Source organism: Ascaphus truei, chromosome 14 (assembly GCF_040206685.1).
Source record: "Ascaphus truei isolate aAscTru1 chromosome 14, aAscTru1.hap1, whole genome shotgun sequence".
Classification (NCBI taxonomy): Eukaryota; Metazoa; Chordata; class Amphibia; order Anura; family Ascaphidae; genus Ascaphus; species Ascaphus truei.
The window spans coordinates 6,315,780-6,378,841 of record NC_134496.1 but is presented as its reverse complement, the minus strand read 5'-3'; the positions used below and the strand labels follow the sequence as shown (position 1 = coordinate 6,378,841).

Genomic DNA, 63,062 nt, shown 5'->3' with positions numbered 1-63,062 from the left:
TCCTCTCTCTTCCGCTCTCTCCCTCTCTTCCTCTCTCTCTCTCTCTTCCTCTCTCTCCCTCTCTCCCTCTCTTCCTCTCTCTCCCTCTCTTCCCTCTTCCTCTCCTCCTCTCCCTCTCTTCCTCTCTCTCCCTCTCTCTTCCTCTCTATCCCTCTCTTCCTCTCTCTCCCTCTCTCTCCTTCTCTCCCCCTCGCTTCCTCTCTCTCCCTCTCTCTCTCTCTCTTTTTCTCTCTCTCTCTCTTCCTCTCTCTCCCTCTCTCTCCCTGTCTCTCTCTTCCTCTCTCTCCCTCTCTTCCTCTCTCTCCCTCTCTCCCTCTCTCTCTTCCTGCCTCTCTCTCTCTCTTCCTCTCTCTCCCTCTCTCTCTCCCTCTCTCTCTCTTCCCCTCTCTTCCCCTCTCTTCCTCTCTCTTCCTCTCTCTCCCTCTCTTCCTCTCTCTCTTCCTCTCCCTCTCTTCCTCTCTCTCCCTCTCTCTCTCTTTTCCTCTCTTCCTCTCTCTCTCTTCCTCTCTCTCTCATCCTCTCTCTCTTCCTCTCTCTTCCTCTCCCTCTCCCTCCCTCTCTTCCTCTCCCTCTCTTCCTCTCTCTCCCCCTCTCTGTATCTGGATATCTTATTTACCCTATATAGCTTAACTGTCCTATACTACACCAAAATAACTTATACTGCTTTCTTCCAGATCTGACTCAAGCTTCACACGTAAGACATCGGAACCCCCCCTAACCCAGAAGACAGGTAGGGAACACCTCCCCTCCAACTTATAACATTGCGGGAATGCGGTACCTGGACAGTGAGGGACTGCGGATCAGGTAAGATCCAGGCGGGATTGCTGCTTTAGATATTGTGGAGCGGGGACGTCCAGACACTGGTTAAGGGGTTCAGGAAACTAGTCATTCACCTGTGGCTTTTATTTCTAGATCCGACATTTACACACACACACACACGTAACAAGGACTAATTGTAGTATAATGTAATAAATACATTTGTCAAAAACGAATGTTGTTCTGACTAGGAATTTATTAAATGTATTTTATTTATATATTTTATTTTAAAGCGGGGTTGGGGGCGGGACTAGGGGCGGGGTTGGGGGCGGGACTAGGTGGCGAGTAGATTTTTTGGTTGGGCAAGTAGATTTTTGGGTGATTTGTCGAACACTGCCTATTGATACGTGAGCATCTATCAATTTATTTAATATCTAGATCTGACCGTATTGTCTACTTAGTTAGATAAACATTTCTACACTATTACCTATTGATACGTGAGCATCTATCAACACTCAGTGCTGTTACCAATTCCGATATTTGGAGATCAAAGTCTGTATCATTTGGACGTGCACTACTCAATATTTACATTATTTTACCTACCTTAACGGTCCATTATTTTGGAAATTAACTAATCAGGAGAGCCATAGACGTCATTTGGCACGCCCCAATCCCGCCTCCAAGAGGATATAAATACCTTATACAACAGGAGTGAAAGGACGCTCCTCCCCCCTTGAAGAAGCGCCAAAGAGGCGCGAAACGATCGTCGGGCAGTAGACGACGCGCTATCAGATGACGTCAGCCGGTTTCGCTTTTGGAGCGGATGGAGTATGAGGCCAATTTGGACACAGTGTAGCTGAACGGTTGTATGAACTCCGGGCCTAATACTGCTACTATGCAGACAGACTATTGAGAGTCAAACGTGTATCACGGGCAACCTTTCTATTTGAGTTGCCTTTTTCGTTTATCACGCTGATACACATATACCATCTTGTAAATGCACTGATATTATAATATTGGATTTATGAGGTTTTTTGGGCCCATACCCTGTTATGCATGCGTTACATTAATTACATACTTACCACTGCAAGTAACGTCTGTGTCACAAGCTTTGATTTAATAGCCCCAACTGGATGCAACATGTTCACATGTATATGTTGCTAAGGGCATTTAAAAACATACCGTCGCTACAACCTTGGCAAGTTGAAATTCAGGCATAGTGAGGTTTGGCTGTTTGGAATAAGAGAGAATATTTTGCAGACACGGTATATGGTTACCATATGGAATGATTCAACACTAACGTCTGCAAAGTCCTTGCGGTGATACATAGAATATTTAAAATCCACTTTCTTCACCCATACCTACATGCGTGTTTTCTATCATTGAGATAGCATACTCCATCGCTATTCGTTTTTTAATTGTTTTTAATTCTTTATTTAGAAGTGTTAATAAATAATTTTTTGTTTTTGCGTTTTTAACCCTCTGGTTCCCTATATGGTTTGGGAATTATTCCCTTTCATTAATTGCCACGATTTAGCAGAGTGCAACATATTGGGAATTCTTTTGGGTGGTCACTCTATAATCACGATGGTTTTTGCAGGCTTGTGGAGAAAAAAAATTAGAATAAAAAAAATGTTTGTTTTTTTTGGTCACTTACTCAAGCAAGCAGTGCTGGGTGAAGTTACAGGCGCATGCGTAGTAATCACCTGCTGTCAAGCAGGAATGTGATTGTAACCAGACACACATTCAAAGGAATGGTGTGGGAAAGATGTACTGCATTGTAGAGAAGATAAGAAGTTGAAATACCCTGCAGTGCAGGTAATTATCCTGAGCGAGGGGAGAGCGCTGTATATGCCAAAATGTGACACTGTTACAGTACTGTACAGGCCTATGCGTTTCAACAATTTTCAAATGAGACATACTGTACAGTACAGCACTGCAAATGCATGTATACTTTAAATATGCAAATTTACAATTACTGCGTGCGCACACACAGACTGTGTACTGACGTAGGTTGAACCGCGAAGGTATTAGACTTCCAAGACAACAGCTCGCAAACGCCACCCTGAGTTTTTACACGGCATTGCAGTATTGCAGACAGCGAGAATAAAATGCTAATATCACAAGCGCTAAAATAACGTAATTCACACCCTCCAACAAATTGGGGCTCAATACGGTGAAAACAGGGGTCACTACATAACCTTTTCCTTACTGCACGCTTCCACGTATGAGGAGTTGGCGAAAATTTGTAAAAGTCATAGTTTTCGATAAAATACTGATACATTTGAGCAACTGCTGCCATCTTATCCTCTGTTGCATTAATCGCGGCCCATATCAAATACGCGTAACTTCTGTCAGGTTTTTGGAAAGCGGGCTGCACTTGAACACTCATGGTGGGTCTCTGCAGAATAGTGTAACACAAACTGAAACTGGTCTTTGTCTTTCTTTAATATGAAAAGCCTAAATTGATACATTTTTGCAACCTCTTCCTTCAGTCTCAAGGCCAAGTTACAATAGCACACTGTGGTACGGTATCTTTTTTAAATGAAACACCTGCAAGCCGACACATTACTGATTCGGCGCATTACAATTCATGAATTTCTGCCATCTGGCGGACACACGAAGCATTGCAGCCTATTAAAATCCGAACCATTATCAATAAACACATCAACCGCGCGTCAGCCGGGCATGACCCTGGCTGGGAGCCCGGCATGCTCCGGGTGAACAGCGTGGCATTCCAGGAACATGCCAGGTACAAGCCGGTGATTACTTCGAATAAAAGCTGCCGCTGCTGTAGATATCAGTGGCCTTGCCACACTCCACCTTGGTATAATGTCCTTTACACACCACCGTGTGCGCCCACACCGTGTCCAATATACTGGACCAGTCCCTTGGTCACTCAACCCAGTGTCCCCAAAGAACCCTCCCCAAGGCGGGATCAGCGCCTGATGGTACCGGTGTTTGTGCACTTATTAAATACCTTCCAGCTACTCCAGTAGCCGGTAACAGACTTCAAAAAGGATCCGCCGATCCAGCGTAGTCTCTCACGAGTTGGGAATGTCCAGCAGCTTGAGCCCAAACCACTGATCGCACACAGCAGCGCAGGAAGAACACTGTGTCCCTGCCTGCTAATACAGTAAGGGAATAGAATTGTCTCTCTCGCTAGGGCTTTCCCTGCAGCACAACAAGCTAATGGTGACTCAGGGTCTGCACTGGGGCCTGAGGGGAAATCTGGCCTACGTAGGTGGGTCACTGACCCCCTGCAGACACACAACCTCTCCCCTTGCTCCTCCGGTGCCCTCTTCTAGCGTGGTCTCTCCCCCACGCTTCCCTTTCCTGCCTGCCAGCAATCCCTGCACTCCTATTCGTTCCCTGGTGTCATGTGTCTCTGCTGAGGCTCATGGGAATTGTAGTCCCATCTCAGAGCCTCCTCTCTATTGGCTAGCCGTTCGTGCGCTTACACTGCGCATACGCGACCTACCATTCCGGTCCAACGAGCTGCTTCTTGTGCATGGCGTCTGGACATCTGGGGGGATGGGTGCAACGGAGGATGAGATGGGGGTTCCATGGACAGAAGCAGCATCGATGGAGAGTGGAGGAGGTGACCTGTGGATACCCGGTAGAGGAGAAGTGGCAGCGTCGTCGAAGAGGGATGGAGAAGGTGACCTTTGGATTTCCGGGCGAGAAGCAGTCATCTAAGCGCAAAGGAGACAGTGACCCGTCGTCAGATGGAACCGGAGAAGATGGGGGTGGAGAAGACGGGATGAAGATTTCCGGGACAGCTACAGCAGAGTCGTCGAAGCATATGGGAGGAAGTGGTCTGCGGGTCCGATGGGTTGGCTGCCATTCGTTCTGCGTCGAGAGTACATCACCGTATATCTTCTTCACATAATGAGGCTTACGTCTAAGAAAACCCTTAACCTTTGGAGTCAGCAGAAGGTTTTCTTTATTGGCCTTAGCCTGTCGCTTTGCCCTTGGCGTGGAAACGGCAACCGCCTTTCGCTTTTTCAGCATGACAGGCACGGCAGAGGTGAGAGGGTTCTTGCGTCCATAGAACCGGGGATGCTCCATGGAAGCAGGTGGCACAATGCAGTACAGTATCTGGACAAGGGCAAGTTCAGATAAAGATCATGGAGTGGTGGCCTATGCAAAGTGTGTGACCTTTTATGCATGGCGACCAGGTACAGGTGTTGAAAATGGGCGTGTGAGTCATTACCGTATAAATACACCATCCATTTTGTGTATTGACTGCACATAGAATACACATCGACTAAACATCGAATATACATTCTTGTGTTTGTATTTCTTTCTACTCGCAGCAATGCCTGTTAAAAAGATTTCAAAGGATCTCAGCATGCGAATTAAGGAGATGTACACGAGCGGACACCGAATTGCTGCTATCCAATGCTGGTTAGCTACTTCTGGCCTCGTTGTGCCATTAAACACCGTGAGCTATCATGCACACGGACAAAACAGAGACCGGAAAAAGGCAACAAGGGTAACAAACGCGTAAGTATATTTATAAAACTTAACAAAAAAAATATAGAAAACTGTACTGTACATCTACAGTACAGTTCTGTATCTACTGTAATACTGTTGTTATTTCTGTTGATTTATATTACAACATACAGAAGTTTGTCTATTTATATTTATAGTACAGCAGTATACATTTTTTGTATATTTCAATTAATCTTACAACGGTATATACTGTATAGGATGTACTGTATATTTATATTACAACAGTATATTTATTTTGCATATTAATATTTATAGTACAACAGTATATATATTTTGTCTATTTATATTTATAGTACAGCAGTATACATTTTTTGTATATTTCAATTAATCTTACAACGGTTTAAAGAAGATGAGACGCAGCATTGGATGGAAATATGGACGTGTGAGGTTAGTACTGGACAGTACAGGAAGTTAAAGTGTTGTTTAGCAAACTGTACTGCACTGTGCCGCTAAAAAAAAAATTCCTTGTCATTACAGAGTGTACCCCATGATACGGGACGCAAACAAAATCAAAAGAGTGCTCCAGGCCCAGGCATGGATCGACAGTGGGGAGACTTTCCAGGATTGCATCTTCACTGATGAGTCTACTGTGTCGCTGGAGAGATTTGCAAGATTTGCGTTCCACAAAAAAGGCCGCTTATCTTTGAAGCCGCGGCCAAAACACCCTGTGAAGCTGCATGTGTGGGGTGCCATCTCTAGGCGTGGACCAGGATGCATTGTCATCTTTGAAGGTAAAATGTATCAAATATAATGTCGCCTAATGCACTGTACTTGACTAGTGTTGCCTTACCGTATGCACTGTACTGTACTATTGTGCAGTTTTTTGAGCACTTTTCTTTTCTTGCTATAGGAATCATGAATAACGCTTTCTTCCAAGACAACATTGTGCCCGAGATAGTTCAATACATCACACGCGACTTCCCCAATGGTCACCGCTTCTACCAGGACAACGATCCCAAGCACACTGCGTCAACGGTGCATATCCTTGAGCGCGGCATCAACTGGGTGAAGACGCCAGCGGAGTAAGTGCAGTAGACCGTGTCCCATTTTTGTTCCCCACTGTTTTTAGCTCTTAAACCAATTGTCCTTTCTTTCCAATGACAGGTCGCCAGACTTCAATCCGATCGAAATGGTCTGGGATCAGCTGAAGGACCATATCCGGAAAGTGGCAAAACCCTCCAAAAAGGACAAGTTGTTGAAAGGCATACTGAGTTTTTGGAACGATGTACTCACCGTGGAACGCTGCAATAAATATATAGACCATATTGCCACTGTGTTGCCCATTGTCATTGCGCGTAATGGGCAAGCATCAGGAAAGTAGTACTGTGCTGTAGTATTGGAAGTACAGTATGTTACAGGTAAGTATGGCACAGATTTTTTCTTTCCAGATAGTAAGAGTATACAGTAGTTAGTTTTTTCTTTACAGAGAGAGCAGCACCAGCCATCAGGTTACAGTACATAGAATTTAACAGTAGTCAGAGTATACAGTAGTTCCAGTACAGTATACAGTAGACTAGTTTGACAGTACTACAGTAACTGCCTACTAACTGCCCCATTTTTTTTCTTTCCAGAGAAAGCTGCACCAGCCACCTACAGTAGTTCTGCCATAATACAGTACAGTACCTGCACTAATTTTTGGTTTTCTTGTCGTTCCAGGAAAAACGGTGGCCTAGGGGGATGGGGGCGTTGTGTTCGTCAAATCTGCTTGTACAGTCAAATGTACAGTATATAAACAGCAGCAATGATGTACACAAAACCTCTCCTCTCTCAATGAACTACTGTACTGCAGACAGAATGAGGAAAAGAAAGACTAAAGAAAAAACAATTTTACTATACAGTATATACAGTATATTATACAGTACATTACAGTACTGTACTGTATATACTGTAGTATTAAATAATATTCTTATAAATGTGCATTACTCATGTTTCCCCATGTTTTACAAAGGTTTTCCAAATGGTTATCCAATTTCAAGCTGCCAAAATAACTTAATAAAGACTGCATTACTGTATGTATTATTCCTGATTATTTTTATATTTGTATTTTTTGGTTCCTGATAAAATAAAATAAATATTTATTCACTTTCCTGCGAATCATAATCATTGACAGCCACCCCTACAGTGCACCAATGAATTATTTTATTTATTTATTTATAAAATATTTTACCAGGATTTATACCAGGATGTATATATTTTCATTTTAAAGATATTAAAGAATGTACTGTATTGTATTAAAAACATGTGACTGTAAACCATAGTGACTGACAAATATTTTCACACCCTGATGAAATACTGTATCAGTGTACTCTCAATTCTCACAGTGCTGTGCACATCAGATTTACATTTCAAATTCGAGAGGGGATTTTCCAAAGCATTACCGTTCAAACAACAGGCCTCTAAGGGTTGGGGGAGGGGGATGGTGTGATTAGACGCAGGCGTACTGAGTGTTTGTAGCTCGGCTATGGGCGGATTAAGAACACAATGGCAATATGCAGAAGGTTAACGACCCAGTGGAGAGAGGAGGATGGTAGGCTAGGGTGACTCAGCCGATTGACGCTTGGCTAGGGAGGGATTAAAAACTCTGGAGGTGTGTGGCTGAAATAGTTAACAGCAGTGTCATTTCAAAAGGCAGTTCATCATAATAATTTGATGAATAAACCCCCAAAGACAACCCCCAAATACAGTACATAAAAAGCAAATCACTTTAAAACTCCCTTTGCCCCATGCACCAAAAATGTTTTGTGGCAGAAGAATTTAATAAAGGCTGCAGTATGTATTATTGTGTGTTGATGGTTAGAATTGCTGTGCACTTTAAATGTTTCAACATTGTACAGTATTTGTAAATAAATGTTTTTGTACTGACTCCACCAATAAAAGAACATGTTGAATTGCCTCACATTGTTTCCATTTGCTCCTTTGCCAGTGTAACAAATGTACTGTAGAGGCTTGCTGCACTGTTTTTTTACTGCCTGGTCGCGCAATTGGCGTAGGAACTACGGCAATTGGCGTGGGAACTAGGTCAATTGGCGTGGGAACTTCTGTTCTAGGGCACCTAGAAATAAAATTCATTTTGCCCCTAGATGTTAAGAACCCCCTCACTTAACCCCAACAGGGTCCGAGCAGTAATGGAGGCGAGAAAGGGTCATGCCGGCGAGGAGGGTCCTACCATTGAGCACAATGGCGGAGAAAGCTTTGAACCGGCTAAGTCAGAATGAGCAGAAACCTGGAACCCACAACTCCGTTTCTGTTCGACCTAGAGGGCTCAAATTCGGTCACCATGTAGTCCTAGTTGCGGCAGGATTGCATGGCAAATTGCGACCCTCTCGTGGCAACAGAACGGAGTCAGGGCGATGTTAAAGTTCAGGTTTCTGCCATTGACTTGCATGGCAGAAAAAAAGCCACTTTGGTAATGTGCTTTTAAACTGTCTTTTTGTATCTCCGGTTTCGGGGGTCGTGCAAGGCTGATATTTTGCCACTATGGCAAGGGTCCTCCCGCATGAGGACCAGGTAAATTTCAACCCGCTCAGACCCACAGAACGGGTTATTTTACATTATATTCGCGCAATTGGCGTGGGAACTACTTAGGGCCTCGGTCAAGTTCACGGGCAATTGGCGTGGGAACTTCTGTTCTAGGGCACCTAGAAATAAAATTCTTTTTGCCCATAGATGTTAGGCACTGTATACCACTGTACAGTATACTGTGGAAGACACAATGAAATGATACTGAACATGTAGAATAAATGCATAGTTTTATTTATTCGGGTTTATTACACAGTATACTGTACGGCCGGAAAACATCAGCATACAGTACAATATAATCCATCGAAATCCCCCCATTAGCCGTTTTCTTTTCTGAGGAAAAACAAAAAGAAAAGTTTTAATGTACAGTAATGGTCAGCCCCCTAAAGAAGTACCCAGCCAGCCCCACCAAAATAATACGGCAACAAGACAGTACTCACCATAGAATTAAAATTCATTTTCCCCCAGATGTTAGGAACCCCCTCACTTCACCCCAACAGGGTCCGAGCATGTACAGTACAGTACTTTAAAATAAAATTAAATATGAAATTTTACTATTACTGCGCGCGCACGCACAGACTGTGTACTGTAGGTTGAACCGCGAAGGTATTAGACTTCAAAGACAACAGCTCGCAAACGCCCCCATGCGTTTTTACACGGCATTGCAGTATTGCAGCCAGCGGGAATAAAATGCTTAAATCACGGGCGCGAAATAACGCAATACACTCCGGGAGAAAACGATACTAAACCGCACTTCACCGGGATATTCTGAAATTCGCGGAACTAGCCGAGTTCGAATAAAGTTGGTCCCCACTGTAATTATTGCATTGCTATATATATGTATGCACTGTGGTTATACGGGTGATATGTGTATGTTCATGCTCTGCATTCAGTTACTAGTAAAAGGTTACAACGTTGTGGATTATTATCATTATTCTTGTCCAGGGGAATCTTACGTATTGGGGATCCTGGGCAAGTGGAGGCGCTGCCAAGTATATATTGTTAACCCAGGCTCCCTGTTAACGGAGGCCCAGATCTCGCTGAGCCAGCAGGTATATACAGCATTAGTAGTCTCTCTATATCAGCAGGAAAGAGGGCTAAATTTGGAGGCACTGCTGAGATCTCAGACCTGGGGTGCCCAAGTAGATTCACAAATTATTGCTAAAAATGTCCATACCTTCAAGGCAAGAGGTCTGCGAGTGAGCCTTGCGGTGTCAAGTGTCACCGCGACACATGGTGGTGGTGAGCAGAGTGCCCAGCCTTACTCCGGTACTCTCAGTATCTGACCAAATACAGAAGTCACCAGGCCTGGCCACCGCCAAGTGTGTAGATCACAGACCTGACAAAGACTCCCCTGGGTATAAGATGCTCCTGCTGGAAACTACCTTTGAAATATGTCACGAGACTGTCCCCCACTCCCTGGTCTTAAATGCCCTGTCAGGGGAAAGTTTCCCGCTGGTTTATCTGGAGCAACCACGCCGTCGGCTTCCGACCCCCCCACTCCGAGCATCCGGAACGGAGAGATCCTTGTCCCCAGCGTGGCCGGCCAATACCGCCATTCTGACGCCTGGTTCCCACGTCACGTTTGCACCAGACACTGCCCGTCAGCACACTCTGTGGGAGGACTCCTCATCCTTGCCATCCCCTACACACCACCCCGCACCCAGGGCTAGTGGTGGCTCTCCACCCAATGTGTCCGCCCTCCAGCTGGTGGATGCATTCCTTTACTCCACACAGTCACAACAATATCGCAAACTTAAATCATTTTCAGGGATTCAACCTTCTCCCTTAGGTGAATTCGAGTTTGAAGAATGGAAGGATCATACAGAGCAAGTGCTCCCAGAGTGGAACTGCACAGAGGTCATAAAGCGACAGCGGATCGTGGAATGCCTGCGGCCGCCCGCTTCGCATATGTTACAGAGCTACCAGGATGACCACCCTGAAACCGATTCCCAAGCCATGCTGCATGCGCTCATCAAGGCCTATGGCACACCAGTGGACAGCTTTACCCTGATGGCCAAATTCCACGCCTTGGTCCAGAATGAAGGAGAGATGGTGTCAGCATTCCTTTGACGAGTTCACCTGGATCTCTGGACCTTAGTGAAGAAGAAAGTAGTGCTCAAGCCCGACGCCAACTGCTTGAGAACCACGCAGCTGCTGAGGGGCCTCTTGTCACTCCACCCTGTAGCTGTCAGTCAGTGGTAGTCTCGTGCTGGGTCAAGCATTGTCTTTTGATGAACTTATGGATCGAGTACAAGCTCATGAGGCTGTGCTTCTGGGGCGGGACCCGAGCCCGGCTAAAAAAGTGGGGACCACCTCCAAGGAAATTAAGAAAGGAGAGGCTAGGCCGAAGCCAGCCAAAAAGTGGGTCAAGAAAAGGAGGACTCTGAGGGGTGTGAGAGCGATGCTGAAGGCTCTACATCAGGGAGAACGTCTCCTGCTCACAGAAACCAGTCTTCTAGAAGTAATGTCCAGTGTTTCCGCTGCGGCAAGATGGGCCACCTCGCCCGATTCTGTCCAGTCAGAAAGAAGGTGACCACAAGGACTGCGAAATCCATGCTGTGCACCACCTTGACAACTGAAACCACTCCTGTGTCAGAAGAGACCGCGGCCCCAGCGTCCACTGGAGCGCCAGCACTGCCCCAAATGGGTGGCCGCATCGGACCCGTGGCCATTGTGAAGGTCATCATTGAAGGCATCTACGCGTCAGCATTACTGGACACTGGTTCGCAGGTAACCATTGTATATCGACCATTCACCGGTTGCCCCTGCTGTCCGCAGACGCTATGAGGTTGCGAGGGTTGAGCCATGAAGACTACCCTATTGATTGAGTGGTACGGGTTAACTGGATATTCCACAGCTGAATAACGGCAAGCATCACCCCATGGTGGTGGAAGCGTTGGTGTGCCCAGAACCACAAGAATACCCCAGTGCTCCTATAATCATGGGAACCAATACTGACATAGTACAGGCAGTGATACGTATGTACAGGACTTACAGGAGGCGGGCGAACTACCGTTAGCGGCGCTAGCAGCATATCCTGTGTTGCGGGAAGAATGTTGTAGGATAGCTGCCCAAGAAGAGCATGGAGTCCTTTACAATATTTATTACGAATTGACTACGATTCCACCAGGGGGAGGAAAGATGATGACTGCTACCTGTTGCTATCCGGAAAGAAGCAAAGCAGATAGGCTGTTTTTGCTGGAAAGTACTGCGGAAGACGACCAACAGCGTGGATACAAACTGTTAGCCCAGGTGAGTGAATGGCCGGCTAAACTACCGAATAGAGTACAGGTGTACGTACAGAACATCTCTCCCTATCCCATGCCTATCGACTATGGGCAGCAGCTGGGAAGAATATATCCAATCACTCCTGTAGAGAAGATGGAAGTACAGTCGCAGGCCGCTGCCATATCCCTAGTCGTCCCTGCACTGGTGTTTGACTTCGGGGATTCTCCCTTGACGAAAGAGTGGAAAGAGAGGATGCATGCCAAGTTGGAAGCAAGGCGAGGGGTATTCTCCACCAGTGATATGATGTGGGATGTAGCCGCAGTGCTCAGCATACCATACGGCTTAGTGATACGACCCCCTTTCGAGAAAGGTCCCGTTGTATTGATCCAAGGGATGTGGAAGATGTGAGGAAGCTATTACAAGAAATGGAGGTGGCCAGCATTGTTATTGGATCTCGTAGTCCATACGCATCACCTATCGTGGTGGTGCGAAAGAAGAACGGGTCAGTACGGCTATGTGTGGACTACAGAACTTTGAATAATCGTACTGTACCAGATCAGTATACCCTTCCTTGGATTGAAGATCTCTAAAATGCCCTGTCGGGGAACAAGTGGTTTAGTGTGTTGGATCTGGGGTCCGGGTACTATCAAGTGCCGATGAACTCCGAAGATCAGGAGAAGACAGCTTTCGTTTGCCCGTTAGGATTTTACCAATTCACGCGTATGCCCCAAGGGATATGCGGTGCCCCAGCCACTTTTCAGCATCTAATGGAAAAGACGATTGGGGATATGAACTCCAGAGAATGCTTAGTGTATCTGGACGATATTATAGTGTTCGGGAAGACGCTGGAGGAGCATGAAGAAAGGCTGATAAAGGTGCTGGATCGACTTTACCTTCTTCTGGATCAATAAGTAAGTATAGATATAGGATAAAGTATCTGTTGTCTAAATTTAGCATAGGTTGAACTTGATGGACCTACGTCTTTTTTCAACCTCATCTACTATGTAACTATGACTCAGCGCCGAAGGACTCAAGCTGTCAATGGATAAGTGTCAGTTTTGCCGCACCTCGGTGACCTATGTGGGTCATATTGTCTCTGCAGAAGGAATATCTACGCGACCCAATAACGTCATGGAATCACGCTCCTTCTTGGGTTTTGCGGGTACTACTGAAGGTTTGTGGAAGGCTACTCACGCAAATCAAAGATTCTTAACAACCTTCTCAAAATCTACCCAGAGGATACGGGTCGGAAAGCCGCTTCCGCTCAAGCACCCTTTGGGGACAAGTGGACTCCTGCGTGCGAACAGGCGTTTCTGGGGTTGAAGACAAATTTAACACAGGCGCCGGTGTTGGCCTATGCAGATTCTGATCGGCCATATATTCTACATGTGGATGCCAGTTTTAACGGTTTAGGAGCTGTGCTGCACCAGAAGTATGATACCGGACTTAGACCCGTGGCCTATGTCAGTCGGAGTTTAACGCCCAGTGAACAGAGCTGTCCTGTACACAAACTGGAGTTTCTAGCTCTCAAATGGGCTATTGTGGACAAGCTGCATGACTACTTGTATGGGGTCACATTTGAAGTTAGAACTGATAACAACCCGTTGACATACATCAACACATCGGCTACGTTGGATGCTATAGGCCACCGCTGGCTAGCAGCGCTTTCAAATTATCTACTCACACTTAAGTACAAACCTGGCCCTATGAACATTGGCGCTGACGCCCTATCTCGACGACCGGGACTAAATCCTACTCCTGATGAGGGTGTTTGAGAAGAGATTCCGGGACCAGGAGTATGGGCCTTGTGCTCCCTAGCAGCGGTGGTGCAAGACTGAGTGGCCTTCTCGGAATTGAGGATAGTGGATTCCTTAGGGTGTCAAGCAAAGGCTATCCCAGGAGCATACCGTCATCCGGACGGCATGAACATCACCCAAGATAAAATTATTGCCTGGAAGGATCTGGTACAATATCAAATTCACGACCCAGTGGCCGGAATAGTTCGTCAAGCTCTTCAACAAGAAAATCCTTCGGTGATTAAACGGGACCCTAAAGAAATGGTAGCCCTGTTAATGAAAGAAATGAACAAGTTCGAGCTGGATAACTGTCTATTGTATAGGGTAGTGCCATATCACAACAATCCAGATAGACGACAGTTGATCCTACCCAAGATCCTGCAACCTATGGTTCTCCGAGCACTACATGATGACCACGGTCATCTTGGTGTTGACAAAACATTCGGGCTACTTTGTGGCTGCTTCTTTTGGCCCAAAATGAGAGAGTCTGTGGAGCTACACTGTAGGCGGTGTACCCTCTGTATACAATGAAAGACGCTACCCACCCGGGCTGCACCCATCTGAAGAGCTCAGGACTCATGGACCTGGTGTGTATGGACTTTCTTTGCATCGAACCTGACACTTGAGGTATCGGAAATGTCCTGGTGATCACAGATCACTACACCAGATATGCCAAAGCCTTCCCTACCATAGACCAACGGGCTGTGATGGTAGCTAAAGTCTTATGGGAGAAGTACTTCCTTCATTATGGACTGCCAAATCGATTGCATTTAGATCAAGGCCGGGACTTTGAAAGTAATCTCGTACGAGAATTGCTTAAGTTGCTGAGTGAACTCAAGTGATTTGAATAGGCGCCAATGTTCCCATGAACCAATTAGCAGAAGTGAAATACAACAAACAAAATATAAACAAAATATAAAGTGAAGTGTAACCCAAAAAAATACTTCTCAACCTTCCAGGAAATATGCAAAGATTTCCTACAGATGCAGTCTTGGTTTGGGGTGGGAAGGGAGCGATCAGATCAGGAACACATCATGTAAATAAAGAAACATAAAACAATAATTGTGCAGTATATTAGTGCAATTTGGGCTAAGTGTGTATCTTGGCTCTTTGGTATTTCCTACTTACAACAAGTGTAAAGTTTATAGCGCGGTGGTCTGACTCAGTCAGGATGTGAAGAGGTAGATATCAGATCTTGTGGTATATTCTGGCCCAGGAGGGATCCAGTATAGAGGATCTTTTCAGTGTTGTATTGCTCGGATCCAGGTATAGTACATGCAATAGAAACAGAACGGACCAATGGTCTAGATAGCAAAATAAATTTTATCACACAGGTAGAGAATAGGAAATGTACTTACAATAAGTACAAATTTGTTGTACATATAATGGTATCTTGCGGCGGTAGATGTATCAGTCCTAAGTGTAGGGCTTCCCTCGATCCTCCCGTACCTCCAACCTTGCCGCCGGTGTGTAGCGTGTGACGTCACTTCCGACTCGCGGGTGACCGCATCCGGTTGCGCTGGATGGCGACGGGCTGGGATAGGATCTGTAATGGAACTCAGTCGTCCGGCGTCTTCACGTCTAGGCAGCTGCAGCAAACTTCTTTGGCTCTACGCGTTTCGCTGTGTAACATACAGCTTCCTCAGGAGCAGAATAGCTTCTCATATGGGTGGTGCTTATTACAGTATATAGTGTCTCTAATTGACTAAAATTGGCAATTGTCATTCAACCCAATAACATATTTTAACCCACAGGTTCGCCTATACAAACAGGCACAAGTACTCTGTGATTCAAAAATTACACATAAAAATTTAACATACTAAACAACAATTGATACTTTTATTAAATTTTAAAAAACATATATACGTAACGTCTAATACTGTTTAAAAACTTGATACCAGTAAATATATTTAGAATTGAATTGTAAAACATAATGATAAAACATAATGATAAAATGGCACTTGCAACATCACGGGAGAGAGAAAAGAGAGAAAAAGTGCATTAGTTATCACATGTCAGAAATCATTTCAATAAGCTTTTAGGAATCCAGTTATAAAGATAAAACGAGGATATAATTAATAAAAAGGTAGCAAATATCATTAAATATAAAGTATCTAGTATCCAAAATATAGTATAAAATTAAAATTAAAATAAAATCCCATACGGATTGAATATCAGTTATTAATTATTTATTCTATTCCTTCACATATCTACTTTGTCTTTTTGGGCTGAAGACACAACTGATATTCAATCCGTATGGGATTTTATTTTAATTTTAATTTTATACTATATTTTGGATACTAGATACTTTATATTTAATGATATTTGCTACCTTTTTAACTATTTTTAGTGTAACTGTTCCATTTTATCACCTGGATTTTATATCCTCGTTTTATCTTTATAACTGGATTCCTAAAAACTTATTGAAATGATTTCTGACATGTGATAACTAATGCACTTTTTCTCTCTTTTCTCTCTCCCGTGATGTTGCAAGTGCCATTTTATCATTATGTTTTATCATTATGTTTTACAATTCAATTCTAAATATATTTACTGGTATCAAGTTTTTAAACAGTATTAGACGTTACGTATATATGTTTTTTAAAATTTAATAAAAGTATCAATTGTTGTTTAGTATGTTAAATTTTTATGTGTAATTTTTGAATCACAGAGTACTTGTGCCTGTTTGTATAGGCGAACCTGTGGGTTAAAATATGTTATTGGGTTGAATGACAATTGCCAATTTTAGTCAATTAGAGACACTATATAATAAGCACCACCCATATGAGAAGCTTTTCTGCTCCTGAGGAAGCTGTATGTTACACAGCGAAACGCGTAGAGCCAAAGAAGTTTGCTGCAGCTGCCTAGACATGAAGATGCCGGACGACTGAGTTCCATTACAGATCCTATCCCAGCCCGTTGCCATCCAGCGCAACCGGATGCGGTCACCCGCGAGTCGGAAGTGACGTCACACGCTACACACCGGCGGCAAGGTTGGAGGTACGGGAGGATCGAGGGAAGCCCTACACTTAGGACTGATACATCTACCGCCGCAAGATACCATTATATGTACAACAAATTTGTACTTATTGTAAGTACATTTCCTATTCTCTACCTGTGTGATAAAATTTATTTTGCTATCTAGACCATTGGTCCGTTCTGTTTCTATTGCATGTACTATACCTGGATCCGAGCAATACAACACTGAAAAGATCCTCTATACTGGATCCCTCCTGGGCCAGAATATACCACAAGATCTGATATCTACCTCTTCACATCCTGACTGAGTCAGACCACCGCGCTATAAACTTTACACTTGTTGTAAGTAGGAAATACCAAAGAGCCAAGATACACACTTAGCCCAAATTGCACTAATATACTGCACAATTATTGTTTTATGTTTCTTTATTTACATGATGTGTTCCTGATCTGATCGCTCCCTTCCCACCCCAAACCAAGACTACTTAAGTTGCTGAGTATCACCAAGTCCCGGACGACACCTTATCACCCAGAAGGGGACTCTATGCCTGAACGGTTTAACCGAACGCTGCTCGACATGCTGGGCACGCTGAAGAGCTCACAGAAGACTGAATGGAGTAAGCATGTAGAGACTTTAGTGCATGTGTATAACTGTACTCGCCATGAGTCCACTGGGTATACGCCTTATTTCCTGATGTTTGGACGAGAAGCTCGGCTACCAGTGGGTGTACGTTTGCGGATATCTACCGATGGGGTATCCAACAGAACACACTTCAAGTATGTGCAAAGGTTACAAGACAGTTTGCAGCAGGCATATAAATTGGCAGAGAAAGCTTCGGCTCAATTAAATGCGAGTAATAAGAGACGCTCCGATCATAAAGTGAGGCATAAGGAAATTCATCCAGGGGATGCTGTCCTCCTTCGCAATCTGGGCATCCCCGGAAAGCATAAATTGGCCGATCGTTGGAGAGACGGTGTATATGAGGTGGAGTCACAGAATCCTGGCCTCCCGGTGTATCGTATCAAAGACTCAGAAGGCCGGGTAACGGTATGGCATAGAAATCATCTACTCCCTATACCTCAAGTAGGAGATGAAGATCTGGAAATAACAACTGTTTCCCTAGATGGGGAGCCAAACGCAAAATAGGTTGGTCCAGAGACTGTAAATAATACCAACTCTGAGGACTCTATGGAGGGAACCTCTCAAAGGGGCCTTCCGACCACAGGGGCATCTCCCGAAGGAGCCACGGTTAAAGGGCCCCATGGTCAAACACCAGATGAGGTGACTCAAGTGAGTCAGTCTTTAGATTCACAGAGCCCATGCTTTGTGCCTCAAAGAGACTGTGTAGAAACATTGAGCCCCTCAAGGGAAGAGACTGAGTTGCAAAGTGAGATTAGTTACTCTCCAGAGGGAGTGACTGAAGAGCAGCTGCGTAGAAGCCAAAGAGTTTGGTCAACCTCCCATGAGAATGACTTATGATCAATTCGGGGCACCCCATTATGAGGCTCAGCAGTGGGCTCGCAGTAGAGTGAGATCTGTGATTGGAATGTTCAATGAAATGTATAATCTCATGTAGCGTATACAGTGATAAGTTGTATTTCTATATATGCATTTTTATTGTGTAAATATGTGTGACATTGGTTTACGTTCCCAAGCGGGAACGTTGGATTCCACCAGGGGGAGAGTGTAGTGGTGTTCCCCTGCCCCCCCCCCCCCCGTTGTACCTCCGTTGCGGGTGCTGTTGTGACGAGCGGCAGACCTGCTGGCAATTCAGGAGGGTGGGGGCAGAGCAGGGAGTGCTCCGGTGCTTCGTAGGCTCCGAGGGCGGCCCGGAAAGCATAGGTCAATGCCATGTTTGATCGTTGCGCATGAGCAGTGCAGATGTGCGGCGGGGCGCCCCTGGTAGGTCGCGCATGCGCAGTGTAAGCACGCAAACGGCTGGCCAATAGAGAGGAGGCTCTGAGGTGGGACTACAATTCTCATGAGCCTCAGCAGAGACACATGACACCAGGGAACGAATAGGAGTGCAGGGATTGCTGGCAGGCAGGAACGGAAAGCATGGGGGAGAGACCACGCTAGAAGAGGGCACTGGAGGAGCAAGGGGAGGGGTTGTGTGTGTGCAGGGGGTCAGTGACCCACCTGCGTAGGCCAGATTTCCCCTCAGGCCCCAGTGCAGACCCTGAGTCACCATTAGCTTGTGGTGCTGCAGGGAAAGCCCTAGAGAGAGAGACATTCTATTCCCTTACTGTATTAGCAGACAGGGACACAGTGTTCTTCCTGAGCTGCGGTGTGTGAACAGTGGTTTGGACTCAAGCTGCTGGACACTCCCAACTCGTGAGAGACTGCGCTGGATCGGCGGATCCTTTTTGAAGTCTGTTACCGGCTACTGGAGTAGCCGGAAGGTATTTAATAAGTGCACCAACACCGGTACCTTCAGGCGCTGATCCCGCCTTGGGGGAGGGTTCTTTGGGGACACTGGGTTGAGTGACCAAGGGACTGGTCCAGTACATTGGACACGGTGGCACACACGGTGGTGGGTAAAGGACATTATAACAAGGTGGAGTGTGGCAAGGCCACTGATATCTAATTATTGCATTGCTATATATATGTATGCACTGTGGTTATACGGGTGATATGTGTATGTTCATGCTCTGCATTCAGTTACTAGTAAAAGATTACAACGTTGTGGATTATTATCATTATTCTTGTCCAGGGGAATCTTACTTATTGGGGATCCTGGGGAAGTGGAGGCGCTGCCAAGTATATATTGTTACCCCAGGCTCCCTGTTAGTGGAGGCCCAGATCTCGCTGAGCCAGCAGGTACAGTATATACAGCATTAGTAGTCTCTCTATATCAGCAGGAAAGAAGGCTACATACACTACCGTTATCTGCTGTTATCACTGCATCATTTGGCACTATCACTATTTACACATTTGTACACTAGCTAGTGGTTAGCGCTAATATTTTTCTTTTCATAGTCTAGCGGTGGGCCCAATCTCTCAGGTGGAAGTGAATCTCGCCACTTAAGCAGTACTCTGGGGAGAAAATGGCCGCTCATCTCTCTCTTCAGGCCCCTCGCGTCAACCGTAAACAAGTAAGTGTATATTTTAGCCGGGGGGAGGAGGGTGCCTTCAGGGTGACCTTCAGGCCCTGTCTGTTTACGGTTGCAAATATATATTTTATAGCTCCGACTCCAGGAGGCAGAGTGGAGATATAGGCGTTATATATATATATATACAATATATGTATATATTGTTTTTCTGATGATCCCTTTTGGCCCTTTTGGGGGAGGGAGAAAGTTGCACTTTTGTGTACCCAGTAACTTGAGGGACTACAATGCACAGGGCTCAGTTGGGGCACAGTATATCTGTGGCCCAAATGTATTCTGCAGGCCTCAACCACGCCATCCACACCAGGCCCGTCAACACCTTTCCGGCCTCGCTCACCTCATCTCTGCCTCTCGGGGACTGTCTGTTTTGGCTTGGGATGCCCTCAATTTGTGGAGGACTACACACACTGTCGGGTTCATCCGTGGTCCCAGTAGGTGACTGATCTCTGCTATTCATTTCTGCACGATGGTGTTGGTAGTGTTCACTAGGCCTCAACAACACTAGACCCCAGCTCCGTTAATCTTTTTCTGATTATCATAAAAATGGTATAGGCGCATAGCCCATATAACATTGTTTGAGAATCTGCTACTTTTAAGTTTAAGACTTTTGCTGCAGATTTATAAAGATGACAATGAATTAGGGTTCTCACACTAAGGAGCTCCAGCTTTAAGTGGCCATCTTGCAGAGCTCCTGGCCTCACCCTCACAGCTCCTTTCCCAGGTTTTAAAAGTGTTTACTTTCCTCTGTTTATCAGTGGTTGCCTCCACCCAATATAGGTTGAATAGATTGGATCTATGGAGTGAGAAACTATTCAATGAGGGGGGATTGTGGTGTATCCATTGTTGGAAGATTGTTTTCTTGGCAGCCATGGCTATAATCTGCCTAAATGTATTTGAATCCTTTGTCCCTGTCTCTTCTTCGTTTACTTGGTTCATTATATGTATGTAATTGAATATTGCATATTCTTTGATTAGACAGATCTTTATATGTAGTGTGTCTTTGTTATACTTTCCACCTGTGTCAAAAACTTCTTGAGAAAGTGACAGGGGGGTCTCAAGTAAACAGCACTAAGATCTAAGTAGCCATTTTGTTTGACTGATCTTGTCAGCCATTTTGTTGTGTTCTGTTCTTGTCCCTATCTGTCATCCATTTTTATGTGTTCTGTGTCATCCATTTTGATGTGTTCTGTCTCTGTGTGTCATCCATTTTGGTGTTTGTCTGCTTGGAAGCATGAAATGGAAGCATAGCTTGATTCTGAAAGAATGTTTTCGCTCAGCAAATTTGTTGATGTTAAGCCATCACCAGCTACAAGACAACCTTGAGACAGTTGTAACATAGGCTGCCGGCAGTTACTTCTTTTTCTGGGCCTTTCCTCTGTCAGTCCTGTTAGCACAGGCAGTGGAAAGGTTAATTCCTTTCTTAGGCCTGTATGTGTGTATTCCAGCCTTGAATAACGTATCAGTATTCAAGGGCAGGCCTAGCAACGCTGAGGATGTCAATCTGAGGGGTGGATATTGGTTGGAACGCCCTCTCATGTGTGTGGGCCAATCTGTATCCGGCTCTGGCTTGCTATGAGTCAGAGACACTCCCCAAAGATATTCAAATTTGGACATCCTCCCAAATTGTCAGTTAGTCCGTTGAGAGTGAAGAGAAGAAGTCAGTTAGCACAGAGAAAGTCTCTCCCTCCCACCCATGCTGGTTGGGAGGGAAGGGAATTATGCTACCTAGTCAGGGATCTGATCTAGAGAGAGAGAGGCTCCGGAAAAATGTATATGCTGTTGAATATTATGTGAAGCCTGCCATTCTCTATCCTGGAGCTGACTGCTAATAAATACAGAAAAGACATGCTGTGTGTGTGTTCCTGTCTCTGTGATGGAGTGTCAGTGGGGGTCCATCCCCTGAATATCTACAGGGGATCCTTGCTGGCTGGAGGCACTGCACCAGAGGAAGACCAAGGTAACCTGTCCCTTCTATTCCTGTCCTGGCTCTCCCCACACCACCGCGGAGCCCTCGTCCCTCCTGTGCACCAACAGGTTATAGCCCAACCACCTAAGAGTAGCCAGAAAGGAGCATACCCCCCAATCTCACTTCAGGGGGGGTATGGTAAAAGGGTTACACAGAGATAGGCCGCTGTGTAGCGGGGATTAGAGATAGCAGTCACTTCTCACATTTAAAGTGGTAGGTAGAAACAGAGACAGAGGATGGGTCTCACGGTCAATGTACCCCCGTAAGAAATGCATGAACACAGGAGACCCTGGATGCTGCGTATATGGGGGAAAGGTTACGAGCTTGCATAATGATTTTAGCTGACTCTCATATTCATTTTGTTTTCCTTATACATTTATGTTATTAAACTGATGTTCTCATATACATTTTGTTTATCTTATACGTATATGTTATGACGTACAAACCACCCCATAAAGGGGGTGTGAGCTTTAGTATTAGGGTATAAATATATCTTGTAGGCCATATAACATCAAGAAGGACAATACTACAAACCAAAGTTTGGAAGTTATCGTTCAGAGGGTGGGAGAGGTCAGGGGGAGCGACAAAGAGAATATAGGAGACCTTATAAATACTACAAAAAAGGAGCACAGGACAATCAACAGCAACATAATCATCAGAGGAGGTATAGCTCCAATACAAATACTGAATATACACACAGAGACACCTATAGGAAAGAGACACATCAAGATCCAAAAAAGGCCCATACACCCCCCAAAAAAGACTCCGATCCCTTTTTCGGAGTAACACATGCATCAATGAAAGGGATTTTCAATCTATCTTCAGTCACTCTGACACAATATAAGGAGCACATTTTGAATAGAGGCCTCCCATTCTCTAAATCTAGCGGCCCAAATGGGTTTCAGCTATTTACAGATTTACACAAATTCACAAGAAATCCAACACTAAATAGACATTTCCTAAAAAAAATATAGGGATAGACCAACCAATTGTAGAAGAAGATGATGATCCCAAGATTGAGGATGATATAGTGCTCCAGAATCGAGATGATTATGAATCAGAGGCACTACGCATACTAAGTGATTCCATATTTTATGGTAAATTACCTCAGGACCCCACCCAACAATTTCTAGTACAACTAAAGACTTTACTTGATGAGTCTGTTCATACTACAGTTATTACCAACACAGGGAAAAGGGAGACCAAAAAGCGCACCAGCACAAACGGAGCAGGAAGAAACCAGGACAAAAAAATGATTAAAAGGGCACTTTAATGTGGCAAAAGACCCATCCAATGCATTTCGAACGTCGCAGCGTTCTTTTTCCTTGAAGGAAAAGAACGCTGCGACGTTCGAAATGCATTGGATGGGTCTTTTGCCACATTAAAGTGCCCTTTTAATCATTTTTTTGTCCTGGTTTCTTCCTGCTCCGTTTGTGCTGGTGCGCTTTTTGGTCTCCCTTTTCCCTGTATTGCATTGAGTAGCTGCACAGCCTGCCTGCCTGCCCTACCAGGATGTGAGTATTTGCATATTTTTCAGGGGAACCTGCCAATGAGACTGATGGTGAGTGGGTTGCACCACACACCACCTGTCTTCAGGAGGATAGTACCCATTATATGACACAATAGGTACTATATCAATTGTTAGTACCCTGGTACAGTGGTCTGGCTTATTATCATTTTGAGATATACCTGCATTTGAGCGCTTCAGCTATTTTCCATATTACAGTTATTACCAAATCTGAATTTCAATTTCTGTACTCACAGTTTCCTCGAACACCTGTATATTATCACCTCCCCAAAATCCACAAGGCACAAATTGACCCACCAGGCAGACCTATAATCTCCGGAATTTGCTCACTAACAGCAAACTTGTCACAGTATGTGGACTTCTTTCTGCAAAGGTATGTCCACATACTACCGTCATACATAAAAGATACAACGGCTGTTTTAAATTTAGTCAAAACAATCACATGGCAAGAAAGCTATCGCTGGGTCAAGTTTGACGTCCAATCATTATGCACATGTATCCCCCATAGCAATGACATCGAGGCTGTAAGAGAAACTTTAACACGTGATACAAATTTACATTCATTAAACAATGAATTCATTGTCGATGCAATAGAGTATATATTGTCACACAACTATTTTTTATTTATGAATCAATTTTATATCCAGTTGTGTGGCACAGCCATGGGAACCCGTTTTGCCCCCAGCTATGCCAATATATATATATGGGGGCATGGGAAGAACGATACATTTGGAATAACAATCCTTTTGCCAGTAAAATTATTAGCTGGCGTAGATTTATTGACGACGTGCTATGCATTTGGGAGGGTGACGAGGAAACTCTAAATCAGTTTAAAATACATCTTAATCTAAATGATTTTAATTTGAAATTCACTTCAAAAACTGACAATAACAAAATAGACTATTTAGATCTAAGTCTAGAGGCGAGAGTAGGACTACCCATTAATACAAAAACCTTTTTTAAAAAGGTAGACACCAACAGCCTATTACTATCATCAAGTAACCATAAAAAGTCGTGGATTGATAATATACCTGAAGGTCAATTTATGCGTCTAAAGCGCAACTGCAGCCTCCAGACAGATTTTGAAACACAATCTTCGTTTCTGTTTGAGAAATTCATTCAAAGAGGTTATGATGGGACCATGTTAATGAAATCTTTAGAAAGAGTTAATAATCTAGACTGAGAATCACTTTTAATTCAACAGGAAAAAAAAGAAACATAAACATACAGATATACAAATAGATAACAAGATAAGAATTCCGTTCATCACTGAATTTAATTCAGTGAGTATGAATATTCAGAAGCTTATTAACCAGAATTGGAACATTTTATGTATCGATCCTGTCCTTAGCCCCTTCCTCCAACCCAAGCCCAGCTTCATTTAACGTAAGGCAAAAAATTTGAACCATTATTTGGCTCCGAGTGATATTGGTGCGCCAGTACAAACTGTGCCGGGGGCCTCTTGGATGCCAAAAAAACATCCGGTAACTTTAGCTGTGGCAAATGCAAGGCTTGCAGTATGCTGAATGTAGACTCATCAAATACAACCAAAGAGAAATTTTTAATCAAAGACTGTTTATCCTGCAAAACTACACACGTAGTATATCTTTTACAATGCCCATGTGGATACCAATGTGTTGGACGCACAAAGAGATGTCTTAAGGTTAGAATACTTGAACACGCAAGGAACATCAGACTTGGTTTAGAAATACACAGCGTGTCTAGACATTTTAAGAATAAACATAACTGTGTTTCCACACTTCTTCAATATGTTGGTATTCAAACTGTCTCCTTGGGTAGACGTGGCGGTGACAGAGAAAAAATGCTATCCAAGCAAGAAAGTTTATGGATTTATAAATTGCAGACCCTGTCGCAGCTAGGTCTAAATGAAGAGATAGACGTCTGGTCACTCTATTATTCATCACTCGTTGATTGGGTTTTGATTTATATTTAGATCAGCGTTTCCCAAATGGTGGGTTGCGACCCGGCACCGGGCCACGGCACCAAAATTGCCGGGTCGCAGCGAGGCTGGCCGCGCGGTGTCTCCTCCCAGCCCCCCCCCCCCCCCCCGCCCGAGTTAAAAAAAATAGCAGCGATTCCCCCCGCGGTCCCGCGCGCATGCGCAGGGCAAGCAGGGACCGCTCCCTTCCTCCCCCCCGCTCCCAACGTGGGACGGAGGAGGAAGTACTAGCTCCTCTGCGGCCCGCTTCCTCCCGCGACCCACTTCCAGAGCTCACCTCCCGTGGCACCCCCTCCCGAGCCCACCTCCCGTGGCACCCCCTCCCGAGCCCACCTCCCGTGCCACCCCCTCCCGTGCCCCCAAGCCCACCTCCCATCCCGGGCAGCAGGGGATATCGGGTTCAGCAGGGGAAAGCGTCCGGCCTCAAGGTAAGTCACCCCACCCAGTCACTGTCACCCACCCAGTCACTGTCACCCACCCAGTCACTGTCGCCCACCCAGTCACTGTCACCCACCCACCAGTCACTGTCACCCACCCAGTCACTGTCACCCACCCACCCAGTCACTGTCACCCAGTCACTGTCACCCACCCACCCAGTCACTGTCACCCACCCAGTCACTGTCACCCACCCAGTCACTGTCACCCACCCACCCAGTCACTGTCACCCAGTCACTGTCACCCACCCACCCAGTCACTGTCACCCACCCAGTCACTGTCACCCACCCAGTCACTGTCACCCACCCACCCAGTCACTGTCACCCAGTCACTGTCACCCACCCAGTCACTGTCACCCACCCAGTCACTGTCACCCACTGTCACCCACCCACCCACTGTCACCCACCCAGTCACTGTCACCCACCCACCCAGTCACTGTCACCCACCCAGTCACTGTCAAGTCACTGTCACCCACCCAGTCACTGTCACCCACCCAGTCACTGTCACCCACCCACCGTCTCCCACCCACCCAGTCACTCACCCACCGTCTCCCACACACCCACCCAGTCACTGCCTCCCACCCAAGTGTCCCAGTCCCCCCTCCCCCCCTCCCCCTCCCAGTCCCCCATCCCCCCCACCCAGTCCCCCCTCCCCCTCCCACCCAGTCCCAGTCCCCCCTCCCACCCACCCAGTCCCAGTCCCCCTTCCACCCACCCAGTCCCCCCCAGTCCCAGTCCCCCCTCCCCCCCAGACCCCCTTCTCCCCTCCCACCCAGTACCCCCCCCCCCACCCACCCAGTCCCCCCCTCCCACCCACCCAGTCCCCCCCTCCTCCCACCCACCCAGTCCCCCCCCTCCTCCCACCCACCCAGTCCCCCCCCTCCTCCCACCCACCCAGTCCCCCCCCTCCTCCCACCCACCCAGTCCCCCCCTCCTCCCACCCACCCAGTCCCTGCCGACCCCCCCTCCAGTCACTCACATCCGTCATTGCCTGTAATTCACTGTTTGTGTCTGTGTATGTATAGGGGAGAGCGAGTGTGTGTGTGTATCAGGGGCTGTGTGTGTGTGTATCTGTATCAGTGTCTGTGTGTGTGTATCAGAGTGTGTGTGTATCAGTGGCTGTGTGTGTGTATCTGTATCAGTGTCTGTGTGTGTGTGTGTATATATATCAGTGTGTGTGTGTGTGTGTGTGTATCAGTGTCTGTGTATCAGTGTCTGTGTATCAGTGTGTGTGTGTGTAGCAGTGTCTGTGTGTGTGTGTAGCAGTGTCTCTGTGTGGCTGCGTGTGTGTGTCAGTGGCTGCGTGTGTCAGTGGCTGCGTGTGTCAGTGGCTGCGTGTGTATCAGTGGCTGTGTGTGTGTGTATCAGTGGCTGTGTGTGTGTGTATCAGTGGCTGTGTGTGTGTCTGTGCAGGCCTTATAGGCGATAATTTTTTTAGTGGGTCACGAAGGAGAAGTTCAAAAATAACCGGGTCACGGAAAAAAAAGTTTGGGAAACCCTGATTTAGATGTATCAGTGTGTAGATTTTGGTCGTTCCCCACGTTTAATATTAATCATTAATTAGGTAGAAACAATGACCTTAAAAATCTTAGAGATTTTTGGATACATTTTCCATCTATTATGATGTAGAATGACTTTAGGAACATGTTTTTTTTTATATAAAAGCTTTTTTAATATTTTTAAGGTATTTATTATTTAAATGATATTAAAATCAGAGTGCTTTTTTAAATGTTTTTTTAATAAAAAATCAAATCTGAATAATCCCATATTGATGCATGTGTATCTCCATATACTCCATAGATGTAGACCACCATAGGTATCTCCTACTGTGTCCTTTGTCGGAGAAATTAATAGAATATAAGTATAGCACACACAATATATTCATATCTCCGGATACCATTCCCATTTAGAGTTAATAACCTTATTCTTTCTGTCTACTAGCTCACTCAATGTGGCGATCCCAATAATTGACAACGTGCGTGCACTAATCACTTTCTTCTTCTCTTTATTTTTATATTTTTAGAGATCCATTTAGAGCTATATTATTTTAGTAGTAATGTTGTTAATTAAATTGTTATGCACTGTATTGTGGAACAGCTGAAATGAATTGTAGCAAGGGGCTGTCCAATTTTCTGAGAGCCAATAGCAAGCAAACGTTGAATATAAGAAATGCCCAAAGTGAACCTCCATTATTCCCTGACGAAGTAATTGATTTACGAAACGCGTAGGAAGAGGGCGCGTTCCAGCTTGTACTTCATTCAGTGAGGACTCAATACTGTTACTGTACACTACTTGTGACAGTCTGTGGACACTGCAGCGGTCTAGCCCATAGAAGACGGGACTGCCCGAGTGACGTCATCAGCGCGCACCGGGAAGCCCGGCACAGAACCAGCGTGGAGTAGACATCGCCTCGCACCGGCAGCACTGCGGTTCCCATACTCAGTGAGACGAGCATCTTTCAAAGGTGGAGGAACCCCAAAGAACACCCAGTGAAAGAAAAGGGGCTTTGACCTTCCAGCCCAGCCGAATTCGAAGTGATCCCATGCTGCTAGCTGTTGTGGTAACATGTCCCTAAAATGTCATGCCTATTATCTATTTGAATGATGTACGTGCAATACTTACCTGCTGAATGAATTAAATATAATTTATATATACTACACTATGAGGTTTTGCGCTGTTTTCTCTTTTTGTTTTTAGGCCATATACAGTACCTGTCAGAGAGCTTTGTTTATAAGCTGTCTCCTGTGTGCACCTGTACACCAATAAACTCACTTGAATTCTGTGATTTAACCCTCAACTTGTATTTCTTTATTGATGCTTTCATATTCTGGATCATGGGGCAGCTCCATAGACAATGTAACAGATCTGCCTCCGGTGCCACACATTTGGGGCAGTTACTATTTGGAGCTATCTGAGCCCATAGTCTAAATTTGGAGGTGGTGTATGTCCTCTGTAAGCAGTTGTAGTGCATTTCTTGGTATGTAGAGGAGGAAACGAGTTTAAGGGATCTCTCAAATTGATTCAGGATGTCGTTCATGTCCATATCCGGGCAATCTGCCAGCTGCTGCTGTGTTACTGTCATAATTGAGTGCTTTTTTTTTAGCCAGTGTGGATATTTGATATACTTTCCCAATGTTCGTCGCCTGGAGAACATCTTCCGATGGATTGTCCCTTTCCACTGTTGTTAAATCCTCCCTTGTATAATGTCTCGCTTGTAAATATACAAAAAATCACCAATTGGATAATTCATATATCTCCCCATTTCCCTCCCCCCACCATTTCCCCCTTCCTCCCTCCCCCATTTTCTCCTCTTTCCCCCCATTTTTTCCTCCTTCCCCCCATTTCCACCTCTCTTCTACTGTTCTCCTAGAGCGGAGGCAGAAACTCGACAGGCTGACAGGTCCCTGTTGAGTCAGACTTTTTTAACTAAAAGAAAATGTGTCATGTTCCCGCATTTGGCCTGTAATCATTGCAACTCTGTGACCAAGGAGACCATTTTCAGGCATCTTAAGCATGGGGAAATGGTACAGAATTAAGAACTTCTTCACCTATAATTCTGACCATGTGGTCCATTTGCTATTTATGATTAATAATAATAATAATAATAACAGCATGTTCTTGTATAGAGCTGCTAGTTTTACGTAGCGCTTTACAGAGACATTTTGCAGGCACAGACCCTGCCCCGCGGAGCTTACAATCTATATTTTTGGTGCCTGAGGCACAGGGAGATAAAGTGACTTGCCCAAGGTCACAAGGAGCCGACACTGGGAATTGAACCAGGTTCCCCTGCTTCAAACTCAGTGCCAGTCTTTACTCACTGAGCCACTCCCTCCCTCTTACATTAAATGGCGCTTTGACTAATTTGCGTACGTTCTTCTAGGTGCCTGGTAGATGCCATTGCATGACTGTGTGATGATGCCATTGCATACCATTACCTGGACACTGTCTATCTCGAGGACCAGAAGTCTGCTGACATCAGTTCCAGGATGACCGCAAACGTCGTCGATGTATCTAAGCTGCAAATGTCTGTTCGATGTCTTATCACACATTGTGTGTTGTGGTGGTAGTGTTGGGGGGGGGGGGTTGTTTGCATGTATTGGGTGTGTGCATTGTTTCAGACCTCATCTGTCTCTTCGTTCTGTCCTAATTGTTTAAACGGAGAATATTTGTAAAGGGTAGGCATTAATATATTAAAATATATGTACTGTATGTACCTGTTTCTATTATTATTTAAAGTGATTTCGCTGAGTATCTTCTCTATGCAAATATGTAACCCTGTATTTCCCATTGTGTGGGTTTGTGAGTCTTCCTTGCAAATGTATGTTTGTGTTACGTGAGGTGCACGTTCTTTTAAACAGAAATATATTTATTTGGCCGGCCCACAGCTTGATGCTTAACCGCAGCCACCGGCAGGTTAGACACATACACATTGACGGCAGATAAGAACCTCTCGGGTCACATAATCAGACATTGCGGTTTATCGGCAATCCCAAGTTTTTTTAAATCCCTTACCCTTAATCACCTCTGCTGGAAGGCTATTCCATGAAACCACCACTCTTTCAGTGAAGATTTTTCCACATTTCCCCTGAGTCTGCCCTTCTCTGTCTCTAAAATATGCTTCCACCCTGTGCCTCGCTGAAAACGCTTGCTTTGCAATACATTGCATACACCTCTGGCATCAAAGAGGTTAATCACATGTCTATTTGTAATGGTTAAGGAGGAGATATAGCCAGCACCGCCTTTAAAGTCCCATCTACACTTAGGGAGATGTTCAAGCTGCAGTCCAATGAAAGCACTTACTCATGTAACACATTCTCTGTCATTTATTTCAGTCTGTTTAATCATTAAAATATATTTCAAATCCTAAAAGCCTAATTCCAGAACACGAAGTGATATATAAATACAAACTGATTTCACGCCCCTGTGTAGTATGAGAGTCCACGGTTTCAGCACTTTGGACAGCAAAATAGAGCACTGATCAGACAGTCCTCAATGGGGGCCATTTTTAATCTGAGCCGCAAATATTATTAGAAAAAAGAGGAAGGTTACTTAAAAGTTTTATATAGTGGTGGTATACTATACAACTGACACACACACACACATATATATATACACAGTTGTATAGTAGTTTGCACTGACGGTTTCCCAAAAGAAGCAGATGCTTGTCCCATAAACGAAGTATAAACATGCAGTTACCTGGGGGATCCTGATGACAAAGAGTCAGCACATCATAACTGCATGTATAGTGTGTGTGTGTGTGTATGTATATATATATATATATTGAGAAAGTTAGCCGTGACTGACGAAACGCGTCAGGGAGCGTCGTGACGTCAGACGCAGAGACATTGGAGTCCACACCAAGCGCTGGAGCGTATTGATCCAGGCACGAGTGCTAGAGGCAGCATTACACGGGACCTCTTTCTTGGACATTTTCATAGCTTACCTGCTTTGTGAATCTGCTGGGACGGTGTTCCATTACCAACGGAGGCCCCTGAAGCCTGCAGTTTGACCGGATGGTGCTACCAGCCCTGGAACCTGCAGTGACGTTGCCCCTTATCAACGGAGCTTAGGAGTGCCCCAAGAGTCTCAGCTAAACCGGATGGTGGTGATTATGTATATCACATATGCTTGATTTTAATGCATTTTTTGTAAGTGCGTTTTTTACTCCCCTCTCTCCCCCTCCCCCCTTCATTAAAACTTTTATACGCTATGGGCGTGCGCTCTCTCCTCTTTTTTTCTTTTTAGATACCCTGTGGACATGGTTGGTCCATACTGAGAGCTGCCGGAGACCCTGCATACCAGCACCTATACTTTTCATTGGACTATTCGAGGACTGGTTTATCCTTTTTTGCTTTTTATATTATAATATTTTATTGTTCATGTTTCTGTGTGCCTGATATCATTATAGGTCCACATTATTATTATATGTGTATATATGTTTTGCTTATGTAATTAAGACATTTACATCATATCGTTATAGCACATATATTTTATTGTATATGTTCCTTAGAGGCGCAGCTTATCTCCCTGTTGTTTGATATATATATATATATATATAGTGTCTGTAAAAATCATGTCCTGTGGACCACATATTATACTGTAATTGTGAAGCACTTTGAGTCCCATTGAGAAAAGCACTATATGAAATTAACGTATTATATGTTTTATATATATATATATATATATATATATATATATATATATATATATATATATATATATATATATATACACACACACATACACACAGTATACATGCAGTTATGATGTGCTGTCTTTGTCATCAGGATCCCCCAGGTAACTGCATGTTTATACTTGGTTTATGGGACAAGCATCTGCTTCTTTTGGGAAACCGTCAGTGCAAACTACTATACAACTGTAATATATATATATATGTGTGTGTGTGTGTGTGTGTCCGCATATGGTACAATTGTTGTACTGATGGGTCCTCAAAGGCTCAATAGTATTCTTATCACATCTCCTATATGGTTCTTTCCTCCCTCAACCCTTTCCTTCTAAAACTACCCTAATAATGACCCAAATGTATCCCAGCCCCCCTTGTCTCTCATCAGGCGGATTCCATGTAGACATGGTGTTGCCTAGCATGGTAGTCTATGTAATGGCTGAGAGAGGGGGTTTAATTCCACTGGCTCACTTCTCATCATCATCCTCATCCTCCTTGTCCTCCTGATGCAGTTCATCCTTGAGCTGGTCGCGAGCGAATTCTTCAAATACCATGTCGTCCTCCTCGCTGTGACAACAAGGGGGCGGACAGAAGAGTGTGTGAGCTTCAACATAACTGCCCTGTCAAGTGTAATCTATTTCAGAAAAAGGGTAGTGCGCGCATTGAACTGCTCTCCAGCAGGGGTATCATAGTAGAGATATAGCGCCATGTCACAGTGCCCCCGCCCCCCAGCAGTGCCCTGTCAGTGTAATCCCCCCAGCTGTAGCCTGACACAGTGCCCCCCCCCCTCAGCAGTGCCCCGTCACCCGCCCCCCCTAGTTAGATTATAATATTTCTTACCTTTCTTTAACTGTAATCATACAGGGAAGCAGCAAAGGAGATAAATAAATAGCAGTTGTTTCATATGTACAAACAATCAGTACTTGTGTGAGTGTGCGAGCTTGTCTGGAGACTGAGGGGATATCGAGCTTTGCTCCAAATGGCACCACTTTCATTCTGCATCACTGTGCTTCAATGTAGCGAGGCGCTTCGCACCGGTGTCTGCGCTCTGCGATTTGGGGAGCGCTTTTGGAGAAGACGGGGAGGAGTTCCTTAGAGCAATAGTAAGTGATGTATGAAAGCCACAATATAAGGCTGCGTCCATAGTGCAGGAGACGGCGCGAGCGTAGAAAACAAACAGTAGGACGCCAATATGTTTGCATATAGTGCGCGCGTGCACAAGCGCAACGGGGCAACCGGAGTTTGGAGCGACAACCAAGTTTGCATTTCCCGTGCGACGTCAGGGTCACGGGAGCAGTTGCCTAATGAAGGCGAACCAGCTCTGTGACGTCACTGCCGCGCCCCCGGCACACCCCCCATCGCGCAAACATGTAGGCCATGAATCTCGGTAAGTACAGGCGCGCGTGACGTCACGGTTTTGGTCGCAGGCTCGCGCGCCGGCACTATGTCCGAGGCCTAATGGAGCATAGCTGCGTTACTTTCTTCTGCTCAGAAGTAGGAATCTCAAACAGCGAGTTTCATACACACTGAGCCGGTGCAAAGTAACGATGCTTGCTCCCTCAACATGGAGCAAATCTCTCCACATGATATGTATCCCGCTGCGCCGCAACTTTCTTAAGTAAAACAAAAGCCAGGATTCATTAAACCCGCGACACCATATCCCATTCATATTAGTGGGTATATGTCCCATTCATATCAGTGGGTATATTTCTCATTCATATCAGTGGGTATATGTCCCATTCATATCAGTGGGTATATGTCCCATTCATATCAGTGGGTATATGTCCCATTCATATCAGTGGGTATATGTCCCATTCATATCAGTGGGTATATTTCCCATTCATATCAGTGGGTATATGTCCCATTCATATCAGTGGGTATATTTCTCATTCATATCAGTGGGTATATGTCCCATTCATATCAGTGGGTATATGTCCCATTCATATCAGTGGGTATATGTCCCATTCATATCAGTGGGTATATTTCTCATTCATATCAGTGGGTATATGTCCCATTCATATCAGTGGGTATATGTCCCATTCATATCAGTGGGTATATTTCTCATTCATATCAGTGGGTATATGTCCCATTCATATCAGTGGGTATATGTCCCATTCATATCAGTGGGTATATGTCCCATTCATATTAGTGGGTATATGTCCCATTCATATCAGTGGGGTATATGTCCCATTCATATCAGTGGGGTATATGTCCCATTCATATCAGTGGGTATATGTCCCATTCATATCAGTGGGTATATGTCCCATTCATATCAGTGGGTATATGTCCCATTCATATCAGTGGGGTATATGTCCCATTCATATTAGTGGGTATATGTCCCATTCATATCAGTGGGTATATGTCCCATTCATATTAGTGGGTATATGTCCCATTCATATCAGTGGGTATATGTTCCATTCATATCAGTGGGTATATGTTCCATTCATATCAGTGGGTATATGTCCCATTCATATTAGTGGGTATATGTCCCATTCATATCAGTGGGTATATGTTCCATTCATATCAGTGGGTATATGTCCCATTCATATCAGTGGGGTATATGTCCCATTCATATTAGTGGGTATATGTCCCATTCATATCAGTGGGTATATGTCCCATTCATATCAGTGGGTATATATCCCATTCATATCAGTGGGTATATGTCCCATTCATATCAGTGGGTATATGTCCCATTCATATCAGTGGGTATATGTTCCATTCATATCAGTGGGGTATATGTTCCATTCATATCAGTGGGTATATTTCTCATTCATATCAGTGGGTATATGTCCCATTCATATCAGTGGGTATATGTCCCATTCATATCAGTGGGTATATGTCCCATTCATATCAGTGGGGTATATGTCCCATTCATATCAGTGGGTATATGTCCCATTCATATCAGTGGGTATATATCCCATTCATATCAGTGGGTATATGTCCCATTCATATCAGTGGGTATATGTCCCATTCATATCAGTGGGTATATGTCCCATTCATATCAGTGGGTATATGTCCCATTCATATCAGTGGGTATATGTCCCATTCATATCAGTGGGGTATATGTCCCATTCATATCAGTGGGTATATGTCCCATTCATATCAATGGGTATATGTCCCATTCATATCAGTGGGTATATGTCCCATTCATATCAGTGGGTATATGTCCCATTCATACCAGTGGGTATATGTCCCATTCATACCAGTGGGTATATGTCCCATTCATATCAGTGGGTATATGTCCCATTCATATCAGTGGGTATATGTTCCATTCATATCAGTGGGTATATTTCCCATTCATACCAGTGGGTATATGTCCCATTCATATCAGTGGGTATATGTCCCATTCATATCAGTGGGTATATTTCCCATTCATATCAGTGGGTATATGTTCCATTCATATCAGTGGGTATATTTCCCATTCATATCAGTGGGTATATGTTCCATTCATATCAGTGGGTATATGTCCCATTCATATCAGTGGGTATATTTCCCATTCATATCAGTGGGTATATTTCCCATTCATATCAGTGGGTATATGTCCCATTCATATCAGTGGGTATATGTTCCATTCATATCAGTGGGTATATGTTCCATTCATATCAGTGGGTATATTTCCCATTCATATCAGTGGGTATATGTTCCATTCATATCAGTGGGTATATGTCCCATGTATATCAGTGGGTATATGTCCCATTAGAATCAGTGGCAGTTACTGCCGGATCGGGGTGTGACACCCACATCAGGGCTTGGTGACTTGCAGCCACAGTGTGATAGAGAAAGGGTACGGGGCAGTTACCTGGTTTGGGGTGCATGAGAATGAAGGGAAGCTCTGTGGACACCTCGCTGTGGAATAAAAATAACATACACGGACATCTTATCATGATGTAAATGACACTGTATTGTGTGTATAATATGTATGTGCGTGTCCACTGTATATGTTTAGATCATGTGGTTGGACTTGTGGGTTTCGGTTCTTATAGGATAAGTACATTACCTGGAAGTCAGGTCTCCCAACAGCCTGTGCACAGAGAGAGAAACAGAGGGGGAAAGAAGCCAATTTATTACGTTTAAGGGACAGTCCAACCTTGTAGGTCCAAAAACATTTTTTTAAACAACTTCTGAATATAATTAGCTTCCTTAGAAAGATTCAATCGCCTTTAAAGTTACTGCTTTACTTATTTGTATCTTGTGAGAAGGAAACGTGTTGGTTTTCTCCAGGAACATTGAATTGAAGTAGATCAGCTACTTTATACTTTTATATAAAGTATACTTGATATATTTCTACATTTTATCTGTTTCCCTTATGACGGCTTCATAATTACATTGCAAACGGTCTGACTGTCAAACAGTCTTAAGCATGTATATCTTTATTTATATATTAAATTAAAAAAATTAGAAATATAATAAAGATTTATTTGTTTAAATCTCATCACCAAAAGGCATTAGATAAAGATTAATAATCCCCCCCCCCCCCCCCCCGCACACACACATTTGATTACCATGAAAAATTTTAAACCAGGCAGCAGCTCTGTACCAAGGAGGCACATAGCAGAATAGCATTTTGCTCTCTCTGGCCCAAATTCACTAAATCGTGGGCCTTTGTCTCACACCCTGGTATGGTGTCTGGATGAGCTACCACCTGCTAGTTGCTCACACCCCACCCAAGGCATCTAATTTTGCCGGACCTGCAGTGCACCCCTCTCCCTATAATCAGGGAGGCTTTAGCTCAAAATGGCATAATCTTTCTCCATGATAAAAGTTCTCTCAACCCAACCCAACATGTCAATGGAAAAATGAAGCCATGCCCCTTATTTTCCTCCTAAATCTCAGAAGGTCTGATGTTTCTTGTATCGGCAGATCCTCCATTCGCTTGGGGCTGTGACCACAATCTATTTCTTGTGTGGGTGAGTTTAAAGCTTCAGAGCCACTTATATATTGTCACTATCAGACAAGTGGGCGAGTAAGTATTAATCCATTGGGCCTCCTATTACATTTTGGGTGACTTCCTACCATTGAAGTGGGTTAACTTGGTAGGAATCCCAGTGTCCGCTTTACCTTTGACCTTGGACAAGTGACCTTGTTCCATAGACACTAAGACCAGATTGTAAGCTCTTCTGGGCAGAGACTGATGGTGCTGTCTACACTGTCAATGCTATATAATAAAATATAAACAGATCACACAGAATGAAGACATGCTGCCCATTTTTAAAGTCTCTAAAATATCATGCTACACCAAGATTTGCCCAATGTAATTAATTGCAGCTGCTCCTTCAAATATTTTGGTTCAATAGATGTAGCCAAAGCCAGCTTCATTGTTCCCAGTGAGAACAGAACATATCCTGTATTAACTCAGAATATCACAGTTTCCATATGACTCAATGGCGCAGAATATCCCACCCTAAATGAACAATGGCGCTCTCTACCTCTGTACTACGGGGGGATGAAATGCAGGACTGTCCCTGCCCGATCTTATAACTCAGCCCCTCTATAAGAAACTCACCCAGAAACAGTGATTTTCACTTTGATCTTGTAATCCACCAGAATTCCCATCACAGTGCGGTCTGTGCCCTCCTTCAGGCTGTGGGGGGAGAGACATGAGTGGGAAGAAGTACATGATGCTGACGTGTGCACGTGCAATGGCTCCCAGGGAGCTGTATTCAGATCCATTCTCATAGTTATCATGCAGTTTGGGATATGCTGAGGGTGAAACTCAATGAGATTGGCTCCAGATCAGTGCGGCTCAGGCAGAGTCAGTGAGAGTTGGCACATAGGCTGTGTGTATACAATGATCCCATGTGACTGGCCCTATCCTCTTACAAAGTGCTGGGGGCCTTTCAAACACTCCCACTCACATGTTGCACCCCTCCCTCTAACATGGCACAGGACTGTCCCGAGACAAAACAGTCACAAAGTGAGGCGTGCCTTCCACACAAAGGAAGCTCACAGGATGCTATTCATATACACACAAAGGGTGCTGGGTAAATATCCTATTCATATACATGTAAAGGGGGGTGGAAATATATCCCACTCACACACACGCACCGGGTACTGGGTATATATCCCACTCACACTCACAGGGTGCTGGGTATATATCCCACTCACACACACTCACAGGGTGCTGGGTATATATCACACTCACACTCACAGGGTGCTGGGTATATATCACACTCACACTCACAGGGTGCTGGGTATATATCCCACTCACACACACTCACAGGGTGCTGGGTATATATCCCACTCACACACACTCACAGGGTGCTGGGTATATATCCTACTCACACACACTCACAGGGTGCTGGGTATATATCCCACTCACACTCACAGGGTGCTGGTATATATCCCACTCACACTCACAGGGTGCTGGGTATATATCCCACTCACACATTCACAGGGTGCTGGGTATATATCCCACTCACACACTCACAGGGTGCTGGGTATATATCCCACTCACACACTCACAGGGTGCTGGGTATATATCCCACTCACACTCACAGGGTGCTGGGTATATATCCCACTCACACACTCACAGGGTGCTGGGTATATATCCCACTCACACACACTCACAGGGTGCTGGGTATATATCCCACTCACACACACTCACAGGGTGCTGGGTATATATCCCACTCACACACACTCACAGGGTGCTGGGTATATATCCCACTCACACACACTCACAGGGTGCTGGGTATATATCCCACTCACACACACTCACAGGGTGCTGGGTATATATCCCACTCACACACACTCACAGGGTGCTGGGTATATATCCCACTCACACTCACTCACAGGGTGCTGGGTATATATCCCACTCACACTCACTCACAGGGTGCTGGGTATATATCCCAACTTACACACACTCACAGGGTGCTGGGTATATACCCCACTCACACTCACAGGGTGCTGGGTATATATCCCACGCACACACTCACAAGGTGCTGGGTATATATCCCACTCACGCACACTCACAGGGTGCTGGGTGTATATCCCACTCACACACTCACAGGGTGCTGGGTATATATCCCACTCACACGCACTCACAGGGTGCTGGGTATATATCCCACTCACACTCACAGGGTGCTGGGTATATATCCCACTCACACTCACAGGGTGCTGGGTATATATCCCACTCACACACACTCACAGGGTGCTGGCTATATCCCACTCTCACACACTCACAGGGTTCTGGGTATATAACCCACTCACACACACTCACAGGGTGCTGAGTATATCCCACTCACACACACTCACATGGTGCTAGGTATATATCCCACTCACACTCACAGGGTGCTGGGTATATACCCCACTCACAGGGTGCTGGGTATATATCCCAATCTCACACACTCACAGGGTGCTGGGTATATATCCCACTCACAGGGTGCTGGGTATATATCCCAATCTCACACACTCACAGGGTGCTGGGTATATCCCACTCACACACACTCACAGGGTGCTGGGTATATATCCCACTCACGCACACTCACAGGGTGCTGGGTATATATCCCACACACACTCACAGGGTGCTGGGTATATATCCCACTCACACACACTCACAGGGTGCTGGGTATATATCCCAATCTCACACACACTCACAGGGTGCTGGATATATATCCCACTCACACACACAGACACTGTGCTGGGTATATATCCCAAACACATACACACACTTACAGGGTGCTTGGTATATATCACACTCAAACACACTCACAGGGTGCTGGGTATATATCCCACTCACACACACTCACATAGTGCTGGGTATATATCCCAATCACACACACTCACAGGGTGCTGGGTATATATCCCACTCACACTCACAGGGTGCTGGGTATATCCCACTCACACACACTCACAGGGTGCTGGGTATATATCCCACTACACACACTCACAGGGTGCTGGATATATATCCCACTCACACACACTCACAGGGTGCTGGATATATATCCCAATCACACACACTCACAGGGTGCTGGGTATATATCCCACTCACACACACTCACATAGTGCTGGGTATATATCCCAATCACACACACTCACAGGGTGCTGGGTATATATCCCACTCACACTCACAGGGTGCTGGGTATATCCCACTCACACACACTCACAGGGTGCTGGGTATATATCCCACTACACACACTCACAGGGTGCTGGATATATATCCCACTCACACACACTCACAGGGTGCTGGATATATATCCCAATCACACACACTCACAGGGTGCTGGGTATATATCCCACTCACACTCACAGGGTGCTGGGTATATCCCACTACACACACTCACAGGGTGCTAGATGCCAGGTTGGTGTCTTCATGTTTGAGCTTCCCATCGAGTGCAATTTCACGCTGCTCCCGGTTATATGCCAGCAGAGGCAGCAGGGTGAAGGTATGATTGTAAGAACCCTTGGACTGTACCCTATTCCTGGGGAGAGAAGAGGGTAAGAAAATGGATCAATGTCAAGCATCATCATGCACTCCATGTCTAATATAATGTTTGGGTGTCTTAGCTGCTGCCCCCCATACCACTCACTGCCCTTTACTTTCCTCTCCCTCTCTCTCATTGATCCCAGCTCTTCCCTCTGTCACTTACACTATTCCTAACCCTCTGTCCTGTGTAAGAAGAGATACTCACTCAGACTCCTCCAAAGCCACAGTCTTGGTGTAATAGTCACTTGAATACAGGACGACATTAGAAACCTGCTCCACTGCAAGAAAGAGAGGACCAGCAAAGGACCGTGAGAGACAAAGGGCAATATCTAGTAATCGGTGCTATTCCATTAGTCTCCTTATGGCATTTAAGTGAAAGAGACATACATCATCATCGGAATGTGTCTTATGGAGTGGGACCGCTTAACCAACATGGGCCTAAATCACAAGCACTTGCTGAGAGTTACCAAGCTGTGCTTCTCTTATAAAACAACTTCCAGGCCTATTCCAGTGCTGGAGGGCGTCTTCTGGCCTATTCCAGTGCTGGAGGGCATCTCCTGGCCTATTCCAGTGCTGGAGGGCATCTCCTGGCCTATTCCAGTGCTGGAGGGCATCTCCTGGCCTATTCCAGTGCTGGAGGGCATCTCCTGGCCTATTCCAGTGCTGGAGGGCATCTCCTGGCCTATTCCAGTGCTGGAGGGCATCTCCTGGCCTATTCCAGAACTTGGGGGCGTCTCCTGGACTATTCCAGTGCTGGAGGGCGTCTCTTGGCCTATTCAAGTGCTGGAGGGCGTCTCCTGGCCTATTCCAGTGCTGGAGGGCGTCTCTTGGCCTATTCCAGTGCTGGAGGGCGTCTCCTGGCCTATTCCAGTGCTGGAGGGCGTCTCCTGGCCTATTCCAGAGCTGGAGGGCGTCTCTTGGCCTATTCAAGTGCTGGAGGGCGTCTCCTGGCCTATTCCAGTGCTGGAGGGCGTCTCCTGGCCTATTCCAGTGCTGGAGGGCGTCTCCTGGCCTATTCCAGTGCTGGAGGGCGTCTCCTGGCCTATTCCAGTGCTGGAGGGCGTCTCCTGGCCTATTCCAGTGCTGGAGGGCATCTCCTGGCCTATTCCAGTGCTGGAGGGCATCTCCTGGCCTATTCCAGTGCTGGAGGGCATCTCCTGGCCTATTCCAGAACTTGGGGGCGTCTCCTGGACTATTCCAGTGCTGGAGGGCGTCTCTTGGCCTATTCAAGTGCTGGAGGGCGTCTCCTGGCCTATTCCAGTGCTGGAGGGCGTCTCTTGGCCTATTCCAGTGCTGGAGGGCGTCTCCTGGCCTATTCCAGTGCTGGAGGGCGTCTCCTGGCCTATTCCAGAGCTGGAGGGCGTCTCTTGGCCTATTCAAGTGCTGGAGGGCGTCTCCTGGCCTATTCCAGTGCTGGAGGGCGTCTCCTGGCCTATTCCAGTGCTGGAGGGCGTCTCCTGGCCTATTCCAGTGCTGGAGGGCGTCTCCTGGCCTATTCCAGTGCTGGAGGGCGTCTCCTGGCCTATTCCAGTGCTGGAGGGCGTCTCCTGGCCTATGCCAGTGAGTGGCTTATAAAATGGGCCCCTTTTTTTAGTCACAGAAAGACCTGCAGGTCCGACATGTTTTGCCGACCATTAAGTCAATGTGCATTGCGATTTCATGTCATACGCTAATTTACTAAATTCTCTGAAATCATTACATTCACCTAATGCCGAGACTATATATCCGGGGGGCTATATACAGTATCCGGGGGGGGGGCTATATACAGTATCCGGGGGGGCACCATGTTCACTGTCTGGCGATATCTCACTAAAAGCTTGCGAGATGGCAAAATCTAAGACTAATTTGGCGATACTATTAGCCCTTTGGGACGTGGTGACACGTTTCGCAAGGAATTGAATTTGGGGGGGGGAAACCCGCTTAATGTGCGAATCCATTTGTGCCCGTCTCGCACATCACCTGTTGTAACATATCTTCCAAGATCGGAAGATGTCTTGCGGCGTGTAGCCCCACTTAGTAAACATAGGCCTTTATCACGTGGAGGCACTGCATATAAGAGACTGGCTTTTAGTAAATACGCTGTCTTCCCTTTGCTTGGGAAGATTGTAGCTCCATTCATTTGAAGATGGCTTCACAGCATATTGACTGAAGGCTCATGGGAGAGCAAGATTTTGAGAGTGAATTGCAGGGAGAGAGACCAAGGGCCACATTTACTAAACGATGCTATCCCACAAGACATCTTCCAGCGCTGGAAGATAACGTACCGCTCATTCTCCTGACTGGACCATAAAGTGGTTTCTGCGCCATTTAGTAAATATGGACTGGAGTGCTATATTTATTAAGCAGTGCTACTCCGTAAGACACTTTTTGACCTTGTAAAACACCTTACAGCCCCTTCAAGTGAACAAGTTATTAGGTGTCTTTCAGCATTGCCCTATCGAGTAGCATCACTTAGTAAATATGCCCCGGAATCCACAGACAGAGGCTCCTATTCAATATGCCATGAAACCCAGTGCAGAGAAGAGCTCAGCCCCATTTTATTGTAAGTGACTTTGTTGCTTTTTATTCCCCTGTGAAACTAGATATACATCAAAGTCTTGGTTTCCTTTAAGCCGCAGAGGTGAGCGGCTGATCTGGGAACGCTGGAGAACCCAAGACTGGCTGCGGAAGGAGGAAGCTCAGCCCGAGATTGGGGCCCACAGACATCGGGATTTGCTAGTGGGACTGTGGGCAGTAGACTTGCACTCTGGGTCTAACACTTAATAGTATTTATTTGTAATAGAAGTTTTCATTATTTGCATTAGATATCCATATTTGTATTTTATATTTGCATTCTATATCTATATCTGAAATGGAAATAGGGGAGCGCAAGAAAATAAAATAAACAAAGATGAACTTCTATTATCGCGCAGGCTGATATGAGCCTTTGACACAGGCAATCTTGCAAATTGCAAACATGGATGGGGGGAGGAGGGAGGGATGTGGGGGAGGGAAGTGGTGGGGAGATGTAATACACCCCACACTAGAGGCCCAAATATGCCGTGACAGCAGTGGGAATAGCAAAAAGCTAAGATCTAAACTCACACGGCTGTGTGAATAATACTGAATAAGGGTCAATGAGAGATTTTAAAAAGTGTGAGTGTCACAATAGGAAAATCACAGACAGATGTACAATGGGAGAGCGTGGGGATCAGCCGCACTCAGTATCACTGTGTGATGACGTTCACTTGTATGCTATGTGTAGTGAGGGAGCTTAGAGAAACCGGGCGAGATTCACATAGCACGGTCAGTATTGTGCGAGACTGTGTGTGAGGGTGAGGGATGCAGAACAGTTTATTGGCGCTTTCTCTTGCGTCTCGCTCTAGCAGATCGTACCTGATGCGGATACTTTCTTGACCGTTTTCTCCGAGTTGTTGGTCAAAGTTACAGCCACTGAAATCGGTTCCCCGTGATAAAACACCTGAAACAACACATCAGGGGAGCGTATCTAAACCGAGCAAGGGATCCGGAGGCACCCGCGATTCACCGGAGCTCTGGCACTTCCGCGCCATGTGAACGCGCCTCGGACAGGCTCCCGAACCTGCCATATCCCTTAATCACACAGTATACAGGTTTGGGGACCTGTCTGAGACTTCTTACTGTGCTAATAAGGGTTATTTTACATATAAACTCCTTTATTTATCATGATGAAATGAGATCCAGGAATACTACACAGATGTTAAATCTGATATCCTAATAAAGATCCAATGATTGGTCTAATGGATCATCGGACAAATAACCTGCTAAATATATGAATGAGACCATATTGTTCTGTATGATACATCAGAGACTGGAGCCAGATGCTAAAGGGGAAGGACTCTGGCAGAATATTACGCTGGATAGGACCAGTTGTGTTAAAGATGGGAACATATTTGTATAATTCAGTGTAGGTTTCTGTGACTTACAGAGAAATTGTACACCCGGTTCTCCCTGCTGCTCTGAGTACACATCTCGGGGTTACGTCTGTGTGTGTATGTGTTTGTTTGCTCATAGTGTTAACCATTTGTCACCGCTGGTACTGGTACAGGAGGTGTGTCCCAAGATGCCATCATTTGGTTACAAAAGGTTGTCACAGGCTTGTGGTAGTGTGTGTGGCTAGGGCCAGCAGGTATGGGCTATCCTGCTCTTATGGGGCTATTATTATTATATAATGGCTAACAGGCTGATGACATATCGTTCTTTGATACATCAGAGGCCGGAGCCAGTTCCAACACCCCTTTTGTTTACAAAAACACCAGCCTGCACATATTCTAATATTAAAGGACAGACCCTATAATAAAAGCATTACTGCATGTACACACAGAGCACTGCCCCTATTAACCCTCTCGCTGCCAGAGACTCAGCGTTATGGAGACCCCCTCCCCCCCCCCCGGGCTGTAATAATTCAGCCTCACGCTGCTGTGTCGTTGCTCTTACCTCTTTAGTCAGTGAGGCTGTCAGGTGTAGAGGTTTGTCTGACATAAAGAACTGCCAAGAGGTCTCCGCGCGAGGCCGGGGCCCGGGCTGGTCCGGAGCGTATTGTATTTTGCGGATTAACAGACGGACAGAGTTTCTGAGGATAACACAAAAAAAAATAAGTAAATTCTCGGTGGCTTATTACCCTTTGCAGTACATGGTGGTACCAGGTACGGAGGGGGCAAATGCTTGTTTCCTAGGGGCTTGGATGAGACTTGAGAGAAGCCGTCTCCACTTCCATTTCCCCTCAACCGGGCGAGCGATTATCGGCATCAGGGCTGGAGGGAGAGCATCCTGGCGGGGATTGTGGGAGTTGAGGCTGACTCAGGTGGGGCCCAACTTCATTTTAGGAAAACCTGGGTTGGCTGCCAACACCGCCAGGCTCTACACCATTGTTGGGGCCCGGGGAGGGGGTGCGGAGCGAGGGAACGCTTTTCCAGCTGCTAAAATAAGTGTTGGAGCAGTGTTCCGGCGCGGGGAGGATGGTGGGCTCGAGTGCTGCCGAACAGGCTGCACATATGGTAGTTCCGCAACTAATCCAAAAATAATCATAAACAAGATCACCGGGAGCCTCGGAATCAGGACAAACGTGGGGCAGATCTGGGGCAAAAAATGACCAGATGCATCAAAGAAAAAAATCCTATTACTTTCAATGGGATTTCTTTCTTTGATACATATGGTGCAGTTATTTTACCCGATAATTGTTCCACTTGAGCCCTGATACATATGCCCTAGTTATGTAGATCTGCTGGCCCCAAAGGAAGAGATTTTATGTTAGCAACCCAATTCCTGCATACATTGCGGGGGAGGGGGGGACAAGGAAGTAAAGGCCGGGGGGTCGCCACAGGTCTGCTCACTTTTTGTGAATTCTATCTTCTAAGTTGTTGGTAAAGAAAGCTTTAATTTCAAAGTCCACGCCACAGGCCTGAAAGGAGGTGAGAAAAGCAGAATTAGTGCGCGGCAGGAAACGCGCGGCAGAGACTGTGCTATGGATGGATGAGGAGAGAGAAGGAGAGAGACTAACAGAGAACGTTTCTGTGACTCGAAAATCAATAAATTGTAAACACGGTTCTAACTGCGACTCCAAGTACACAGCTTGCGGTTACGTCTGCATGTGTACAATATGTGTTTGTTTGCTCATAGTATTAACCATTTGTCACATCTGGTTGCAGGAAGTGTGTCCCAAAATGCCATCATATGGTTACAAAAGGTCACAGGCATGTGGTAGTGTGCGTGACAGGGCCAGCGGGTAATGGGCAGTGTCGGATTTAAGAAAAGTGGCGCCCATAGGTACCTGGTGCTACCCCCTCCAACGATGCACTGCTCTGTTCCGCTGCCATGGCAACACAACACCGTGTGATGTCATGTTGCCGGCCGCACATGCACGTGTGGCGCATTCGCAGCCGGCAAGCACCGATCACGCATGCATGGCTGGTAAGTACCGATCACGCATGCACGGTTGGTTAGTACCGATCACGTGTGCATGGCTGGTAAATACCGATCACGTGTGCATGGCTGGTAAGTACCGATCACGTGTGCATGGCTGGTAAGGGGGGAGTGGAGGGGGGGCGCTCTGGCTGTACAAACACGTGGAACACACAGTGACATCGCACAAAGGGAGCGGCCAGAGGAAATAAAACCCCTCCCAAGTCTAACTTAAATGTAAAAATACTTATTGTGTAAAAACTATAAATATATACATATATCAGTTATCCATACAAGACCCCTTAAACATGTCACTGGAATTAGATCACGTTACTAAGTGATGTTCCTAACTGGTGTGTTGGGAACACTATGGTCTATTTTGTATATTGGCTTAGAATTGTTAGTCGGTGCAAAGCTGTATCGCAGTTTAAAGCCCATTCAAATGAATGTGCCATAGGGCTTAGCATTACTTATTAAGTATGGCCCATGGTGTCTGGTGTGTTATTTTGGTACATTTTGTTTTGTAAAACAGCCTATTTTCGACCGGTTTTAACTGATTGGCCGACGAAGCCGGCCAATCAGAGGAACAAACTTACTCGTTGGTGATCCAAAGTGCACTAAATTAGGGAGGTAAGTTTAAATAAATCCAAGTTAGGGGACACCGAGCAGAGCACTCCATCTAATGCCCACTGGGAGGCAAATTCTGACACCGTCCCAGTGGACTCGGTATGAGCATGCTCTGCCCGGATACAGGAGTGCACCAGTGCCCGGAACATCCCCACAATGTTCATTGGGACCTCCCCTTCCAAGCACTGCTTCCTGGTCTTACATATGGCCAGCTTGGCCAATGCCAGGAGCAGGTTGGCAAGGAGGCCCCTGGGTTTATTGCCCCGGGACTGGGCACCCAAAAATAAAAAGGTGTGGGGAAAAGTGTAGCCAGAACTACAGGAGAAGGCCCCTCAAGGTTGATAAGAGGGGCTGCAGTCTGGCACACGAAAAATAAATATGATACACCGACTCCCGTTCGCCACAAAATGGGCATGTGGCTGGGGAGTCGGTGAAATGGGCCAAGTACTCTCCCGTGCTGAGTGCACTGTGTAGAATTCTCCAACTCAGATCCCTGGTGGGACGGGGGACCAACTCTGAGTAGTTCTCCCTCCACCGGGGTCTCTCGCCCTCTCTAGCTGGTAGTACCCGCCTCCAGACTGGGGCGGGCAATGAGGGCGAGGTAGTGCACTGTATGGAGCACGAGAGAGTACAGTGCCTTCCTCGGCATGCCGCGGAAACATGCCGGGGACATGTCCCCCAACTTACTTAAGTTGGGGACTGGAGGAGCTTGAGGGGGTTGCCGTGGCTTAGGTCCCACGCAAAGATCCGGAGAGTTGGGGGTGAAGGGTGGGCCTGGCTCTCTCGTCTGCAATACCCTCTCGATGAAGGTGCTTGAGTCGGGGGGAAAAGGTGTCCCGTATCTCCTGGATCAGACGGCGAGGGTTGCGAGGATACAGCAGGTTCATACGGTGCGCAAGCACCTCTGCCTCCATCCAATCCAGTCGCTCAAAATCCAGGAGATCTCCGAGTCTGGTCACTCGCGCCAGGATTAGTCGGCGCAATAGCATGAGGGATAAAACGAGGGATAATCAGGACTGATTTATAAACAGGGCCGGTTTGGCCTATTTTGCGTTCGGTCTTGCCCCGGTGTGCTGGGGCTGCTGGTGATAGGCTGTCTGTGTGGCTGGTGATAGGACAACTGTCCTTGTGGTGGCGGCTGGTGGCTCCACAGCTCCCCATGCAGCAGCCCGGCGGTCACTGCAATTCTCTCCCTCCACCTGTCGGTGCCGCCCGACCGTAGGAGGGAGCTGCAGAGTCCCCAGGCCAGCGCAGGACCGGATCAGCACTGAAGATACCTTCTCACCCCCCTGCACCGAGCCCCGCAGTTACAGAGGCCCCGCGCTCTTCCCCACAACAATTAAAGTGATTGCCGGAGGAGAGCGCGGGGCCTGTGTAACCTTACCTTTTCCGGAGCGGCATCTCCTCCTGCCGCGTCGTGTAGTCATGGTGATGCATCGTCATAGGAGGAGGAGGAGGGCCAGTGTATAAGAGAACGCCTGGGACGATATTTGTCTGCAATCTGCTCCTAATCATAAGTAAGGGTCAGATGCATAAATAGTCACAGGTCTACATATTTGTATGTCCCCTCAGACACCGTGGACAGTTATTAGCGCTCTGTGCTAGTTTTCAGGGGCAATACCCAATACAGAAGCTGTGTATCTGCTTACCTTCCCCACATCGCTGGGAGCCGGCTGAAGAGCCACTGAGCAGGGCAGGTAATCTGGGAACTGCAAGAGAGACACAGAATGAGATAGAAGTGTTCCCAAGTTCTAACTGGCTGTGAAAAGGGAGACACAAGGTCTGGAAACGGGAGAGCAAAGGGAAACCGCAAGAAGAATCCGAGCAAACAATATGTAAGTGACGGGTGGAACTGGGAGAGGGAGACAAGAAATGAGTGTAATAGAGCAGAAAAATAAGTGAACAAGTAAGTAGTCAGGTACACACACACACACACACACACACACACACACACACACACACATAGATACACACACATACATATATACACACATACACACACACATATATACACATACACACATACATACAGTACATATATACACACATACACACACACACACACATACATATTTACACATACATACATACACACACACATATACATACATACACACATACACATACGCACACACACATACATACATACACCCATATACATACACACACACACATACATACATACACACACACACATACATACACACACACATACACACACACACACAATGTCTATGTAGATGCACAAAACTACAAGCACACAGTAGAGCAGGAATGGCCAAATCCAGTCCACAAGGGCCACCAACAGGTCAGGTTTTCAGGATTTCCAAGGTTCGGCACAGGTGGTGCAGTCAACAAATGAGCCACTGATTGAGCCACCTGTGCTGAAGCAGGGATATCCTTAAAACATGAAAGTTGGTGACCCTTGAGGACTGGAGTTGGCCTCCCTTGCAGTAGAGTTTAGAAGGTGCTACATAGGCACACAGCACCCTCACAGCCCCCTCACAGCCCCCTCACAGCACCCTCACAGCACCCTCACAGCACCCTCACAGCCATGCTCATCCATTCAAGCCGACAGGGACCCTGCATCCATATGACATCCATAAGAGATCGGCCGGCACACACCTGCAGGCGATGGAGGGACAGATTCTCAAGCACTACACCCGATCTGGCGTTAACTTCCTTAACTTCAATGGGTGTTAACGCAGGATCGGGGTGCTAACCCGTACTGGCGCTTCATGAATCTCCCCCATAGAGTCTTACGGAGAGTTATAACCACGGCCAAGGCATGGTATAGTGGTTAAGGAGTGTGCATTGAATTCACAAGCTTAGCCATTCAACACCAGATGCACTTATTCTATAACCTGCAGAGAGCCACCTATGACCAGCAATTTGATTGTAAGCTCTTTAAAGCAAGGGGGGTTATAGTGACTATTATTGCACTATGTATAGATCTGTGTTTATTAGTGGTGCTATGTAAAAAAAAAATATCAGATAAGAAGGTGTACAGACAGGTTTACAGATACAGGGCGATGTGTATCAACTGCGCATAACAGAGCATTGCTCCAAAAACAGGTGCAAACTGCATCATTTTATCTCCACTTTTTGCTCCGTTGGGGAGTGATTATAGGAGGCGTTATCATAATGAGATTATAAAGTTGCAGCGATAAGGGGCGCAGTTTCTCTCTCTCTGCGTGAAATAAATCCGCCAGGTCTGAGGTGGCGTTAACCTCTGCTCCCGAGAGACCTGTGCCAAACGTAAGTAGCCCTTTCAGCGCTTTGACACGGACCTCCCACAGGCGCGAAGGCGGAGTGTTACCGTCAGCAGGAACGGGTAGGCATTGCTCCCCAGCTTCTTCATCAGCCGCTCCTGCACCTTGGTGACACTTTTTATGTCTTCCACGGGCGGGTAGACCTGAATCCGAGAGAAGTAGAGATCCTTGCGGAAGGTCAGGCCGATCACATCAATATCGTCTTGGCCGTAGCGGAACGCGCAGGTCAGGGTGACGTACACTGCAAGAAGAACATGGGGAAGTCACACGGAGGAGCAGGGCAGTGACACACGCTGAACAATGCTCCCTAATTACAGAGGTTTTTAGCCTTAAGTCAATGCATAACATCAAATATTTTTTCCAGGGGCGTAACTAGACTACTGCAAAACCCTGCCGTGCAGGGGGAGGCCCCTGGCTGGCCGGCACTGGAGTTGGGCATGGCTAAAGATCGGGCTCAACCTCCGTGTCGGGCTGCCGGGGATTCTGTTTGCTGTGGGAGCCCCACACTAAGTCCCCCCACCTCCCCCTGCCAGTGTACCGGTGTCCCAGTCGGCACCAGAATTTGGGCCCACCGAGAAATCGGGCCTAACTTCCGGACCCGAGGCCTCGTCCCTGTTGAGTGTGAGAGGAAGGGGAATTATGTGTGAGAGTTAGAGAGGAGGAGCGGGGAGAGTTAGAGACAGGAGGATAGAGAGAGAGGGGCCTTTAAAGAATGTTTGCAGAGGGGCCCAAGAATTGTATTTAAGTCACTGATTTTTTCTCTCTCCTTATGCACTACATATGATTGAACATTTACAGATTATAATGGGTGCACTTGTAAAGGACCTGGATTGCTGACAAATATGGGGTTCAGAGATCCCGGAGTGACCCTGTGTGTCCTCTGATCAGTGAGTGGCAAGTGCAATGACATCCAAAAATAATTCCACTTAAAGCTCCCAGAATCCATTGCCACCACCGGCCACAAGTCACAGCAGAAGTTTGGCTCCATTCAGGGTCAAAGAACAAGTGTGAATGTGATTATCTACCATGCAAAGATTTGATATTGGCTGTGTCGGCTCTCGGCTGTAGCTCGGATCTCCAAGCTACAGTAGGTCCGCACAGGCCTCGTTTATTTGGAGTCAGTCTCAGTCACTTTAGCTTCTGCAGCAAGGGATTCTGGGAAATGACATGCAAATGAGCACACCATGTCACATGTCTGTGAGTGGTTTCTCTGGCTTTGCATCTGATTCCCATGCTATGTTTAAAAGCCTGTGTTAACAGCAAGCATTAGCTTATAAGGGTTCCATGTAAAAATGGATTTTGGGCTAACGGTGACACGGTGTGCTTATTTGCATGTAATTTCCCAGAAGCCCTTGCTGCAGTGGAAGCACTGTATGCTAGGTGATAATGGTGAAAGGCAGGGCTGCAGACCTGTCTAAGACATGTGAATGTGCTCACAAGTGATCTTTTTATTTGCTATATATATCTATATATATACAGGCATACCCCGCATTAACGTACGCAATGGGGCCGGAGCATGTATGTAAAGCGAAAATGTACTTAAAGTGAAGCACTACCTTTTTTCTACTTATCGATGCATGTTCTGTACTGCAATCGTTATATACGTGCATAACTGATATAAATAACGCATGTGTAACAGGCTCTATAGTCTCCCCGCTTGCGCACAGCTTCGGTACAGGTAGGGAGCCGGGATTGCTGTTCAGAACGTGATGACAGGCGCATGCGTGAGCTGTCGTTTGCCTATTGGGCGATATGTACTTACTCGCGAGTGTACTTAAAGTGAGTGTACTTAAAGCGGGGTATGCCTGTATATATATATATATATATATATATATATACAGGCATACCCCGCTTTAAGTACACTCACTTTAAGTACACTCGCGAGTATATATATACACACACACACACACACACACATATATACATACATATATATATATATACATACATATATACACACACACACACACACATACACTGCATTATTAGATCCATATTATTAAATATCTCATTGAATATTATATTCCCTGTGTTGCTGTGCTATTTCTTTATTCAGAGCCGATGTAAAATGAAAGTGAACCTAATAGGAGATCTAATAATATGACCAGTATGTATATCTTTAATTCTAGAGCACAATCCATGTGCAAAGAGCTTTTCAGCCATAATAAACGTGACATAATAATAGGTGACTAAGAGCCGCAGACATAAACATTAGGAAAAGGAGTCTCTGCCCCAAAGAGCTTACAATCTAATTGGTAAGTAGGGACAGTAGGCGGGTGTTCTGGCGCAGTAAGTGCGTCTGCGAGGGGTCATGGTAAACTCATGACATGTAAAGCAAAGGAAGCTACCCATATGCTTCATTGAAGAGGTGTGTTTTAAGATAGGTCTTAAAGGTGGAGAGAGAGGGGGCTAGTCGGGCGTAAAGTCCTCACATCTGTGATCCTGAGCGGGGACTTCTTCCCCATGTACTCTGAGCTCTGTAACACGTGGATCAATGTCGATAAGGAAGTGCAATTTGAATAAATGATTTGGAAAGATGAATTGCAACAGGTTGTCATATACAGGTCTTCAATAGAGTGCATTTATCAAACGCAATTACAATCAACCTTTCATTCCTAACGTTCCAATAAATGGGAGAGACCCTCTCGGGACTGGAGAGGTCTCATTTCCACTCTGAAGAATTCATGTCCATTGTAGGTGACTAAATTCAACGTTCACTCACCTTTCTTTCCTTTAACAAGGTCGGGGTCCACCAGCACAACACCGTCTGCAGAGGAAAACATGAGATAAGGGAGAGAGGAGACAGGAGAGGGGCAGAGGACAGCAGAAAACATCGGGGGCAGAGAGCAGGTGGCCAGTCTGAAGGCGCGGCTCTGTGAGCAATGACTGAGTGGGAAGCAGGGGGCAGTGGTTCAAATCCTCGTGTCGGCTCCTTGTGACCTTGAGCGGGTCACTTGAATGGCCTGTTAGGCTACGGCCCCGGTCCTCCCTGCTGCACATACACTTGGCGGCATGGTGGCACCCTGCTTAGTAAAGATTGCCCTATGTCTATGTCACCTACCCTGCATATACAAATGCTGTGTGTCACCTACCCTGCATGTGCCAATGCTGTGTGTACCTACCCTGCATGTACCAATGCTGTGTGTACCTACCCTGCATGTACCAATGCTCTGTGTACCGACCCTGTATGTACAGATGCGGTGTATACCTACCCTGCATGTACCAATGCGGTGTGTACCTACCCTGCATGTACCAATGCGGTGTGTACCTACCCTGCATGTACCAATGCGGTGTATACCTACCCTGCATGTACCAATGCTGTGTGTACCTACCCTGCATGTACCAATGCTGTGTGTACCTACCCTGTATGTACCAATGCTGTGTGTACCTACCCTGCATGTACCGATGCGGTGTGTACCTACCCTGCTTGTACCGATGCTGTGTAACATATGTATCATGTACAGTGCAGTCAGTATAATATATAATCCCAAAATACTACTGTTACTACGCAGAGTATGGCACTCACCTACAGGATCCACTGACTCAACATGGTCAACATAATCCCTCTTTCCCAGGTACACGCCCACCTGTGGGGGAGAGACATGAGATTCCCTCATTCAGACATCACGGGAAGTGACAGAGGACAGCAAGGGGACTAATCATATCTTTATATATATTTATATGATGTAGAAAGTGACCGCGGCGCACAAGAAAGGAGTAAGAAGGGGGGAGGGGGGAACACACAGAGTACTATGTCTGTGTCGGTGTAGCCCATTATATTATATTGTGTGTTTTTATAGTATCATTTTTAGAATACATTGTTAGTGATTGTAAATTGGAGCGCTTTTTGTTCTTTTCACTATATATATATATTTCAGTGGCTGTGAAATGTAATGCAAATATTTTGTATCAAATGAATGCTTTGCATAAATTGCACGGCCAACAACCGACCTCCCACTGACCAGGCCAAAAGGTAAAAATACCTGTCTGAGGCTCTGCACTTCTTTAACCCCGGCTGTGCTGAAAAGCTGTGTAATGCAGCAGGCAGAAGCTTATAGGGGTCCATGTTAAAATGGATAAGAAGCAAAAGGTGACACTGTGTGCTCATTTGCATGTCATTACCCAGAATCCCTGGCTGCTGTGGAAGCGCTGTATGCTAAGAGATAATGGGAAAAGGCAGGGGGCAGACCTGTCGGAGACATGTGACTGTGCTCACACGTGTGATTTTTATTTGCCATAAACATATGGGATAATGTTACATTTCTTGCTAGGAAAGCATTTATCAGAGCTGTAGCAGTGTGACTTTAATAGTCAGTATGTCACCCACTGGTGGAGGAAGCTTACAAGTTAGTGGCACTGCCTAAGATGAAACTGTTCTAAAATGAACAGGACTTTCTTTGGACCATGATTTAGAAATGTTTGCTCAGGGAGAAAGATAGTCTTTTTAAAACGGAGCTGTTAGTGGGTACATAAAAATGTAACGTTTACCCCTAAATATTATTCTAACAAAGACAGGAACGCACTCCAAAAAGAAAAAAGTTAGTGTCAACACAAATAGTGTCACACAATTATCTGTAAGCTCTTTGGAGTGGGTGTCCTTATTAGGGTGCTGTGGTATAGGTTAGAGTTCCTACTCAGGCCCTAATTCATTGAACTGAAACAAGCAACAAAGTGATACCATGCAGCACTCCAAAAAGAAATATATCAAAACATTTCTTTATAGCATAAAAATACAAACCCAGAAAAAGCAAAATACAAAAACTCCCATCACTACATCTTCTCATATCACAGCAATGTCACTAGCAATACATCCATTGCATAGAATACTTAGCTTACATCTTCTCATATCACAGCAATGTCACTAGCAATACATCCATTGCATAGAATACTTAGCTTACATCTTCTCATATCACAGCAATGTCACTAGCAATACATCCATTGCATAGGATACTTAGCTTACATCTTCTCATATCACAGCAATGTCACTAGCAATACATCCATTGCATAGAATACTTAGCTTGAAGGATGCTAAGGTAAGTCTCTGAGCAGTGGGGCTGTGTCATAACCCCTAGTACAGGGTGGGCAACTCCAGTCCTCAAGGGCCACCAACAGGTCAGGTTTTCAGGGTATCCCTGCTTCAGCACAGGTGGCTCAGTCAGTGCCTCAGTCAATGTCTGAGCCACCTGTGCTGAAGCAGCGATATCCTTAAAATGACCAGTTGGGGGAGTCTTGAGGACTGGGTTTGAGAACCCCTGACCTGTATCTCACTGATCTCAGTTCTCCGCCTTCACGCTCTGCGAGCGACCCTTACCGCCTTATCCCGGGACGTTTTCTTAAAGATGACATGTTTGGATTTCTTGCCGCTGCTCATGACGCTGAGGGACAGTCACACGTAGACCTGCGGGGGCCAAAATGAGGATGCTGAGAAATACAAACATATTAAGAGAGAGGTAGAAGGGTCACGTGGATAATAAGCACCTGGCACAGCGGAGCCTGGCACAGCGGAGCCTGGCACACCGAAGCCTGGCACAGCAGAGCCTGGCACAGCGAAGCCTGGCACAGTGAAGCCTGGCACAGCGGAGCCTGGCACAGCGGAGCCTGGCACAGCGGAGCCTGGCACAGCGGAACCTGGCACAGCGGAACCTGGCACAACGGAGCCTGGCACAGCGGAGCCTGGCACAGCGGAACCTGGCACAGCGGAGCCTGGCACAGCGGAACCTGGCACAGCGGAACCTGGCACAGCGGTTCCCAACCTTTATTACATTGTGCACCCCCTGCTAGGAAATATTTATTCTGTGAACCCCTAATTAATAAATATTATTGGCTACTCATCAGACTATTGCTAACAGAATGGTGCGACTGATCCCAGGCAGTATAGTGTCCGGAGCTGGTGGGGGTAGCACACGCTTAATAAGGCCCCAAACTGCCCCTCAGTTTGTGCAGACAGGATGGGGGTTGGGGGGGGGGGGGCAGGATGGGGGGTGGTTATAGCTGTCAATCACTGTGGAACCTTCCAAAGTCACGCTCCACACTGCCTTGCCGCTGTGGATGCAAAGCATTTTGGGCAGCAACTTTGGAAGTTCCTGCTACAATTGACACATACCCCCATGCTAAGTTTGGGGCCTTACCAAGTGTGCAGTCCCCACACAAGCTTAGGAACCCACTATACCGCCTGGGATAACCCATTACATATTTATTCTGGTGAACCCTTCGGAGACACGAACACCTAGGGGTTCCTGAACCACGTGTGGAGAATCACTGCTCTGGCATGACCATTTCATAGTCCCATCGCGTACGTTTTCACCGTGAGTCCTGGTTCGGTTATGTGAGGTTCATCCAGGATGGAGAATAGATTTAATTGGTCCAGAATGTAATTGTACCCTTCACAGTAGAGTTATCGGCCTCACCAGCAGCCTGTAGGACCAGATGTTTTGCATTTTTATCTGTGTATTTCCTGCACTGCCGACATGTGACCTCTTTGCCCATTGAACTTCTATGCTGTGGACTTTGTCTATGTCATGTTTTCTTTGTTGGCAGCAATACAACGACATCACTGGCGTATCTGATTCTTCTGAGCAATGTTTTTCTACTATGCTTGAAGAACTTAAGGGGAAACCTCATTTCCATAAGGAGTGGATCACAGCCAAGGCCGATTGTCAGGACACGGAAGGGCTGGATTGCTACTTTATGCCTGTCACCTTGTCCCACAGAGCTTACAATCTATTTGTTGGTTCCTAGAGTAAAGGGACTTGATGACGATCACAAGGAGATGGCCCGGATATTTGAATCAGGTTCATCTTATTCAAAGCTGGGAAGAGAGAGTCCAAAACGGATATCCCACCGATGGACTTAATATCTGCATGGGGCTGAGAAACCATTTGCATTGGGAAATGAATGAACCGCCTTTATATAAATACTAACTTACTGTAACATAGCACAAGGAGCACACACAGGGGCGGCTAATCGCTGTGCAACCGACGGCTCAGAAGTATATTGAATAACTCCCATAGTATAATACAGACCCCGATGTAATGTGACCAGCAGATGCTCAGGGAGGTAAAACACAAGATCAAACTGAGCTGGATCACTTTATTAGATGAATGGATCCTACATAGCTCCAAACATCTCCTAACCTCCATAAAGTTACGAGATCGCTAAAGCCACCGCTGTCTATACCACTGCAAATCAGGGGGGGCAAATCCAGCCCTCAATGGCCACAAGCAGGTCAGGTTTTAAGGATATTCCACCTTCAGCACAGGACTGAGCCACCTGTGCTGAAGCAGGGATATCCCCAATACCTGGCCTGTTGGTGGCCACCCCTGCTGTAAATCCTCCAGCCTTGCTGAATCTATCTATGCCACATCGCATGCTAAAAACTCCAGAAGCCTATTAAAGCCCCAGTCTTGTGATCTGATATCATTTGTAACCCCATTTAGAGGCGCCTGATTTAGCCGGATAGGATTAAACAGATTAAGGGCGTCACGGGGGAGCAGATTCCAGGTTTGATTATTGTCATCTGCAGCATGGACCCGTCGAATAGTGAAGCAGCCACCGCTCAACTCACCCTGCTCACAAACACAAAGAATGGCATCAATCACCTAGATTTGAACACCTTAAACATGTCGCTGCCATTAGCACACCGGTCCTAGAAGGTTTAGTCCCTTTAAGCAGCTGAATACTCCTGTGACCTTGAGCGGTGACCTCCCTGTGTCTGAGGTATCTAGAATCTGGCCAGTGACTCATTGTATCTCCATGCATGTGCAGTGCTCACTAGCTGGGATATGTAAGACAGTAAATGATTATTACTACTCCATTTATCTTCAGTATGAGGAACCTAAGTAGAAGGCTATTGTATGTCTGTGGAGACTTTTAGTTTGTTCATCAGTTTATAATCAATACATGTAATGCAAAGTCCCAGTAGCCACATTGGTCCTTGAGAAGTGAATACTTGTCGTAGGTTATGAAACCTTTTAATGGACCATTAAGTGAGCGCTTCGTAGATATAAATTGTGTATGAAGCTTTGAAACCTCATCGGTCTCTTCTTGATTCGTGTCCACATATGAAGAAAACACCTGAGTTTCCCAAAGATTTTTTTATACACAATATATTTACAATCTTTCCTATGTCTCCCTTCCTACTAGTTACTACTTGATCAGCCACTGGTTCTATTCTCTGTGATTCTCAGTGGAACTCCTATCTCTGCTTTGCATCAGCAGGGATTCCCTGTAAAAAATAAATCATTTACGTTTATGTTGGGAGGAAATGCAGATATGATTGGACACCTTAATTATCTAATCTAGAAATCATTTCAGTTGAGCAATTTGGAGCAAAAACACACCCCATGTAAAATTGGGAAAGGCTGGATTTTATCAATGACGATTAACTTGTCTTTAATTAAGACATTGGTGAGTTTGGTTTCACTGCTAGATGGGCCTGCCACACAGCAATGCGTTGCCAACTAATCTGTTACCAACCATTTAATTAGCAAAGTAAGACCAGGTACCATAAGTATTGGTACCACCAGCATATAAAGCAGTGGGGGGTCCTTGCTTGCTAAAATCAAAGTAAAAAAAACAATCTATGCAACTATGCAACAATATCTGTACAAGCGAGGCACAGCATGATATGCCTCAAGGGCCCCAAGTTCCCAAAGGGCTGGACACGCACGCACACACACACGTTAGGAGCTTCTCCCGTCCCCTCCAGTCAGCTTCTAATCCCAAACACACTGATATTATTCTGTCCCACTCCTCCCCTGACACAGGGAACTAGTGATTACCATTGGTCATCAGGCAGCTCAGGGATTTGGAAGAAGCTACAATCCCCACCAGCAATATCTCCACTCCCTCTGCCCTGGGGAGAGCGGGCTGCTGGGGCCCCTGGGGAGTGAGAGAGGGCTGCTGGGGCCCCTGGGGAGTGAGAGTGGGCTGCTGGGGCCCCTGGGGAGAGAGGGAGAGTGCGCTGCTGGGGTCCCTGGGGAGAGAGGGAGAGTGGGCTGCTGGGGCCCCTGGGGAGAGAGGGAGAGCGGGCTGCTGGGGCCCCTGGGGAGAGAGGGAGAGTGCGCTGCTGGGGTCCCTTGGGAGAGAGGGAGAGCGGGCTGCTGGGGCCCCTGGGGAGAGAGGGAGAGTGCGCTGCTGGGGTCCCTTGGGAGAGAGGGAGAGCGGGCTGCTGGGATCCCTGGGGAGAGAGGGAGAGCGGGCTGCTGGGGTCCCTGGGGAGAGAGGGAGAGCGGGCTGCTGGGGTCCCTGGGGAGAGAGGGAGAGCGGGCTGCTGGGGTCCCTGGGGAGAGAGGGAGAGCGGGCTGCTGGGGTCCCTGGGGAGAGAGGGAGAGCGGGCTGCTGGGGTCCCTGGGGAGAGAGGGAGAGCGGGCTGCTGGGGCGGTCAGCAGGTGACGGCGGCAAGGAAAGCTCACAGTTAAATCAGGAAAGCCTGAATCAGAAGAAGTGATGAGGGATGAGTTATAAATAAATTATTCATAATAGTGCCAATTTTTAAGACATCTCCCCCAAAATTATTGTTCATTAATATTCTCCAAAGTAGAAAGGAACTTGAGAATTTCATAGGCAAGTATGCAAAGAAGTGTAAGGGGCCGTGCTGCAAGGGGCCGTGCTGGTCCTGTCTTCCATGTAGTAACAAAAAAGGGAGAGGGAGTACGAGGCAGTCACTGGGTAACCCTGACACAGAGAGGTGGGAAATCTTGTAACAGATCAACTACTTGTTGGTCCAATAAAAGGTATCACACCCCGTACTCCCTCTCCCTCCTGTGTTACTCACACCCCGTACTCCCTCTCCCTCCTGTGTTACTCATACCCCGTACTCCCTCCTGTGTTACTCACACCCCGTACTCCCTCTCCCTCCTGTGTTACTCACACCCCGTACTCCCTCTCCCTCCTGTGTTACTCATACCCCGTACTCCCTCTCCCTCCTGTGTTACTCACACCCCGTACTCCCTCTCCCTCCTGTGTTACTCACACCCCGTACTCCCTCTCACTCCTGTGTTACTCATTCCCCGTACTCCCTCTCCCTCCTGTGTTACTCATACCCCGTACTCCCTCCCCCTCCTGTGTTACTATGTAGCCAAGTATGTGACAACATGAAAAGTCAACAGAACGGCACTTTTTAAGGCTGAAATGTTATTTGGCCTGTCTGGCAAATATTCTGTATGCAAAACTATATTAACACTGTCCTCTGCTATTTATAGCTGCTGACCCTTAATGCCTAATGCTCTTTCATTTAACCTCAGCGCACAAAGTCACACTCACGCCGCACACACATACTAATACAGTAAATAAAGCAGTGATACGCATGGTTAAAAGAAAGACACATTTGCATATGCAGTGAAATACACACATGTGCAAATATACACACAGGTCCGCACATCTGTCAACTAAATCAAGGGCAACAGTGTAATAATTATCCCGTCCAGTCTTTCTGCACGTCTCGCTCTACAGAACTAAAGTAGCAATGACCATCAAATAAGAAAACACAACTAGGACGGGATCATTACCGCACCGTGAGCTTGAGTTATTTGGCTGACACACACACGATCTAAGTATATACAGATATATACATACACACACGATCTAAGTATGCGAGTATATGTATATACTTAGATCATGTGTGTGTGAATGTGTGTATATATATATATCTTCAGCCCTTGTTGATCCATGCTGGATGAACCTCCCGAATGGTCTTGCTCTTCTCCACGTTGCTCCAACACGTTTTCTGATTCCATCCTCTGCTGAAATTGTGAACGTGCTATTTTGCTTATATTGCTGCTACATGGCAGGGTTGTAAGTTGATGATACGAATTTCTCATCATCGTTGAAAAATTGAGACACAATATCAGATGAAAACATCCAAAAATATACCATAAAAATAAAATAGAAAACAATAGTAATACTGTTATCTAGGGTATTCAGACACACGGCACTAACTTGGTAGAGGTGGGAACCTGTACAGCAATCCAGTAACTCCAATAGGGTCCACTGCACGGGTTCTCTGGGTGGATGGGATGATATTCTCTGGGTCCAGGTAACTGCTGTGACACATTCTGATCTGCGAAGCATCTGCAGTGCAATTTGTAGCCGCGGCGGGAGGGCGGGGAGGGGGCAGGTAAACGTCCCATTAATCCCCCTACCGAAGGTGCGAAGACAACTGGATTAGGAGATGAGCCAGGAGTCTCTGTGTCAGCACCGAGTGACATTAACCAGAGGTTGTAGGACGGAGCATGAGGAGGAGGGGTGTGTGTGTGATTTACAGTACCACATGAGATGTACTGTACCCACTGCCTGCTGAATGTCAACAGCAAGGGTCATCCTCAGAAGGGACATTAGGGCTACTACATGAGGGCACGTTAGGGTTAAAATGCTTAGCAGCATGGGAAAGCTTTGGAGAAGACTGCAGCATACCAGGCAGCTAACAAGAACAGCTTTAGTACAGCACACTCCTGAGGTCTGTGCGGACTCTCCAGGAGCACTGTAAATATAACTAAATCCGCTGAAAGAAGAATAGACACGAAGGACATCGTTGTGTTGCTTTTGTCCATGTTTTGGAGTCTTGGCTGTGAATGACATGTGTTACGTTCTGTGCTTTCTGTAGCACTGGTGCACTTCTGGGAATGTGTGCCTGTTTCAGAGCAATAACTGAAGAAAGATACACTGTTGATCCATATGCAACTGGCCCAGGATTGATATGATCTCACTTTTAATCAAGTCCTTTCCTTGTGTATATCAATCCATCATATGTACGTATGGGTGGTGGGAGTAAGGGTGCAGGGGGGGGGGCTTCAGCCACAACTGGATTTTTTTTTTTCCCCCAACTTAAATTTTTTATTGAGTTTTCATAAAATCAAGCACACAACAAGGTCTTAACTCCAGCGCAGGGGAGTTTAGCCATAATTTAATGTATCATTCTGTATTACCAGGTATATTCCTGACTAAACGGCAGTAAACCCATTTTCAATGATAACATAGAACAGAGGTGCGCAAACTTTTCCCCGTGCGCACCCCTGCCTGCTCGCCTCGACGCCTCGTGTTCCCCCTCCCCCCGCTCGACCCCAGCGTCAAATGACGCGTGGGGTAATGTGATGTCACGTGACCAGGCGGCGTCATTTGATGTCGGGTTACCAGGACGACACGATGCTGGAAAGGAAGGTAAGTGTATGATAGAGGCCTCGCAGGCCCTCCCCCCCCGGCATTTAATTTAAATGCCTCGGGACCTCTATAACTGCCGTGCTCCCCCAGAAAATCTAGCGCCCCAGAGTTTGCGCACTGCTGGAACACCCCATTGGGAGGGTAAGATAGGGAGGAGGGAGGCGGGGGGGGAGAGTAGCAGAGGTCTTGTCTGTGTTTTAACTCTGTGCCATAGAGTTTAGATATTCCTTTAGTTTTTTTACGTGAAATCTCGTCTGGAGTGTGGCTAGGCCCTCATCTACAATTGTCCATTTTCTTGGCCTAGATCCCTTCCTCTCAGATGCGTTCTCCACTGATGGGCGAGAGTTCCTAGCACTATCATAGCCAAGCTGTGGCATTGCTCACCCCTGGGATATCCGTCTGGGCCAACCAAGCCAGCCAGACCTTTTGGAATTTTGTGCCAGTGTCATTAATTATTGGTTCCTAATTTTATCAATAGATGGCATGTCATTTTGTTTCCACAATGCTGCGATCTCGCTTCTTGTTGCTGTTACAAAATGTGCAACTAATTTATTTTCCATTCTGGCAAGTTCCTGGCCTGGTTTATTTAGCAGGAAAAGCCAGGGGTCCCAGGGAATTTCGAGGCCCAAAATCTTCTTTAGCCAATCTCGAATTTGCTCCCCAATTGGGGCTACCCGAGGGCAG

General features: G+C 46.1%; 1 protein-coding gene across 3 annotated transcripts; it reads right to left on the bottom strand.

The window, feature by feature from the left end:
* Window positions 1-30,606: 30,606 nt before the first annotated feature.
* On the bottom strand, window positions 30,607-61,318 carry SAG (S-antigen visual arrestin). Of its 3 annotated transcripts, XM_075569606.1 has the most exons (16): window positions 61,161-61,318; window positions 55,534-55,620; window positions 53,749-53,809; window positions 52,945-52,989; window positions 50,270-50,463; window positions 48,600-48,659; window positions 45,756-45,823; window positions 44,860-44,995; window positions 43,780-43,864; window positions 40,610-40,682; window positions 40,262-40,399; window positions 37,486-37,563; window positions 35,980-36,003; window positions 35,782-35,828; window positions 32,757-32,769; window positions 30,607-32,549 (listed from the first exon to the last, which is right to left on the bottom strand). In XM_075569606.1, the coding sequence occupies exons 2-16, from the start codon at window positions 55,591-55,593 to the stop codon at window positions 32,450-32,452; spliced, it is 1,182 nt and encodes a 393-aa protein (XP_075425721.1). In that variant the 5' UTR covers window positions 55,594-55,620; window positions 61,161-61,318; the 3' UTR covers window positions 30,607-32,449. The 3 variants fall into 3 exon arrangements, with proteins under 3 accessions (XP_075425721.1, XP_075425719.1, XP_075425720.1); XM_075569604.1 differs by lacking the exons at window positions 30,607-32,549; window positions 32,757-32,769 and having other exon boundaries at window positions 35,645-35,828; XM_075569605.1 differs by lacking the exons at window positions 30,607-32,549; window positions 32,757-32,769 and having other exon boundaries at window positions 35,645-35,828; window positions 55,534-55,643; window positions 61,161-61,298.
* Window positions 61,319-63,062: the final 1,744 nt, after the last annotated feature.

Excerpts from the sequence above, each read along its gene's own strand:
- SAG (XM_075569604.1), bottom strand. The coding sequence starts at position 55,593 with ATGAGCAGCGGCAAGAAATCCAAACATGTCATCTTTAAGAAAACGTCC. Across the intron at positions 53,810-55,533 it reads AAACGTCCCGGGATAAGGCG|GTGGGCGTGTACCTGGGAAA; the intron begins GTAAGGGTCGCT and ends TCTCCCCCACAG. Across the intron at positions 36,004-37,485 it reads GTGAAAATCACTGTTTCTGG|GCTGTTGGGAGACCTGACTT; the intron begins GTGAGTTTCTTA and ends CTCTGTGCACAG.